A 72,089-nucleotide genomic window follows, 5' to 3' on the forward strand; every position below is an offset into this window, starting at 1 on the left:
GCAGCTCGTCCGTCTCCTTGGACTCCATCGCTGATGGGAGCAGCTTAGATGCCATCTCCGGGCCTGAGGTGCTTCCTACTCCGGTCACCTCAGAGGAGGAGGAGGATGATGATGATGATGATGATGAAGAAACAGGCCCTGCCCTCGCTCCGATTCCTCCGTCCGGCTGCAGCGCGGCTCCGGCATCCGCTGGCGTTTCAGGCTTCTTTGCTTTGTCGTTCTTGGCGGGTTCTCCCGCGTTCGGGTCGGTACCAGCTGGCGGGGCAGCGACCGGCGGCTCTGGGTCTGGGACACATTTAGTGATCTCAGGAGGCCGGATCTGATCAGAGGTCTCATCAGTCTCTTCCGTCAGCTTACTGAGGTCATCTAGACTCAAACCAGAACTATTGGGAGCAAACAAAGCGAGAACAAACCGTTTAGACTTTAAACACCCCTTAATGCGTCTCAACACGCCCCAACATCACATCCGTGTCCATCACACCAACACGTCCCAACATCACATCCGTGTCCATCACACCAACACGTCCCAACATCACATCCGTGTCCATCACACCACCACGCCCCAACATTACATCTGTGTCCATCACACCACCACGCCCCAACATCACATCCATGTCCATCACACCAACACGTCCCAACATCACATCCGTGTCCATCACACCACCAAGCCCCAACATTACATCCGTGTCCATCACACCAACATGTCCCAACATCACATCCGTGTCCATCACACCACCACGCCCCAACATCACATCCGTGTCCATCACACCACCACGCCCCAACATCACATCCATGTCCATCACACCACCACGCCCCAACATTACATCCGTGTCCATGGCCCCTCCCCCACAGGGGGCCATATGATCCTGACCCTATGGGTTGGAGGCAGTAACCGCTGGCACCCCTGCTGGCCCTTAGGGAAAGTTTAAGGCGACTGACTGTGGTGAGAAGGTGTCGGCGGCACCCGCGGGGATACTCGGTACTCACTGCTCTCCGTAGAAGCTCTCGTAGAATCGCTCCTTCCAAGACTCGACTTTCTTCTCCTTTTCAATTTCCTGACGAATTCGTAGCTGCATCTCGGGGGTGAATTCACCTGCAACCAGAATAGGGAGACCGCTATATACTAATCCCCCGCGGGCTCCGCACAGCGGTATAATATACCAATCCCACGCGGGCTCCGCACAGCGATATAATATACTAATCCCACGCGGGCTCCGCACAGCGGTATATAATATACCAATCCCACGCGGGCTCCGCACAGCGGTATAATATACTAATCCCACGCGGGCTCCGCACAGCGGTATAATATACTAATCCCACGCGGGCTCCGCACAGCGGTATAATATACTAATCCCACGCGGGCTCCGCACAGCGGTATAATATACTAATCCCACGCGGGCTCCGCACAGCGATATAATATACTAATCCCACGCGGGCTCCGCACAGCGGTATAATATACTAATCCCACGCGGGCTCCGCACAGCGGTATAATATACTAATCCCACGCGGGCTCCGCACAGCGATATAATATACTAATCCCACGCGGGCTCCGCACAGCGGTATAATATACTAATCCCACGCGGGCTCCGCACAGCGGTATAATATACTAATCCCACGCGGGCTCCGCACAGCGGTATAATATACTAATCCCACGCGGGCTCCGCACAGCGGTATAATATACTAATCCCACGCGGGCTCCGCACAGCGGTATAATATACTAATCGCACGCGGGCACCGCACAGCGGTATAACATACTAATCCCACGCGGGCTCCACACAGCGGTATAATATACTAATCCCACGCGGGCTCCGCACAGCGGTATAATATACTAATCCCACGCGGGCTCCGCACAGCGGTATATAATATACTAATCCCACGCCGGCTCCGCACAGCGGTATAATATACCAATCCCACGCGGGCTCCGCACAGCGGTATATAATATACTAATCCCACGCGGGCTCCGCACAGCGATATAATATATACTAATCCCACGCGGGCTCCGCACAGCGGTATAATATACTAATCCCACGCGGACTCTGCACAGCGGTATAATATACTAATCCCACGCGGGCTCCGCACAGCGGTATAATATACTAATCCCACACGGGCTCTGCACAGCGATATAATATACTAATCCCACGCGGGCTCCGCACAGCGGTATAATATACTAATCCCCCGCGGGCTCCGCACAGCGGTATAATATACTAATCCCACGCGGGCTCCGCACAGCGGTATAATATACTAATCCCACGCGGACTCCGCACAGCGGTATATAATATACTAATCCCACGCGGGCTCCGCACAGCGGTATAATATATACTAATCCCACGCGGGCTCCGCACAGCGGTATAATATACTAATCCCACGCGGGCTCCGCACAGCGGTATAATATACTAATCCCACGCGGGCTCCGCACAGCGGTATAATATACTAATCCCACGCGGGCTCCGCACAGCGGTATAATATACTAATCCCACGCGGGCTCCGCACAGCGGTATAATATACTAATCCCACGCGGGCTCCGCACAGCGGTATAATATACTAATCCCACGCGGGCTCCGCACAGCGGTATAATATACTAATCGCACGCGGGCACCGCACAGCGGTATAATATACTAATCCCACGCGGGGTCCGCACAGCGGTATAATATACTAATCCCACGCGGGGTCCGCACAGCGGTATAACATACTAATCCCACGCGGACTCCGCACAGCGGTATAATATACTAATCCCACGCGGACTCCACACAGCGGTATAATATACTAATCCCACGCGGGCTCCGCACAGCGGTATATAATATACTAATCCCACGCGGACTCCGCACAGCGGTATAATATACTAATCCCACGCGGGCTCCGCACAGCGGAATAATATATACTAATCCCACGCGGGCTCCGCACAGCGGTATAATATACTAATCCCACGCGGGCTCCGCACAGCGATATAATATACTAATCCCACGCGGACTCCGCACAGCGATATAATATACTAATCCCACGCGGACTCCGCACAGCGATATAATATACTAATCCCACGCGGGCTCCGCACAGCGGTATAATATACTAATCCCACGCGGGCTCCGCACAGCGGTATAATATACTAATCCCACGCGGGCTCCGCACAGCGGTATAATACACTAATCCCACGCGGGCTCCGCACAGCGGTATATAATATACTAATCCCACGCGGGCTCCGCACAGCGGTATAATATACTAATCCCACGCGGGCTCCGCACAGCGGTATAATATACTAATCCCACGCGGGCTCCGCACAGCGGTATAATATACTAATCCCACGCGGACTCCGCACAGCGGTATATAATATACTAATCCCACACGGGCTCTGCACAGCGGTGTAATATACCAATCCCACGCGGGCTCCGCACAGAGGTATAATATACTAATCCCACGCGGGCTCCGCACAGCGGTATATAATACGTAGATGTCTCATGCTGCGTTGCGGTCTCACCTTCCCCCAGACGCTCTCTCCAGCTCTGTGACGCTGATGTGAAGAACTCGTTATTAAGAGCCGAGCTGTTCAGCTTCATCTGACTGTCGGGACCAACCTGCGCGACACCGGAACGCAAATTACAAAACCCAGTACAACCCAGAACCAGTACACCCCCCCCCCAAAAACCAATACAACCCAGAACCAGTACACCCCCAAAAAGCCGGTACAACTCAGAACCAGTACATCCCCCCCAAAACCCAGTACAACCCAGTAGCCCCCAAAAACCCAGTAAAACCCAGAACCAGTACCCCTCCCAAAACCCAGTACAACACAGAACCAGTACCCCGCCCAAAAGCCGGGATAACCCTGAACCAGTACACCATGTGAACGACCCGGAGGATCGGGGTATTAACGAGCAGTAAAGCCTCCTCTCCGTTGCCCCTGTCTGGAGTCGCCGGGCTCTCACCAGCCGGTCCCCCTCCGGCAGGAGGAGCAGCAGCCTCTGCTGGCAGTCGCCGGGGAGCAGCGAGAACGTGTGTTTGTTAATCAGGGCTCTCAGGTTCGTATTCACCAAGATGGACTCCGGCGTCTCCACGTCGATCTCCGCGCAGCGCGTCCTTTTCAGGTGCCCTGCGGACAGGGGGGGCGTTAGTGACGGGAAACGCGGGGGGGGGCAGATACTACATACCGGCGACACCCCCAACACCCATACAGCCCCTGCCAGTCCAAACGGCCGAATCCTGACCCCACTTATACATACATACATATTACATATATACCCCAATACACGTGTGTTAGGAACCACGGGGGCCGCCGTCTTAACTCCCTGCTCTCAGGATTATTCCTCCCCAGTAAGATTAATCCTCTCCTAGTGGCTCGTCGTTGCTGATTGGCTCAGGCAGCCTTTGTACGGGTGGAGGGGACGGACCAGTAAGCTGGGTTACTGACACTTACGGGCCTGAAGCCTGTCCGTTCGCGGCAGCGTTTTCCTCCCCAGCCCGGGCAACGAGACTCCGGCTTTGGCAGCCGCCGCTGGGTCAGACCCCACTGTCTGGGGGGCTTTCGGGGGCCCTTCGGGTTGCTTGGCCGGCCATGCTACAGAAAAGGGAAAAACAAAGCTGAGTGACCCGGGGCCAAGCGGCCCCCGGCCGGAGAGCGTCGCCCCGTTACTATACGAGGAGACCTATCAACCCCCCAAGAGACGGAGAGAGCCCCACCGAGTCAGAATCACAGCCGCTACGACTCCCACTATGCTCAGCCCGAGGAGAGCGGGTACCCGCTGGTGACGTACCGGGGGGCTCGCTGGGTTTGGCAGGCGAGGGGTTGCTGGTCGGCTTCACGGGTTTCAGCAGGAGGTGCTGGCTGGAGGTGATGGGAATCCCCGGCCGTCTCTGCTGCTTCCTCCGCTGCTGCTGCTTCAGAGCCTGCGCAGACACACGCCGTAATAACACGCGGGCAACGGAGGGGGGGGTCACACAGCGGGGAAGGGGGGGTCACACAGCGGGGAAGGGGGGGTCACACAGCGGGGAGGGGGGGTCACACAGCGAGGAGGGGGGGTCACTTACCTGTTTCAGGGCCTTCTTGCTGTGCTTCTGGGATGGAGAGATGACTTTCCCGGCCGGGATGGAGGGAGACGGGCAGCCTGACGGGGGAGAGCACGGCTGAGACAGTCTGGGAGCAACTAGAGAGACACAAAAAAAAGAGACGCGTTACAAACAGCTTCCCAGACACACGAACACGCGTGTAACACGCCACAGAGCAGACTAGCCCCCAGCGCTGTATACAGTAATATAACCCCCAGCGCTGTATACAGTAATATAACCCCCAGCGCTGTATACAGTAATATAACCCCCAGCGCTGTATACAGTAATATAACCCCCAGCGCTGTATACAGTAATATAACCCCCCAGCGCTGTATACAGTAATATAACCCCCAGCGCTGTATACAGTAATATAACCCCCCAGCACTGTATACAGTAATATACCCCCCAGCGCTGTATACAGTAATATAACCCCCCAACGCTGTATAAAGTAATATAACCCCCCAGCGCTGTATACAGTAATATAACCCCCAGCGCTGTATACAGTAATATAACCCCCCCAGCGCTGTACACAGGAGTATAACCCCCAGCACTGTATACAGTAATATAACCCCCAGCGCTGTATACAGTAATATAACCCCCAGTGCTGTATACAGTAATATAACCCCCAGCGCTGTAAACAGTAATATAACCCCCCCAGCGCTGTATACAGTAATATAACCCCCAGCGCTGTATATAGTAATATAACCCCCAGCGCTGTATACAGTAATATAACCCCCAGCGCTGTATACAGTAATATAACCCCCAGCGCTGTACACAGTAATATAACCCCCCAGCGCTGTATACAGTAATATAACCCCCAGCGATGTATACAGTAATATAACCCCCAGCGATGTATACAGTAATATAACCCCCAGCGCTGTATACAGTAATATAACCCCCCAGCGCTGTATACAGTAATATAACCCCCAGCGCTGTATCCAGTAATATAACCCCCAGCGCTGTATACAGTAATATAACCCCCAGCGCTGTATACAGTAATATAACCCCCCAGCGCTGTATACAGTAATATAACCCCCAGCGCTGTATACAGTAATATAACCCCCAGCACTGTATACAGTAATATAACCCCCAGCGCTGTATACAGTAATATAACCCCCAGCACTGTATACAGTAATATAACCCCCAGTGCTGTATACAGTAATATAACCCCCAGTGCTGTATACAGTAATATAATCCCCCAGCGCTGTATACAGTAATATAACCCCCAGCGCTGTATACAGTAATATAACCCCCCAGCACTGTATACAGTAATATAACCCCCAGTGCTGTATACAGTAATATAATCCCCCAGCGCTGTATACGGTAATGTAACCCCCAGCGCTGTATACAGTAATATAACCCCCCCAGCACTGTATACAGTAATATAACCCCCAGTGCTGTATACAGTAATATAACTCCCCCAGCGCTGTATACAGGAATATAACCCCCCCAGCGCTGTACACGGTAATATAACCCCCAGCGCTGTATACAGTAATATAACCCCCAGCGCTGTATACAGTAATATAACCCCCCAGCGCTGTATTCAGTTATATAACCCCCAGCGCTGTATACATTAATATAACCCCCAGCACTGTATACAGTAATATAACCCCCCAGCGCTGTATACAGTAATATAACCCCCCAGCGCTGTATACAGTAATATAACCCCCCAGCGCTGTATACAGTAATATAAACCCCAGCGCTGTATACAGTAATATAACACCCAGCGCTGTATACAGTAACATAACCCCCCAGCGCTGTATACAGTAATATAACCCCCAGCGCTGTATACAGTAATATAACCCCCCAGCACTGTATACAGTAATATAACCCCCCAGCGCTGTATACAGTAATATAACCCCCAGCGCTGTATACAGTAATATACCCCAGCGCTGTATACAGTAATATAACCCCCAGCGCTGTATACAGTAATATAACCCCCAGTGCTTATACAGTGATATACCCCCCAGCGCTGTATACAGTAATATAACCCCCCAGCGCTGTATACAGTAATATAACCCCCCAGCGCTGTCAGTCATGTGATATTTGGGGTGATTTTCCCGACTCAACACCACACTGAGCTGATGCTTTATGGCGATGCGAATGAAGTCCGTTCCTCCATAGACTGTCATTATTCAGAGAGTCCGGCTGGATATTTAAGACTGAGGCATTCTATTGTGTCCCACAGGCAGCAGTATAATAAGGAGTCAGAAAAGGAAAAGCGCGATATTTTTGAAAGTCTATTTTAATCTGATTCTAGTGATAAAGAAAACGATGGACGTTCCCCTTTAAGATAGATTTTTAAGTCCATTTCCCGTTACCGGCAGCGGACGGGTCAGATTTGGGTAGAAAACCCTGTATTTCCTGTTTTCTGTACAGAAAAGGCTCTCCTATACGCGCGTCTACGGGACAGACGGAGGAATCTCCGCAGAGCTCTCTACAGACATCGGCAGAACTCGGTGCTGCGCGCTCAGGGGCCACACCGGCCCTTGTGACGGAGCCAAATGCAGACGTGTCAATGAGAGAATCCATATACCCGGTGCGTGCCACCGCTGTGGCCCTGCGGGGTCCCTTACCTGGGGGGTGAGAGCCATCGCCCTGCGGCTCTCGGTACATGGCACCCACTGCGCACGTCCTCTGTATTATGGCGGCTGCAGAGGGCGGCGGGGCTCGTATGAGGAAGTGGTGGGGGAATCGCATCTGAAACGCGCTTCCTGTTACAGAGCGAAGCCACTCGAGGTTAAACCGACACTTCGGTCTCTTTTTTAAAAGCTCAACAAAGTTCCACGTCATCAGCAGACATCAGATCGCAGGCCACGGCCCCCCGGCGGCTCCATCGACGCGCATCTTAATTCTGCAGGATCCGCGCAGGTTTCAGAGCATGATATTTACCCACCTATTAGCCCCGTGCATAGAGCGGGGGGGGGGCAGCTGGGGCAGGTGTACGGAGGGCGAGCACATCGGCCGTCTCTACTCATTCCCAAGCAAAGTGCTGCCCCCCGCAGGGTGAGGGCTGTATAACCGGGTGATAACCTTCCCTTCACAGAGTAGTCCTTTCCTTCGCCGATTGCCAGGTGGGTGCGTAAAGTCCCCCCCCTGCTGGGCACGGCAGGGTATCCACGCTAAAGGAGTCCCTCGAGGTGTGCGGCGGGGCAAGAGACGAAGCCACAAAGACGGCCACAGGGAGGCAGGCGTGTCAGGGCACAGAATCACGTAAAGCGTCACCTATATAACGGCTCGCGGCCGGCACGATGTATAGACGCCGTCAGGAAAGGGGCCACGCAGAGCCCACAGCTATAAGGGATTTAAGGGGTTAAATCTCGACGAGCCGCGCCTGGGTTCAACAATCAATAAGAAAGCAAGTTTTTGCCTGCGCGGGAATAGCCCTCGGCCGGGGCAGTCTGCTACCTTTCTGTCGCCAGCGGCTGCTTCTGCGCTCCTTGGTGCCGGCTCTGCCGCTGCTGCTGGCGCTGCTTCCACTACTGCTGCTGTGCTCGGAGCCCTGGGAGTCGGACTGCGCGTCGCTGCTGTCGTCTGAGCAGTCGGAGATCTCCTTCACCCCGTCGGTGGCGTCCTTCTGCAAGGCATGAAAAGAACCAATCAGGGCCGAGCTGTTAGCGCCATTGGCCGGGGAGACGGGGGCAATTAGTTTCGTCGGCTGTGCAGCGTCCCTCCGAGTATCGCCCGAGGAAGGGCAGGGTTTGGGGAAATTAACATTTTTATATCCACTTTATTAAATTTTACGTGGGGGCGTGGCCCTAGGTGATCACATGATGTCTGCGCACAAACCGGGTACCCACTCACTGGGAGCGCGGACCATTAAGCACCCACTCCGTTATCATCAATACCCATGATGTGAAATCCCGCGGGGGTGAAGCAAGCCCCCCCCCCACGGAGAGCAGGGTACTTCCCACGCGGAGCGGGGGTGAAGCTGAGGCAGTTAATCCTGAATACCCCCGGACCTACCTTCAGCGTGTAGACCCCCATCCTGCCCGGGACCTTGTAGAACATGCCCTCGTCCCCGCGGGAGTTGGTATGGAGCATGGCGTTCAGGCAGGCGAGAGGAGACGTGCCGCTGGAACACAACAAACACGGCCCAGTATAAGGAATGGATCCCTGCTGGGCTCACTTGGGGGCGGCTGCAGCGCTGGGGGGTCTCCTCCAGGCGGAGGGCGGATCAGAGGGGCTGATGGGAGTCACAGCACGGGGGTAATTCCTAACCACCATACTTACACACACCACCATCGTCACACACACACCATACCAACACACACCACCATCGTCACACACACACTAATACACCACCATCGTCACACACACCACCATCGTCACACACACACCACCATCGTCACACACACACACACTAATACGCATACCAACACACACACACACACACTTGTTTTGCCCCTCTACCTTTGCTGGTTCTGGACGGTGCTTCCGCTGCCTGCGGGAAATCATCTCCCCGCACTCACACTCAGTGAGACTGAGGGAGTGCAGGCAGCGGTATGGGTGGTAGGCTGGGGGGGTCTCCGTTATGGACAGTGAGGGTCCCTGGGGTTTGTGGAGCCCCGCGCATGAAGCCCGTTAATGTACCTGCCGGCCTCTCGCTCACCTGATCTCCTTGAGTCCTTCTTGCTGAATGACCTGGAGGATCTCCTTATGGCTCATGGGCGTGTTGTGATACTTCTCCAAGACCTGGACACGGGACACGGGACACGGAAACAGTACATGTGATATATATATATATATATATATATATCCCACTAATGAGCATCCGCCCCGTATACATTTTACATATATACTGTATATAAACCACCCGCCCCGTATACATTTCACATATATATATATACTGTATATAAACCACCCGCCCACTATATATATATAGATATATACACACACACACACATATATATATATATACACACACTGTACATAAACCACCTGCTGGTATTTTAACCCTTTCCATGCACTAATTCTATTGCCACCCTTTATCAAACTTTGTGATGTCATTTATTTTGTGTTTTTTTTAATCGCTAAAATTGTATTTTGGGTATAAATTTACAGCTCCTGGTATCCGTCACTATCAAACAAGACCCCAATGTGTGCCCAGCAACATCTCCCGAGTGCACCGATACCCCACATGCAGGGGTTTGTCTGGTGTTTGGGGTTAAAAAGCCACATTTGGGAAGGGCGCCCCCCCCTGACTGATTTTGGTCAGTCTGTGTCTATGCCCTATCTTTGAGCCGGCCGCTCCAATTTACCTCATAAAACCATTCATTTTTATTTTAAATTAGACACCCCCTGGGTATTTGAAATGCTTTTATTTTAACTCTTTCCATGTCAGGATTTTTGGGAAGATACAGCGTTAATTTTAGCACTTGCTCATAACAATAAACTTTATTTTTAAATGTTATTCTTTTTGGCCTTTTTTTTTACATTTTGCTGGAACTGGATGGCTCCTCTGATGCGTAATCATTTTTGAATCTTACCACTTTTTTTAAAAAAAATATTTTACTAATCACATAGTGATTAGAAAGCTGGGCTCCATTGACTGGCATGGTTGAACGCAGTGCCAGAGTTCTCTAGAGGGTCTGGAGAGCCTCTGCTGAACTTTTCCAACTCTGTTATTTTCTTTAAAGGACGCGCCGCCATCTTGCGAGTGGCAAAATCAGTTGCAGTGGCGGGTGTGACCGGAGCGGTCTCAGCGCGTCCCGGGGTGAGTGTTCGCTGTCGCTGAATGCCTCGTGATCGTCTCCAGGCGTCCGTCACCATGCAGTGTATGGCGGATGTTGACGCCCACGGGAAGGGGTCAGAGAAAACGCTCCCTAAAATACCCCTCATTTTATAATCCGGTTCATTCAGTGTCACTCACAGCAGTTACTGCTTACAGTCCCTCCCTGCAGTCACTCAGTCGATTGGCCTCGCCCCTTCTTTCTCCCAGTCCATCCCTGCAGTCCCTCCGACAATTGGCCCCGGCCATTTCCTATAGCGTCCATACTGCTCAGCAACTCATCTAACAGTAAGTATAACATTAATATTTGGGCTGCTGAAAGTTAGGGGAGGTGGGGGTTAATTTAGGGGTAGTTATGGTTGATGGGGTCTTTAGGGTTAATTTAATGCTGATGACAGGGTTAATTAATTTAATAAAGTTAACTTAAGGTGCAGTTAGAGGTAAAGGGGGGCAAACCGAGGGGAATGTAAGTCCTGGGGGCAGTGAAGAATTAACCCTGTATTTATTTATAACAGTACGGTGTCAGTGCGATGCGAACGCGTCTGTGACTCTATGAGGGCACTATGGCATATCTGGGGGGTATACATCGCATATCTGGGGGGGTATAGAACGCACATCTGGGGGGGTATAGAACGCACATCTGGGGGGGTATAGAACGCACATCTGGGGGGGTATACAACGCACATCTGGGGGGGTATAGAACGCACATCTGGGGGGGTATACAACGCACATCTGGGGGGCAGTGTGGGAAGCCTGGTCTCAGATGTGAATAACCGGGGGGCAGGTTGGGAAATAAAAACAAGAAATGCATTTTATTAAAGTTATTTTTTATTCTGCTGTTTATTGTTTTTTTTACATCCTGTTTGTTTTTTAAATTATTTTAAATAAAAGAAAATTTTACATTAATTTTTATATCCGATTAACCGTTAGCTGCGGCCCTTATGGAGTCTGTCAGCACAGACTGCCTGTCACACTACTCTGTAAACATGTTGTGTAAGCATGCGCCGCCCAGTAAACATGCACAGGAGACACATACCAGCACGTTAACACCCAACGCAACAGTCCTTCCTGTAAACACACCGCCACGTTAACACCCAACGCAACAGTTCTTCCTGTAAACACACCGCCACGTTAACACCCAACGCAACAGTCCTTCCCGTAAACACACCGCCACGTTAACACCCAACGCAACAGTCCTTCCTGTAAACACACCGCCATGTTAACACCTAACGCAACAGTCCTTCCTGTAAACACACCTCCACGTTAACACCCAACGCAACAGTCCTTCCTGTAAACACACCGCCATGTTAACACCTAACGCAACAGTCCTTCCTGTAAACACACCGCCACATTAACACCCAACGCAACAGTCCTTCCTGTAAACACACCGTCACATTAACACCCAACGCAACAGTCCTTCCTGTAAACCCACCGCCGTGTTAACACCCAACGCAACAGTCCTTCCTGTAAACACACCGCCATGTTAACACCCAATGCAACAGTCCTTCCTGTAAACACAACACCTAACGCAACAGTCCTTCCTGTAAACCCACCGCCACATTAACACCCAACGCAACAGTCCTTCCTGTAAACACAACTCCACGTTAACACCAAACGCAACAGTCCTTCCTGTAAACACACCGCCACATTAACACCTAACGCAACAGTCCTTCCTGTAAACACACCGCCACGTTAACACCAAACGCAACAGTCCTTCCTGTAAACCCACCGCCACATTAACACCAAACGCAACAGTCCTTCCTGTAAACACACCGCCACATTAACACCTAACGCAACAGTCCTTCCTGTAAACACACCGCCACGTTAACACCAAACGCAACAGTCCTTCCTGTAAACACACCGCCACATTAACACCCAACGCAACAGTCCTTCCTGTAAACACAACTCCATGTTAACACCTAACGCAACAGTCCTTCCTGTAAACACACCGCCACATTAACACCAAACGCAACAGTCCTTCCTGTAAACACACCGCCACATTAACACCCAACGCAACAGTCCTTCCTGTAAACACAACTCCATGTTAACACCCAACGCAACAGTCCTTCCTGTAAACACACCGCCATGTTAACACCCAACGCAACAGTCCTTCCTGTAAACACACCGCCATGTTAACACCCAATGCAACAGTCCTTCCTGTAAACACAACACCTAACGCAACAGTCCTTCCTGTAAACCCACCGCCACATTAACACCCAACGCAACAGTCCTTCCTGTAAACACAACTCCATGTTAACACCTAACGCAACAGTCCTTCCTGTAAACACACCGCCACGTTAACACCAAACGCAACAGTCCTTCCTGTAAACACACCGCCACATTAACACCCAACGCAACAGTCCTTCCTGTAAACACAACTCCATGTTAACACCTAACGCAACAGTCCTTCCTGTAAACACACCGCCACGTTAACACCCAACGCAACAGTCCTTCCTATAAACACAACTCCATGTTAACATCTAACGCAACAGTCCTTCCTGTAAACCCACCGCCATGTTAACATCCAACGCAACAGTCCTTCCTGTAAACACACCGCCACATTAACACCCAACGCAACAGTCCTTCCTGTAAACACACCGCCACGTTAACACCCAACGCAACAGTCTTTCCTGTAAAAACGCCGCCATGTGATAAACACGCACACACAAAGTGTAAACATATGCTGCATTAGAATCACTTGTAGTCCAGTAAACACACAGTGTAAGCATGCGGTACCAGACACCGCGTGTACGCACCGGCCCTCCTGTAAACAGACACCGCGTGCTGCACTTCCCGCTAATGGGTTAACTTTCTAGGGTCATTAGTGTGCAGGTGACAGCGACGTGTGTGTACATTGTGTGTGTTTACAGTGTATCCTGCCATGCAATTACAGTCCACACAACATGCTTTATAAACACGCACTACAATGTAACACACAAAGCACACGCACAGCCCCCTCTGTAAACACACGGCCCAAACGCGGAGCAGACGCGCGCTGTGAACCCGCGGAGCAGACGAGCGCTGTGAACCCGCGGAGCAGACGCGCGCTGTAAACACACCGGGTAAACGCGCGCGCGCGCACACGGCGCTGTCACCTGCACACCAGGGGTCCTAGAAAGTTACCCCATTAGCGTGAAGAGCAGCACCGCGGCATTAACCCTTCAGATGCAGACACAGGGGGATTAACCCTTCACAGAGCGGTGGTATTTTCCCCCTCTGGCCGGCTGCACACACCGAATTAACCCTTCTCCTGCTGCCCCGGTCACTGACCGTCCTAGCGGCCTCGGCCCAGGTCCTGCCCTTCCTCCTTCTCCTCCTCCGCCGTCGTCTCCTCCTGGCCGGGTCCCGCATTTCTGCGCTGGGAACCTCTCTCACCGCCCGTGAGCCGCCGCCATGCCGGGCCCTTACTGTACGGAGCCACACGGGTCACGTGACGTCACTACTGTACAGAGCTGTCAGCGATGGAGGCGGGGCCTGCAGAGTGCGACCCCGGAACCAGACCGCGCAGGCGCGGACGCTTCCGGACTACAGATCCCAGCATCCCATGCGTTATCGACGCCGAACTACAGCTCCCGGCATCCTCTGCGCGGGCATCTCCGGACCGCGTCCTCAACTGTCTTTTAATGGGATCTGCCGAGAATGGCGTGTTACTTCCTGCATCACGTGTTCTGCGTCTCCCTGTCCCTGCTCGGCTCTATTAACTTATGTGTTAGACGATCAACAAGTGCTTATCATACTGCCTGTGGCAGGCAATAGAACGACTCAGTCTTAATCACTCAGTCAGACCCTCTAATTAATGAAAGTCTATGGAGGAACGGACTTCATTAGCATTGCCATAAAGCATCAGCTCAGTGTGGTGTTTGAATTGGAAAAGTCACCCAAAATATCACATGACCGACAGCAACGGCACCTCCAGATCTGCAGATAAAGGGAGTTTATTGGAACAAAATGAGATAAAACCAGACATTACTATATACAGCGCTGGGGGTTATATTACTGTATACAGTGCTGGGGGTTATATTACTGTATACAGCTCTGGGGGGTTATATTACTGTATACAGTGCTGGGGGTTATATTACTGTATACAGCGCTGGGGGTTATGTTACTGTATACAGCGCGGGGGGTATATTACTGTATACAGCGCTGGGGGGTTATGTTACTGTATACAGCGCTGGGCGGTTATATTACTGTATACAGGTCTGGGGGGTTATATTACTGTATACAGCGCTGGGGGTTTATATTACTGTATACAGCGCTGGGGGTTATATTACTGTATACAGTGCTGGGGGTTATATTACTGTATACAGTGCTGGGGGTTATATTACTGTATACAGCGCTGGGGGTTATATTACTGTATACAGTGCTGGGGGTTATATTACTGTATACAGCGCTGGGGGTTATATTACTGTATACAGCGCTGGGGGTTATATTACTGTATACAGCGCTGGGGGTTATGTTACTGTATACAGCGCTGGGGGTTATATTACTGTATACAGCGCTGGGGGTTATATTACTGTATACAGTGCTGGGGGGTTATATTACTGTATACAGCGCTGGGGGTTATATTACTGTATACAGCGCTGGGGGTTATATTACTGTATACAGCGTTGGGGCAAATGATCAGATTAAGTAAATAGGAATGTGTTGCATGGACTAACCTGTACTGCTGACTTCGGCCACTGGGCGGCAGTGTAACTCCTGACGGGACCCTGAGACTCCTATAATATTAACCCTTTAATAGCGCACTGTAAAGATTCTATGTAGTGACTTGCCAAATGGCTTTAATACGTGTTGTCATGGAAACTTTGTCATTATTTAAAGATACACTTAATTAAGTCACCTGCATTCAAGCAGAAATATCAACTATAACATACTGGGAGCAAAAGCAACATTTGTACAACAAGTGTACATTTGAACTCTAGGACCCCTGTAACAGAATTCAGAAGGGGGCTGGAGGCGGCGCATGTCGCAAGTTATGCAACAGGTAGCGGAAAATCTATTTAAAGCAGAAATATCCCCCTCCTCCAAAAAACCCCCCCAGCAGGTAATAGGAATACACTGGAGATGTCACGGCGGGACTGCAGCCCCTTCCTGCAAGCCGGCATGCGGTGATTCCGTGCTGCACGCGTGCACATAGTGGCCATTTCATTATTATATATAATATATATATTATATATATATATTATATATACTGTTACGGTGCGCGTCACTTTCTACTTTCGTGCTGCTCCACTTTTGCTACTCTTCTCCATGTCTGTATTTGCCCCGGGCAGCTCGGAAGGTTTATAATAACGGCCCCATTCTGTGACATGTCCGGTCCTGGCTTCTCACAGCTCCATCTGTGGCCGCCACCAGCAAGATAACGGCTGCCCTCCAGCACTCACAGTGTTAATTCCACCTTATGGAGGCCGTGCATGTAATGCATTCAGCACCTAAGCTGTAACAGCATCGACCTCCTTGGAGGTTTTCCATAGCAACCGTTGTCATGGAGCTTACTTACTGGGACAAGTGCATCTTCAAGGAATGGGGCGGGCTTCCAGTGTAATAAATTTTGGTATATTAACCCAAAAACCCAGTTTACTTACCCAAAAAATAAAGTCCTCTGTGTAAGGTCAGTGTAAGAAGAAACCACACCTATACTGTATAATATATATATACTATACTATATAATATATATAATCCAATAATATATATCACCCAATACTATATAATACATATCACCCAATACTATACTATATAATATATAATCATATATCACCCACTACTATATAATATATATCACCCAATACTATATTATATATATATCACCCAATACTATACTATATAATATATATCATCCAATAATATATATCACCCACTACTATATAATATATATATATATAGATATCACCCAATACTATACTATATAATATATATCTCCCAATACTATACTATATAATATATTTAATCCAATAATATATATCACCCAATACTATACGATATAATATATCATCATATATCACCCACTACTATATAATATATATCACCCAATACTATAGTATATATATATCTCACCCAATACTATACTATATAATATATATAATCCAATAATATATATCACCCACTACTATATAATATATATTTCCCAATACTATACTATATAATATATATCTCCCAATACTATACTATATAATGTATATCATCCAATAATATATATCACCCAATACTCTATAATATATATCACCCAATACTATATAATATATATCACCCAATACTATACTATATAATATATATCATCCAATAATACATATCACCCACTACTATATAATATATATCACCCAATACTATATAATATATACCACCCAATACTATACTATATAATATATATCATCCAATAATACATATCACCCACTACTCTATAATATATATCACCCAATACTATATAATATATATCACCCAATACTATACTATATAATATATAATCATATATCACCCACTACTATATAATATATATCACCCAATACTCTATAATATATATCACCCAATACTATATAATATATATCACCCAATACTATACTATATAATATATATCATCCAATAATACATATCACCCACTACTCTATAATATATATCACCCAATACTATATAATATATATCACCCAATACTATACTATATAATATATAATCATATATCACCCACTACTATATAATATATATCACCCAATACTATATTATATATATATCTCACCCAATACTATACTATATAATATATATAATCCAATAATATATATCACCCACTACTATATAATATATATTTCCCAATACTATACTATATAATATATATCTCCCAATACTATACTATATAATGTATATCATCCAATAATATATATCACCCAATACTCTATAATATATATCACCCAATACTATACTATATAATATATATCATCCAATAATACATATCACCCACTACTATATAATATATATCACCCAATACTATATAATATATACCACCCAATACTATACTATAAAATATATATCATCCAATAATATAAATCACCCAATACTATATAATATATATCACCCAATACTATACTATATAATATATATCATCCAATAATATTACCCAATACTATATAATATATATCATCCAATAATATATATATATATATATATCACCCTATTATATAATATATATTGCCCCAATAATATAATATATACATATATCACCCCAATGATATCTATATATATCATCCCAAATATATATGTATCACCCCAATACTATATAACTTAAAACCCCCCAATAATGTATATATCACCTGAATACTATATATATCACCCCAACAATATATAATAACACATAAGCAGTATATATATAACCCCAATAATATATATATTTATATATATGTCACTTCAATTATATATATATATATATATATATCACTCCAATAATATATATATATATATATATATCACCAACACTACTTACAACAAGTGGGTCCGCATCTTATACATTCCTCTTCTCATTATCTTTCCTTCTCTTTTTTTCTCTTATTCGCCTCTGAGGAAGCCAGTGCTGGCGAAACGCGTTAGGGTCTCCATCTTTAATGCACCACACAGAACCGTTATACCGCCACTTTTTAACTAAAAATATTTTTAATTGAATATATGTATTTTTGATCCTTTTTTCTGGAATTAATTGTTTTAATATTCCTGTGTACACCCCAATTTATATATTATAATATATATATATATATATACATGTATCACTCCAATAATTTATATCTCCCCAATTTATATATTATATCACCCCAATTTATATATTATAATATATCACCCCAATTTATATATTATAATATATAAATGTATCACTCCAATAATAAATATCTCTCCTCAATTTATATAATATATATATATATTACCCCAATAATATAATATATTTCACACTAATTTATATATTATATATCACCCCAATTAATATAATATAATATATCACCCCAATTTATATATTATATATACATCCCAAATGTATATATTATAATATATATTACCCCAAAAATGTAAGTATATATATATATATATATATATCACCCCAATAATATCTAATAATATATATATCACCCCAATTTATATATTATAATATATATATATATATCTTAATGATATATAATATTTACATCAGTTGCATCTTGTTGGGTTTGGGAGCCGTGGCACACGTGATTATAATGCACATGTATGTGGAATGTTTATACACCCCGCACACTGCAGGGGGCAGCACGCGACATGTGAATGTGTCCTGGGAGACACGGCTGTGAGCTCGGTAACGTGTCACGGCAGGGACATTACACCGTGCGCACACGGACACCACACCGTGGCTTTATACCGCCATAGAAGCCTATCCTGGTCCAGCACTATTAACACTTTAAACACCAGGGTTATTGTATTGCGCACTCCTCTGGCACTCAAGAGGTTAATCTTCAGTGAATTGAAATAGAAGCTCCACTAACCCAACCAATTCCTGCGCAGCTTCTCGCCCCAGGCCAGGGGTACATTCTGCCCCCGCTGCCCACACTCCTGCCATGTCGGTATAATATTCGATCCAGTCTTTTGCCACCTGCCGGGGCTGAAGGGGCAGACCACACCAGTTTGACACCTTTGATTAATTGGGAGCATTTCAGGCCGGGGAGGAATAAATGTAGAATATGAAGAATGTGCATTGTGTAAATTCCCCCCCATTAAACCGAGACTTTAAAGGGGGCTTCTCAACGTACCTATACCCTTAGTGGGCACCTGTGCTCGGCACGAGCCATAAGGCTGAAAGAATGGGCCTTGGGCACCTAAACAAAGTATGGTAACTTGTGTGAGGCAAAGAAACATATCAGCAAAGTGTCCCTGTTTAGTTTGGCCAGTCCTTCCCCCAAATCCCTGTGCTTCTCTCCCCCTGTAGTTCTTTTCTCCACCTATGGCCTTTTCTCCTCCCTCTGCGCCTCCCCTCCCCTGATGCCCTTCTCCCCTCCCCCGATGCCCCTCTCTCCTCCCGATGCCCCTCTTTTCTAGGAGGTCAGAATGTCCGCTGGGTATGAGGGTATCGCAGGGTTCTACAGCCCTAAAAGCCCCGACTTTTTGTCTGGCAGATGGGGGTTAATGATTCCAGCCTCAGGGGCCCAGTCATTTTTCCATCTTGCTCAGACTGGTTCTCTGGAAGGGCCACAGTGGAGCTGGATCCCCAAAAGAGTGAGCTCCCCCTGAAGGCTCCATCTTGGTGGCTTTAAGGGGTGCAGAGACAGGAGAGGAGGGAAAGAGGAAGGAAAGAGGAAGGAAGGAAGGGACATGGCAGCCGCGTGCGACCCGTTGGAAGGATATGAGGAGCCGTTGGGGGATGGGGTTATACTCTGATAGGACATGGAGACGTATGCAGTCACTTAAAGAGACAGCCAGGTCACGCTTACTGAACTGATAACGAGACAGCCAGGTCACGCTTACTGAACTGATAACGAGAGCGTGTACACGGCGCGGACAGGGCCCTCACAAACCCGGCAAGAGCTACGTATATATACACTAAATATACGTATATATACGCTAAATATACTATGTGTACTACATAAATACTATAGGGGCCCCCACCCTGCCCTCCCGGGGGCCTGGGTTATAGGGATGCTGTATACAGGGGCCGGGTGGTAGAGGTGATGTATACCGGGGCCGGGTGGTAGAGGTGCTGTATACGGGGGCCGGGTGGTAGAGGTGCTGTATACAGGGGCGGGGTGGTAGAGGTGCTGTATACAGGGGCGGGGTGGTAGAGGTGCTGTATACGGGGGCCGGGTGGTAGAGGTGCTGTATACCGGGGCCGGGTGGTAGAGGTGATGTATACGGGGGCCGGGTGGTAGAGGTGCTGTATACCGGGGCCGGGTGGTAGAGGTGATGTATACCGGGGCTGAGTGGTAGAGGTGCTGTATACGGGGGCCGGGTGGTAGAGGTGCTGTATACAGGGGCCGGGTGGTAGAGGTGCTGTATACGGGGGCCGGGTGGTAGAGGTGCTGTATACAGGGGCGCGGTGGTAGAGGTGCTGTATACAGGGGCCAGGTGGTAGAAGTGCTGTATACGGGGGCCGGGTGGTAGAGGTGCTGTATACAGGGGCCGGGTGGTAGAGGTGCTGTATACGGGGGCCGGGTGGTAGAGGTGCTGTATACGGGGGCGGGGTGGTAGAGGTGCTGTATACGGGGGCCGGGTGGTAGAGGTGCTGTATACAGGGGCCGGGTGGTAGAGGTGCTGTATACGGGGGCCGGGTGGTAGAGGTGCTGTATACGGGGGCGGGGTGGTAGAGGTGCTGTATACGGGGGCCGGGTGGTAGAGGTGCTGTATACGGGGGCCGGGGGATAGACACCCTGTAGGGTGGAGGAGTTGAGCCGTTTCGGTGTGACAGTTATAACCCAGCTTTACCCGCAGATTTCTGGAGACATCGTGACTCTCGGTGGACAGACCCCCCAAGGCGGGCGAATGGAGCTCTGACGAAGGCTCCTGACGGAAAAACGTTGTCAGCTTCGCTTTGTGGAAGAGATTATTTGTCTGCTGTTTGTTGAACTGATCGTAAACATCACCCGGGAGGTAATTAAACACCAGAGACGTGACTTGGGAAGAAAGAAGAAGCTTACAAAGGATGGCGCAGGCACGGCGGAGGCAGAGCTAGTGTAACATTTTATTAGTTATTTTCTTTATTGATCTGGTCGAAGCTGCTGTTCACGTAAATACTCCGGGTGAACATTGAAACTTATTTCTGGCCCCTAAGCACCCCAGGCAGGACAGTGATTTGCTTTCTACACGAACACCAAATAACCCAAGTGACGAGTGATGCGGAAAAAAACTAAAGCCCGTCTGGGCATGCGGTGGGAATTTACCCGAGAGACTCCACCATCACCCCCAACACCTCCAGTAATCACACGTCAAAACCCTACAGATACACCGCAGGGGCCGTTACGTCGCTGCCCCCCCCCCCGGGCCTTGTGTCCCCGGGTCCTGAATCTTCCTGGAGAGATTTGTGGCTGCATAGAGATACTCGGTATTATTGCACAACGTGGCACGTTCACTTTCGTGGTAACACAAAGCATGGTAACCGTTTTCCCTCTAGTAACATTTGTCTGCAGTACATGGAATGGGAGAATGGATAATATAATATAATATATAGACGAGTGTCTTCCCCGCCTGCCGGGCTGCGGTGGCGAAACCTCAGGAGAAGACCAAGTTCTAGGTTTCTGCTCATAAAACATCAGCTTCAAGCAGTAAAAAACTGACCAAGCCACGGAAGCAATGCCCATCAGAGGGTTCTTTTACTGTTCCACGGTGGAGATCAGCCACATGTCATCATGACCCTTCCGTGTGCCATTCATCTGACTGATGGATGTGGGGTCAAGATATGAAGACCATTATCTGGTGAACCCCAACCAGTCTAATTATGTTTTGCTTTAATGAGGTCCTTTGTTGTAAAGAACTGATGGGTGGCCTGTGGTGTTTGGTGGCTTGTAGACCAAGGAGTATTGTTCTCCTTGTTGCTTCCTCCGTATCTCCAAGCTGTTGAAAGCCGATTTGTGATCCAACTTTCTGTAAGGTCTAAGAAGTCCACGTCAACATCCAAGAGGTTTTGTTCTCCACCGACCCAACTAACGTATTGTAATCACCGGTATTAGCTTTGAAAGGACAGAACTGGAGTCAAAAGAAGGTAATAAGAGCAGGGAGAATGGTCCTTGGATTATGGTCCGTGGATGAACAGTTTTAGCCGCATTGGAGGCCAAGCATTCATTTTAGTCACCGAGGATGCCAGCCAGACCAGACCCAATACCAAGACCCTTCATGGTTAACAAGGATATTTCTAAAGTAGGATTTGCCACCACAAGACAACGGGGTATGAAGTTTCCTAAAAGGAGGATTAGATGCATCTTCTTCTGAGCGGGGGTTTGTATGGTCCAAGCCTTTCCGTTAAGGCACTGGAGACATGAAGTTTGAGAAACTGTTGCATATGGTATGGCCCACCAGGAGCACTAAGAGATATGTTATGTTTGTGCTCCTGCTTATGTACATTGGCAGATATAAGCCTATCGAAGTGAGAGGGACATTGCAACACTTGGAGGTGTCAGACCCGGATCTCCATTACATGGCGGTCAGCTCGGCCAGAATTATTGTCCGGCGAAACCTCTTACCAAGCTCCCCATCAGCAATATTCCCACCGACATCACCACTGATGCAAGCTTCTCTTCCAACAATAAATCCTCTGGATCTCGTGGGATCTGTTACTTTTCAAACCTAAAACGTGATCACCCTTCTGCCGACATGGAAAAAAGAAAAAGTGCAGCAAACGGGCAGCAAGGCCCCTTGACATAAATAAATAAATATGGGATTTCCTTAAATAATTAATTGTTCCTACGTTCCTCGGTTGAGGTCTCAGCTCCAGGCGGAGTTGAGCAGACTGACGGCGGTGAAGACCCGGCGTCTGCTTCTCAGTCTGGTTTTTTAGCGAAGCGGCGTGGTGTAAGAAGTCGCGCTTTGTGTGGAGCTGTGAAGGAGAGCCGGCGTCACTCGTCTGTAGGGGACAAGGGACGCCTTTGGCTGTTGGAGGACAGGGAGATGTGCGTGGACGAAGACGGGAGAAGCCGCGCCTGCTGGCACCTGGGGACAGAGAAACAGTCGTAAGGTTTGGAGTCCCATCAAAGAATGGATGTCAGCTATAGGATAAGCTATAAGCTGTATGGTGGACCTCGGCCAGAGCTGAGATACAGATAGATAAAGAGATATTTATATATGGGGGTTATGCCCTAAATCGGGTGTTTACAGTGTGGTGTTTAAACCAAATATAAAAATATATCTCACAAAGGTTCGTCTACTTTAACAGATATTTAATAAGAGCGAAAAACACAGTAACATACAATAAATGAGTGACAGCCCAACATACAATGCAACACTTTCCAAGACTAACCTGCCACCTAAAGGTCCAACATAACCCAGCGCACCACCGATTACCCCATCCATGCAGGATGGTGGGCAGAGAGAAACTGAACTAAAATTTTGCATTCAACAGGCATATTGAATCACTGTAGATGTGCCCTCGTTAACATCTCAAAAGACACGTGTGATACAGGAAGAGTTCAACTGGCTAAAACATTGACAACAATACTTATGTCACCACATACAGAAGAACCTCAGCTCACCACTTGTTATGAAGCACCAACCCAAGTGTCCAAACAAAGTTAGAACCCAGAAATCTTTGTGCTCTAGAAGTGGACAGAAAATGATTTGCTCATCTTCTAAAAGAGGTGGAAAACTGTGTTTCTTTGGCCAGCTATGCCAGGACAGTTAGGGCTCAGCATGCGCAATTCCCATAGGCACAGATTGTTTCCCTTTCCACCCATCTATAGTGTAGCCTTGCCCATACGTATATGGCACCTGCACTTTCTCCCACAGGGGCACAACGCACTTACCAGGACCTGGATTTCCGGACTCGAGCTGCAGCCGGGCGCTCCATCAGATTGTCCAAGCGCGTCAGCCTCTCCAGGTGTACGGCTCGTGGGTCTTGTTCAGCTCGGTCCTTAGAGAAGTCCATCTCAAAGACGGCAGGAGGTGTCAGATCCAACTCAAGGAACATGATGTTCTCAGCCTTTCAAGGAAGGAACAGTCCAGTTACATATATTTGAGGAGCAGTCTCCTCGCCCGCGCAGTCTCCTGGTTGGGTAGTCACTCGATGGGAGCTTTGCTTTTTGGGACTACAATAAAATATTACGTCATAAATCATTTTCAAGAAGGTTTGATGATCATAACTCACCCGGTACCTGGGATGATACCCCATCACCATGGCAACCCTGGCATACTGGCTGATTGGTCTCTTGTATCCCACCGCAGACAACGGACGTCTCTTCATTCTGCTGCCACCTCCACTGGCGCTATACCAAGAAGAAGCACAGAAACATTTGTTTCACACCAAGAAGAAGAGCGTTCAGTTCAGCTTCACTTTAACATTCTCAATGAGGACGTTTGCTAATGGAGCCACTCGCGGGAACAGACTGAAAATATCACTAAATACGGCGGGGCGCGTGTTATTCACCAGCCCTGGAAACTCACTTTCCTGGTGGGACGAGCGGCTGGAACTTCCACTGATCCTCCTCGGAATCGTAGAAAAGTCTGTTCATGATCTTATTCTTCTCTTCGGGGGGGATAAAGTTTTCGATGATCAGGTACCTGGAGATGAGAGAAAGTATTCCGGTCACCCGGCTGAGGAGTCGGGTCGGTTTATTAGGGGGTTTTGGCCGAGGAAGCGGCCCCAGCGGCTACTGAGGGGGGTCTGTAAAATAACGTTCATAATCTGAACAGACGGCGTTCTAACAAACAACGCGCTTATTGCTGCATGAAGACCGCCCTAAGAAGTTAGAGATACTTAGACTGTCCGGGGGGGGACCTCCTTTCCTATTCCTATCGTGCGCCGGTACGTGTCATGTGACCGCGTTTATTATACCGCAAGCCGTAACGATCACCTGTGTGGCGGGTCCATCGCTAAGATACCCAAACACCTTCTAGATTGTATGCTCCTTTGCCCAGAGCCCACCTTACCGTTTGTTTCTGTCCGAATTGTTATGCGATGCACTACTCGCTACGTCCTCTATGGCCGTTGTACAGCACTGCGGAATATGATGGCGCTATATATATCAATAAATAATAAAGCATAACCTGCATCATAGGAGCAATAGCGACAGAGGTAAGAGCACTGAGCCGTGTTAGCGATGACGCGCTTTCTGGGGGCAGCTTTTTATTGCCTGCTGAACGAAGACAGAGGGAGAGGAAGGCGAAGGGCCTGTGGTGGAGCAGATGATGGTATGGGGGATGGGTACTGAGGTGACCCAGGGAACGGGTAACCAACAGGGGTCGTCTCAGGACACAATAACCCATTCTGCCTCTGTCCGTGGTACTGAAAGGGGGGACAGGACCTGCCCGGACTCACTTGAATTTGAGCTCCCGCGTCTGCTCGTTCTGCGCCTGCTCCAGGTCTTGCCTCACCCGGACGTACTCATCGTGCTGGTCCTGAATCTCGCCCTTCACGGCTTGTAGCTTGGCATAGAGCTGGAACGGGAAACGGTAAGCGGTGAGTTCCCTTACCACCGGCATTTACTAAAACATCCCAGCGAATATCTCCGCGTCTCCTTCACTGGGGAGGGCCGGGGAGGGCCGGGGGCTTTCAGGAGGATTTAACGATAAAGTACACAGGAACGTCCACAGGAACGTCCACCATATTTACGTATCCAGACGAAGTCCTTGTGTCTTAAGGTTCTTACCCTCCTTCTCCAGAAAAGCTTTTTCATAACTCAGTAGGGAATCGGCTTTTTACCCCAACACATCCAGCATTTACACCAAAACACAAAGCCACAAATACCCTTCTGCGCCATAAAGAGGATCCGATCTATTCACAGAACAGCAAACTCCAGAGCTTTACAGCCCTCACTGCATACAACGCCCTTCCCTGTTTAACCCGTAGCTGCGGGGGCTTCCCATGGGGGGGAATATTTCATCTTAAATGGCCACGAACCGATGAGTGTATAGAGGTCTTAGAGTCAGCTCCCCAGATCATGCTCCCTGATGCTTCAATACCATCCAGTAATAATCCAGATATTATACATAAATGTTACCCAAGTATAAATTGCTTTACAGTTGCATATATTTGCATTTATTAATGCTAAACCTCAGCTTTACAGTTGCATATAATTGCATTTATTAATGCTAAACCTCAGCTTTCATTCATCTACCGATTTAAGAAAAAGTATACTTTTCGTCCACACTGTTGCCGCCAAACCCAATCTTTAGGATCTGACATTAAAATAATACTCAGATATTATTATATATTATAAGAGATTATATATATATAGGAGTTTTCCTGAATTTATTTAAACAAAGTAACAAAGTAACAATAACTGACGCGCTTCTAGCGCTCCAGAGCTTCAGCTATTGGCGTTATTAATGGTGACTCGGAAGCCTCTGAGGGCCACAGCTTTGGATTCGGGATTCATCTTCATTCGGAAGTTATAGAGACTCGGATGTTGGGGAGTCGCTCGGACCGCTGGAGTGGAGACCGGCACTCACCTTCTTGAGTTTCTTGGTCTTCATCTCCACTTCTTGCTGCAGAGACGTGTAGGTGCCCCGCAGCTCCACGGTCTCCTCATCTCTCAGGAGCATCTGCTGCTGAATCTCTCGCTCTCTGCGTTTCTGCAGAATGTATTAAACGGTGAGCGTTTGGGAAATATAATAATAATAATAATCAGGTTTCCATACAATCCTCCAACCCGGCTCCTAATCAGCCAGGTGAGCGGCCGCTCGCCACGAGCCACCAGAAAGGCCTGCTCCGGAGGACTGCAGTGGAACGCGCCGGGTTGTCCTTCGCTGTCTCACCTGCTCGGCTATTTCCTGACGTTTGATCTCCAGCATTTTCTGCTGCTCATTGGTATGGTCCATGATATTCTTCCCTCCAATCAGCAGCTTGCTCTCCATTGCCTACAAAGAAATGGATTCATAATTATTTACAATTCAAATCTCGGGCAGAAAGCAATCCCGTAAATGGAGCAGAAAAGGCAATTGGGTAGAATTTGGGTTTCTGTCCATAAAAGAGAATTTTATGGACATTTTATGGACCTGTGCCCTTCTCCCCTGTGCCCTCCTCTCCTGTGCCCCCTCTCCTCCCCTGTGCCCTTCTCCCCTGTGCCCCTCTCTCCTCCCCTGTGCCCTTCTCCCCTGTGTCCCTCTCTCCTCCCCTGTGCCCCTTTCTCCTCCCCTGTGCCCTTCTCCCCTGTGCCCCTCTCTCCTCCCCTGATGCCCCTCTGTGGTCCTTCAGCCCTAAAAGCCCCGATAATGTGTATAGAAACAGCAGGGAACGGCTTTATAAACGACACGTTAAATAGGCGGCCTTCACCAATCAACAACAATCAGCATGTGAAGAACGGAAGAAATAATTCAATAAGTATGAATAATCCTGCGGGACAAACACTATTGCTGTACTTCTTTGGCTGTAATGAGCTTCTGCTGTGGCAATGACCGGCTTTAAGTTCATTAATTAGAAGTCTTGTATCCAGAATATACATTGTATTGTAGTATTATTTGACATTTTGTACCCGGAAGCTACGTAATAATTACGCCGTCGCATGAATGGTCCCGGCGGGTCGGTAATGCGGTTCTCTCCAGGTAGATGGAGAGACGGACATGCGCTGGAATACCTGCAGCCCAACTCCTAATCCATTCCCTTGTGATTCCCCACCTGGACTACTGCAGCTCCCCACTTACTGGCCTTCCCCTCTCCTGCCTCTCCTCACTCCAATCCGTCCTGAGTGCCTCTGCCACACTCACTTTTATACCCCCTGGCTCTCCATCTGCTGCCCCTGCGCCAGTCCTGATCTACTGCCCCGCGCCCCCTATATCTCTGCTCTCCAAATACCCTCCTGCCCTCTTTCCTCTGCCCACCACCCGCGCTCTCTCCATTATCACCCCTTCCCACTCCAGAAGAAGCCAGCAGCCCCTCTCCTGTCTCATCCGCTCTCAGCCTGCTAATAGATTGTAAGCTCAGCGGGCCATCTCCGTCTTCTCCCCGTCCCACTCTTGTTACAGCGCTACAGTCTCTGCTGGTGCTATATCGATAGATGGAACGGCGATATTAATGCAGTAATATCCGTGAAAGAGTTAATCCCGTGTAATGGACACAGTGAGGGGGTGACAGGGAGGAGCGGCGGGGTAAGTAACGCCCGGAACATGATAAGAGGGATAAGGGGCGATTAATAGCAGGAAGCGGGGGCCGTTATTATCGCACGGCTGGCTCTGCGTGGATTTACGTGATGGGGGATATGGAGCCAGGAGCGGCGTTGGCTGTATATACACATATAGTACATATACCACGGGAAATGCCCCCGCACGTCGGAGCGTGCCCACCAGAAGGGACCAGGCTGCCAGGTGGAGGAGGTTCGCCTGCCCCTCTGGCGTGCAAAGGGTGAATGGTTACTGGTTCTTACTGGGATAAATGGGGAGGTTGACTTTCACTCCGTGCTTCCTACATCAAACTGTTAATGGAAATGCTTCCAGTTTCTCCATCGCACCCTGATGTGTGGGCGCCGAGGCCGGCAGATAATGGTGTCATTCATCGGATTACGATAATCCATTTACAGAACAACCGTGCGAAACTCGGACCTGCGCCTGACGCCAAGGAATTCCCCACCCCCGGCCCCCGGCGGGGCAATTTGTAGGATTAGTGCGCCGGCCGATTATAAATGTCACGACACATGTGCGTCAGACAGAGGCCGGTCTACGCCCCCGCACTGACACTAACTCCCATCACTCAGTGCCGGTTTTATACAGACAGAGGCCGCTCCCCCCCGCACTGACACTAACTCCCATCACTCAGTGCCGGTTATATACAGACAGAGGCCGCTCTGCCCCCCCGCACTGACACTAACGCCCATCACTCAGTGCCGGTTATATACAGACAGAGGCCGCTCCCCCCCGCACTGACACTAACTCCCATCACTCAGTGCCGGTTTTATACAGAGGCCGTGCTCCCCCGCACTGACACTAACTCCCATCACTCAGTGCCGATTATATACAGACAGAGACCACGCCCCCCCGCACTGACACTAACGCCCATCACTCAGTGCCGATTATATACAGAGGCCGTGCTCCCCCGCACTGACACTAACGCCCATCACTCAGTGCCGATTATATACAGACAGAGGCTGCTCCCCCCCGCACTGACACTAACGCCCATCACTCAGTGCCGATTATATACAGACAGAGGCTGCTCCCCCCCGCACTGACACTAACGCCCATCACTCAGTGCCGATTATATACAGACAGAGGCTGCTCCCCCCCGCACTGACACTAACTCCCATCACTCAGTGCCGATTATATACAGACAGAGACTATGCTGCCCCCGCACTGACACTAACTCCCATCACTCAGTGCCGGTTATATACAGACAGACCGCTCCCCCCCGGACTGACACTAACTCCCATCACTCAGTGCCGGTTATATACAGACAGAGACTATGCTGCCCCCGCACTGACACTAACTCCCATCACTCAGTGCCGGTTATATACAGACAGGGACCGCGCTGTATTAAAATGTATATAATGGCTGGAATGTACGTTTGAGAATGGGCAGGATGGACGTTTGTTTGAAAGGAGGAGAAAAGTTCCAACGAGAGACCGGAATCTAACACTAGAGGATCAGAGACTGAGATGGAACGGAAGGAAGTTTTACTTTACTGAGAAGGAACAGCCACCCAGCAGAGGTGGTAGAGGGTAATACAGTGAGGGGATTTAAACATGCGCGGGATAGACATACGGCTCCTGGAAGCCACATAAGGTCCGGGGCTCTTACTGAACGATTCTTATCTGCTGTTCACGTTGAAATCATTCTCGGGAGAGCGCAGAGTTACTGTCACCATTTGTAAAGCAGGGTGCTCCCCAGCACAGGAAGGGTTAAGGCGGGGTATCAGCGGATCCAGAAGCCCCGCTCTCTCTGGAGCGCAATCTGCCCTCTTCCCCTCGGCTATAAATAACCCCGATCTCTCTTCCGCTACGACAAGTTACTTGTCCTCGCTCCACGAGCGGTTTTGCTGTTTCCAGGTTTTTATCCCGGAGTTATTAGTAAAAATACATGTTCTGGGGTAACCGGCTTCTACACGGATCCCAGGGAGGTCTGCAAACAACCAGCAGTGAAGAGGTTAATAGACACTTGCTGCATAGACTGTCAGGAACGCACCCTACTCCAAGCGTGCGCGTGACTTGGTTCTGGTGGTAAAAGGGTTAAAATTCACTGTCTGTCTGCCCTAGACTGGAAATAGTGATAAAAACAAAAATATCCACCCCTAATACTACCCGCAATTAACTATAATAATATAACTAATATCAAAATAACGCTGCCACCACCAAGACAATTCATAAATGGGGTCCTCGCCCCCCCAGCGAATTATACTAAAAACCCACACAGTATATTATAACCCAATAATTACATGATTCCAAATTACCGATAAAACGGCCTCATCAGGTAACGCGAGTCTTTACCAGACAAAGGCAGAACTTAATAAAGGAATATTTATTATGAACAAAAAATAGTCCCAGTGCATACAAAAAAGATGATAAACAGATTACTAACACCAACAGATAAAATAAAAAGGAGAAATTACAGAAAACCTAACTACTCACTGAATGGTAAAGTAACAGTTTCTCTGTCCGTAGGGCTCCGGCGAGGAAAGATGGCGACCCGACCGATTTTCTCTCATTAACTTTATACCTTTCCCAGTTCATCTCGAGTTTCCAAGCCGGCCCAGAGGCGGTATAAGCGGAGGGAAGGGGTACCTATAGGAACCATAAGTGCCCCCCCTTTATGTGGTGAAACCATTTCAATCAAAATAACTCATTTTCATCTTATTCTCCCTCCTGTGTCGCCACGGCGATAATTCTAGCATTTATGAATTTCTTATAAATTATGAAGTCATAGATATGTCACACTTGCTACTTATGACTGAATACCACGGACTTCACATCTTCTCCCAAACGGCTTACATTGTACTGGCCATGTTTGCACTCTTTCTGTAGGGGGCGCCTTCCCCGTTCTAGGTGCACACAAGGAGGTATGATAATGAATCTACGAGTTATTACTGATATGTGTTGGATATGACCCTGGAAGAAATGGTTTTCCTGACTGCTAGTGGTCGCTTAGCATATCAAAGAATCCACTGTCTATGACGGGATCCAGGCATGGTGGATTACTCGGTCCGTTTACATTGGATCTAGACATAGCGGCACCTCCTCTGTAACATTTCACACCCTGCGGAGGGCCGGGGTTGGAGTCCCAGCTTCAAAAGACAAATTCATGTTAAAAAGACCTTTTGGCACCACATGCCTATAAAATCGAATGAACCCCTTTCATACTGAAATTGGCCATACCATCTCTACCGGGTAGCAAGTCCATGTATGCACTACACAAGTTGCCATGACATAGACCTTGACAGAAATACCTCTTCTGCCCCTGTGGAGTGACACAGCACTGCTTAACGGGTGCAGTATGTGCTACAGCAGATAACTACCCTCTGAGCCCACGTCTGACAACGGATGCCCCAACGACTCCTGACGGCACTATAATACTGAGCATGGGGTGTATATAACTCATGTATATACAGTATATATCACCTGCATATATATCTATGAGATAAATATATATATAACTCATGTATATACAGCATGTATCACCCCATATATATCTATTAGATAAATATATATATAACTCATGTATATACAGCATGTATCACCCCATATATATCTATTAGATAAATATATATATAACTCATGTATATACAGTATATACCACCCGCATATATATCTATGAGATAAATATATATATAACTCATGTATATACAGTATATACCACCCGCATATATATCTATGAGATAAATATATATAAAACTCATGTATATACAGTATATACCACCTGCATATATATCTATGAGATAAATATATATATATAACTCATGTATATACAGTATATATCACCGGCATATATATCTATGAGATAAATATATATATAACTCATGTATATACAGTATATACCACCCGCATATATATCTATGAGATAAATATATACATATAACTCATGTATATACAGTATATATCACCCGCATATATATCTATGAGATAAATATATATATATAACTCATGTATATACAGTATATACCACCCGCATATATATCTATTAGATAAATATATATATAACTCATGTATATACAGCATGTATCACCCGCATATATATCTATGAGATAAATATATATATAACTCATGTATATACAGTATATACCACCCGCATATATATCTATGAGATAAATATATATAAAACTCATGTATATACAGTATATATCACCCGCATATATATCTATGAGATAAATATATATATAACTCATGTATATACAGTATATACCACCCGCATATATATCTATGAGATAAATATATATATAACTCATGTATATACAGTATATACCACCTGCATATATATCTATTAGATAAATATATATATATATCTCATGTATATACAGCATGTATCACCCGCATATATATCTATGAGATAAATATATATATAACTCATGTATATACGGTATATATCACCCGCATATATATCTATGTGATAAATATATATAAAACTCATGTATATATGGTATATACCACCCGCATATATATCTATTAGATAAATATATATATAACTCATGTATATACGGTATATACCACCCGCATAAATATCTATGAGATAAATATATACATATAACTCATGTATATACAGTATATATCACCCGCATATATATCTATGAGATAAATATATATATAACTCATGTATATACAGTATATACCACCCGCATATATATCTATGAGATAAATATATATATAACTCATGTATATACAGTATATATCACCCGCATATATATCTATGAGATAAATATATATATAACTCATGTATATACAGTATATATCACCCGCATATATATCTATTAGATAAATATATATATAACTCATGTATATACAGCATGTATCACCCGCATATATATCTATGAGATAAATATATATATAACTCATGTATATACAGTATATACCACCCGCATATATATCTATGAGATAAATATATATAAAACTCATGTATATACAGTATATATCACCCGCATATATATCTATGAGATAAATATATATATAACTCATGTATATACAGTATATACCACCCGCATATATATCTATGAGATAAATATATATAAAACTCATGTATATACAGTATATACCACCTGCATATATATCTATGAGATAAATATATATATATAACTCATGTATATACAGTATATATCACCCGCATATATATCTATGAGATAAATATATATATAACTCATGTATATACAGTATATACCACCCGCATATATATCTATGAGATAAATATGTACATATAACTCATGTATATACAGTATATATCACCCGCATATATATCTATGAGATAAATATATATATATAACTCATGTATATACAGTATATACCACCCGCATATATATCTATTAGATAAATATATATATAACTCATGTATATACAGCATGTATCACCCGCATATATATCTATGAGATAAATATATATATAACTCATGTATATACAGTATATACCACCCGCATATATATCTATGAGATAAATATATATAAAACTCATGTATATACAGTATATATCACCCGCATATATATCTATGAGATAAATATATATATAACTCATGTATATACAGTATATACCACCCGCATATATATCTATGAGATAAATATATATATAACTCATGTATATACAGTATATACCACCTGCATATATATCTATTAGATAAATATATATATATATCTCATGTATATACAGCATGTATCACCCGCATATATATCTATGAGATAAATATATATATAACTCATGTATATACGGTATATATCACCCGCATATATATCTATGTGATAAATATATATAAAACTCATGTATATATGGTATATACCACCCGCATATATATCTATTAGATAAATATATATATAACTCATGTATATACGGTATATACCACCCGCATAAATATCTATGAGATAAATATATATATAACTCATGTATATACGGTATATATCACCCGCATATATATCTATGTGATAAATATATATATATATAACTCATGTATATACAGCATGTATCACCCGCATATATATCTATTAGATAATATATATATATAACTCATGTATATACAGTATATATCACCTGCATATAGTATATCTATTAGATAATATATATATATAACTCATGTATATACAGTATATACCACCCGCATATATATCTATTAGATAAATATATATATATAACTCATGTATATACAGTATATATCACCCGCATATATATCTATTAGATAAATATATATATATATAACTCATGTATATACAGTATATACCACCCGCATATATATCTATTAGATAAATATATATATAACTCATGTAAATACAGTATGTATCACCTGCTTATATATCTATTAGATAAATATATATATAACTCATGTATATACAGTATATACCACCCGCATATATATCTATTAGATAAATATATATATATAACTCATGTATATACGGTATATATCACCCGCATATATATCTATTAGATAAATATATATATATAACTCATGTATATACGGTATATATCACCCGCATATATATCTATTAGATAAATATATATATATAACTCATGTATATACGGTATATACCACCCGCATATATATCTATTAGATAAATATATATATATAACTCATGTATATACGGTATATATCACCCGCATATATATCTATTAGATAAATATATATATATAACTCATGTATATACGGTATATATCACCCGCATATATATCTATTAGATAAATATATATATATAACTCATGTATATACAGTATATACCACCCGCATATATATCTATTAGATAAATATATATATATAACTCATGTATATACAGTATGTATCACCCGCATATATATCTATTAGATAAATATATATATAACTCATGTATATACAGTATATATCACCCGCATATATATCTATGAGATAAATATATATATAACTCATGTATATACAGTATATACCACCCGCATATATATCTATTAGATAAATATATATATAACTCATGTATATACAGTATATACCACCCGCATATATATCTATTAGATAAATATATATATAACTCATGTATATACAGCATGTATCACCCGCATATATATCTATTAGATAAATATATATATAACTCATGTATATACAGTATGTATCACCCGCATATATATCTATTAGATAAATATATATATAACTCATGTATATACGGTATATATCACCTGCTTATATATCTATTAGATAAATATATATATAACTCATGTATATACGGTATATACCACCCGCATATATATCTATTAGATAAATATATATATATAACTCATGTATATACGGTATATATCACCCGCATATATATCTATTAGATAAATATATATATATAACTCATGTATATACGGTATATATCACCCGCATATATATCTATTAGATAAATATATATATATAACTCATGTATATACGGTATATATCACCCGCATATATATCTATTAGATAAATATATATATATAACTCATGTATATACGGTATATATCACCCGCATATATATCTATTAGATAAATATATATATATAACTCATGTATATACAGTATATACCACCCGCATATATATCTATTAGATAAATATATATATATAACTCATGTATATACAGTATGTATCACCTGCTTATATATCTATTAGATAAATATATATATAACTCATGTATATACAGTATGTATCACCCGCATATATATCTATGAGATAAATATATATATAACTCATGTATATACGGTATATATCACCCGCATATATATCTATGAGATAAATATATATATAACTCATGTATATACAGTATGTATCACCCGCATATATATCTATTAGATAAATATATCCCTCCAATTTACTAACGCGTCCCTCCGCCTCTCCTCCTGGGGTCTGACCTCATCCGGTAAGAGGCGGGTGATGTCACCATTAATGGAGAGCTGGGTGAGGGTCCTTAATGACATCAGCCTGTTTAAAAGCCCCAGATAAAAGCCTCCCCACCATTTCTCTAACCCCCCCCGGGCCCATTTATCGATGAAGTCACATAACGTAGTAACGTAGTATCTATATATGTAGATTCTATAATGTTTTCTATTATTATCTATATATCTTAACAGCCGTCCAACCGACAGACCAGATCTGCTGCCTTGGAGTCACACCTAACTCTCCTTCATCCCTCACATCCAGTCCCTCCCCGAATCCTTCCGCCTTCACCTGAGAAACATCTCCTGAATCCGCCCCAAAACACTCACCGCTCCCCGTGATTTCCCGCATGGATTATTGGGACTCCCTACTAACTGCTCTCCCTCTCCCGCCTTTCACCGCTCCTCACCTGCTGCTCCACTGTGCCGATCGCTCCACCGGCTCCCCATACCCTCCCGTATTCAGCATTTACCCCGCGCTGCCCCCCTTCTCACTCCCGTATTCAGGATTTACCCCGCGCTGCACCCCTTCTCACTACCGTATTCAGCATTTACCCCGCGCTGCACCCCTTCTCACTCCCGTATTCAGCATTTACCCCGCGCTGCACCCCTTCTCACTCCCGTATTCAGCATTTACCCCGCGCTGCCCCCTTCTCACTCCCGTATTCAGCATTTACCCCGCGCTGCACCCCTTCTCACTCCCGTATTCAGCATTTACCCCGCGCTGCCCCCCTTCTCACTCCCGTATTCAGCATTTACCCCGCGCTGCACCCCTTCTCACTCCCGTATTCAGCATTTACCCCGCGCTGCCCCCCTTCTCACTCCCGTATTCAGCATTTACCCCGCGCTGCCCCCTTCTCACTCCCGTATTTAGCATTTACCCCACGCTCCCCCTTCTCACTCCCGTATTCAGCATTTACCCCGCGCTGCACCCCTTCTCGCTCCCGTATTCAGCATTTACCCCGCGCTGCACCCCTTCTCACTCCCGTATTCAGCATTTACCCCGCGCTGCCCCCCTTCTCACTCCCGTATTCAGCATTTACTAGACTTGGGCACCAGGGGGCTCTTCGTGTTCGTCTTCGTGCTCGTCTTCGGGGAAAAAAAAATCTTCGTATTCCGCGAATATTCGCCCGTTCCTGTCTTCTCTTCGGGCGAATATTCGCGGACATTCTTCGTGCTCGTTTAATCTTCGTTTTCTTCCTGGTTGCCTAGCAGGGGTTAATACGGGGTTAATAACACATCACAGCAGCAGCAGCTGCCGTGAAGGTACGTGTGTGCAGCTCTATTGGTCGTTTCGGCAGGGGGCTGGTCTGGCATCAACGAGTGAATTGCAGAACTGCAGAATGCACTTCATTCGTTGATGGCAGGCGAGCCCCCTGCCGAAACGACCAATAGAGTTGCACACACATACCGAGGTGTACTGTCCATAGATGTTTAATAAAAGAATAGGGAATATTTTACATTTTTAAATTGATTTTGGACCACTTTACATGCCTAACATTTGCTACCTATTTACAATGGCATACTTTGCAACAACCCAACTTACTTATTGGACAGGACTGGAAAATAGCAGGACTGTCCACCAAAATCTTGGGTGTGTTGGCAGGTATGCTGATGGAAAAATGTTGGACAAGAACTAAAAAATAGCTTAGGGTTAATGTACGGTTATGTTTAAGATTAGTAGCAGTGCACTGGTTTGGTTAAAGATGGATTATGTCTAAATAATAATAATTTAATTTTAATGTTTTTTTTTTAAAAAAAATAGGGGTTTATTTAAATGTATTTTAAAGTTAGATTTATTATTTAGTACTTGATTATATTTATTAAATGTTTATAGTAGCGTTACCTACCGAGCTATACCTACCTATGTGTATTTGCATTTTGCATACCTAGTTTAGCTAAATTAGATGGGACAGGACTGGAAAAAAGCAGGACTGTCCCTGAAAAAGTTGGGTCTGTTGGCAGGTATGTGGATGGAAAAATGTTATAGGGTGAAGTGTGAGTTATAGTGTTAATGTAATGCTATTAGTGAGTGAAGGCCAGGGCAAATAACAAGGAAAAGGTCCTTGTGTTTTGTGCATTGTAAGTGTGTGTGTATGTGTGTTATGTGTGATGTCACTGTGTGTTATATGTGTTATATGTGTTATTGTGTGTGTTATGTTTGGTTGGTTGTGTATCAGAAGGAAAATAATGAAATGGAAAAGGAAATGGGAAAGGCAAATGAGTGGGCAATTGGCGACCCGCTCACCTGTTTCACCCCAGGGCAAAGCACCCAAACACTGTCAGTCTTAGACGTTTGGCAGCAGACTTCCAGAGCTCAGACACAAGGCCCTAGCGTAAGCTGGCCACTCCGGCGGAGGTAGCAGGCGTTGCCACACCGCAAACAGAGGCAGCCAGGGGGGAGAAACTGCCCTTACCATTAGGGACATTTTGGGCATGACTCTAGCCAGGAAGCGAACTGGCAGAGAAGAGATGCTGGCACCACCACCAGCAGCAGCATTGAAAACTGAAAAGGCGAATGAGTGGGCAATTGGCGACCCACTCACCTGTTTCACCCCAGGGCAAAGCACCCAAACACTGTCAGTCTTAAACGTTTGGCAGCAGACTTCCAGAGCTCAGACACAAGGCCCTAGCGTAAGCTGGCCACTCCGGCGGAGGTAGCAGGCGTTGCCACACCGCAGACAGAGGCAGCCAGGGGGGAGAAACTGGCCTTACCATTAGGGACATTTGATTCATGACACTAGCCAGGAAGCGAACTGGCATCGAAGAGACACTGGCACCACCACCAGCAGCAGCAGCAGCAGCAGAATTGGGAAAGGCGAATGAGTGGGCAATTGGCGACCCACTCACCTGTTTCACCCCAGGGCAAAGCACCCAAACACTGTCAGTCTTAAACGTTTGGCAGCAGACTTCCAGAGCTCAGACACAAGGCCCTAGCGTAAGCTGGCCACTCCGGCGGAGGTAGCAGGCGTTGCCACACCGCAGACAGAGGCAGCCAGGGGGGAGAAACTGCCCTTACCATTAGGGACATTTGATTCATGACACTAGCCAGGAAGCGAACTGGCAGAGAAGAGACACTGGCACCACCACCAGCAGCAGCAGCAGAATTGGGAAAGGCGAATGAGTGGGCAATTGGCGACCCACTCACCTGTTTCACCCCAGGGCAAAGCACCCAAACACTGTCAGTCTTAGACGTTTGGCAGCAGACTTCCAGAGCTCAGACACAAGGCCCTAGCGTAAGCTGGCCACTCCGGCGGAGGTAGCAGGCGTTGCCACACCGCAGACAGAGGCAGCCAGGGGGGAGAAACTGCCCTTACAATTAGGGACATTTTGGGCATGACTCTAGCCAGGAAGCGAACTGGCAGAGAAGAGATGCTGGCACCACCACCACCACCACCACCACCAGCAGCATTGAAAAATTGGAAAGGCGAATGAGTGGGCAATTGGCGACCCACTCACCTGTTTCACCCCAGGGCAAAGCACCCAAACACTGTCAGTCTTAGACGTTTGGCAGCAGACTTCCAGAGCTCAGACACTAGGCCCTAGCGTAAGCTGGCCACTCCGGCGGAGGTAGCAGGCGTTGCCACACCGCAGACAGAGGCAGCCAGGGGGGAGAAACTGCCCTTACCATTAGGGACATTTGATTCATGACACTAGCCAGGAAGCGAACTGGCATCGAAGAGACACTGGCACCACCACCAGCAGCAGCAGCAGCAGAATTGGGAAAGGCGAATGAGTGGGCAATTGGCGACCCACTCACCTGTTTCACCCCAGGGCAAAGCACCCAAACACTGTCAGTCTTAGACGTTTGGCAGCAGACTTCCAGAGCTCAGACACTAGGCCCTAGCGTAAGCTGGCCACTCCGGCGGAGGTAGCAGGCGTTGCCACACCGCAGACAGAGGCAGCCAGGGGGGAGAAACTGCCCTTACCATTAGGGACATTTGATTCATGACACTAGCCAGGAAGCGAACTGGCATCGAAGAGACACTGGCACCACCACCAGCAGCAGCAGCAGCAGAATTGGGAAAGGCGAATGAGTGGGCAATTGGCGACCCACTCACCTGTTTCACCCCAGGGCAAAGCACCCAAACACTGTCAGTCTTAGACGTTTGGCAGCAGACTTCCAGAGCTCAGACACTAGGCCCTAGCGTAAGCTGGCCACTCCGGCGGAGGTAGCAGGCGTTGCCACACCGCAGACAGACGCAGCCAGGGGGGAGAAACTGCCCTTACCACTAGGGACATTTTGGGCATGACTCTAGCCAGGAAGCGAACTGGCAGAGAAGAGATGCTGGCACCACCACCAGCAGCAGCATTGAAAAGGCGAATGAGTGGGCAATTGGCGACCCACTCACCTGTTTCACCCCAGGGCAAAGCATCCAAACACTGTCAGTCTTAGACGTTTGGCAGCAGACTTCCAGAGCTCAGACACTAGGCCCTAGCGTAAGCTGGCCACTCCGGCGGAGGTAGCAGGCGTTGCCACACCGCAGACAGAGGCAGCCAGGGGGGAGAAACTGCCCTTACCATTAGGGACATTTGATTCATGACACTAGCCAGGAAGCGAACTGGCAGAGAAGAGACACTGGCACCACCAGCAGCAGCAGCAGCAGCAGAATTGGGAAAGGCGAATGAGTGGGCAATTGGCGACCCACTCACCTGTTTCACCCCAGGGCAAAGCACCCAAACACTGTCAGTCTTAGACGTTTGGCAGCAGACTTCCAGAGCTCAGACACTAGGCCCTAGCGTAAGCTGGCCACTCCGGCGGAGGTAGCAGGCGTTGCCACACCGCAGACAGAGGCAGCCAGAGGGGAGAAACTGCCCTTACCATTAGGGACATTTGATTCATGACACTAGCCAGGAAGCGAACTGGCATCGAAGAGACACTGGCACCACCAGCAGCAGCAGCAGCAGCAGAATTGGGAAAGGCGAATGAGTGGGCAATTGGCGACCCACTCACCTGTTTCACCCCAGGGCAAAGCACCCAAACACTGTCAGTCTTAGACGTTTGGCAGCAGACTTCCAGAGCTCAGACACTAGGCCCTAGCGTAAGCTGGCCACTCCGGCGGAGGTAGCAGGCGTTGCCACACCGCAGACAGAGGCAGCCAGGGGGGAGAAACTGCCCTTACCATTAGGGACATTTGATTCATGACACTAGCCAGGAAGCGAACTGGCATCGAAGAGACACTGGCACCACCAGCAGCAGCAGCAGCAGCAGAATTGGGAAAGGCGAATGAGTGGGCAATTGGCGACCCACTCACCTGTTTCACCCCAGGGCAAAGCACCCAAACACTGTCAGTCTTAGACGTTTGGCAGCAGACTTCCAGAGCTCAGACACTAGGCCCTAGCGTAAGCTGGCCACTCCGGCTGAGGTAGCAGGCGTTGCCACACCGCAGACAGACGCAGCCAGAGGGGAGAAACTGCCCTTACCACTAGGGACATTTTGGGCATGACTCTAGCCAGGAAGCGAACTGGCAGAGAAGAGATGCTGGCACCACCACCAGCAGCAGCATTGAAAAGGCGAATGAGTGGGCAATTGGCGACCCACTCACCTGTTTCACCCCAGGGCAAAGCATCCAAACACTGTCAGTCCTTGGCGTTTGGGAGCGGACTTCCAGAGCTCAGACACAAGGCCCTAGCGTAAGCTGGCCACTCCGGCGGAGGTAGCAGGCGTTGCCACACCGCAAACAGAGGCAGCCAGGGGGGAGAAACTGCCCTTACCATAAGGGACAATTAAGGCATGACACTAGCCAGGAAGCGAACTGGCAGAGAAGAGATGCTGGCACCACCAGCAGCAGCAGCAGCAGCAGCAGCAGCATTGGAAAAGGCAAATGAGTGGGCAATTGACAACCCGCTCACCTGTTTCACCCCAGGGCAAAGCATCCAAAGACTGTCAGTCCTTGGCGTTTGGGAGCGGACTTCCAGAGCTCAGACACAAGGCCCTAGCGTAAGCTGGCTACATTGGCGGAGGTAGCAGGCGTTGCCACACCGCAGCAAGTGCAACCAGGGGGGAGAAACTGCCCTTACCATAAGGGACATTTGAGGCATGACACTAGCCAGGAAGCGAACTGGCAGAGAAGAGACACTGGCACCACCACCAGCAGCAGCATTGGAAAAGGCGAATGAGTGGGCAATTGACGACCCGCTCACCTGTTTCACCCCAGGGCAAAGCATCCAAACACTGTCAGTCCTTGGCGTTTGGGAGCGGACTTCCAGAACTCAGACACAAGGCCCTAGCGTAAGCTGGCTACATTGGCGGAGGTAGCAGGCATTGCCACACCGCAGCAAGTGCAACCAGGGGGGAGAAACTGCCCTTACCATAAGGGACATTTGAGGCATGACACTAGCCAGGAAGCGAACTGGCATCGAAGAGACACTGGCACCACCACCAGCAGCAGCAGCAGCAGCAGAATTGGAAAAGGCGAATGAGTGGGCAATTGACGACCCGCTCACCTGTTTCACCCCAGGGCAAAGCATCCAAAGACTGTCAGTCCTTGGCGTTTGGGAGCGGACTTCCAGAACTCAGACACAAGGCCCTAGCGTAAGCTGGCTACACCGGCGGAGGTAGCAGGCGTTGCCACACCTCAGCAAGTGCAACCAGGGGGGAGAAACTACCCTCACCATCAGGGACATTCGAGGCATGACACTAGCCAGGAAGCGAACTGGCATTGAAGAGAGACACTGGCACCACCACCAGCAGCAGCAGAATTGGGAAAGGCGAATGAGTGGGCAATTGACGACCCGCTCACCTGTTTCACCCCAGGGCAAAGCATCCAAGCACTGTCAGTCCTTGGCGTTTGGGAGCAGACCTACAGAACTCAGACACAAGGCCCTAGCATAAGCTAGCTACACCGGCGGAGGTAGCAGGCGTTGCCACACCGCAGCAAGTGCAACCAGGGGGGAGAAACTACCCTTTCCATTAGGGACATCTGAGGCATGATTTCAGCCAGGAAGCGAACTGGCAAAAGATACTGGCACCACCACCAGCAGCAGCGTTGGAAACGGAAAAAGGTGAATGAGTGGGCAATTGACGACCCACTCACCTGTTTCACCCCAGGGCAAAGCATCCAAAGACTGTCAGTCCTAGGCGTTTGGGAGCGGACTTACAGAGCTCAGACACTAGGCCCTAGCGTAAATTGGCTACACCAGCGGAGGTAGCAGGCATTGCCACACCGCAGCAAGTGCAACCAGGGGGAGAAACTACCTTAAACATTAGAGAGAAAAAATTTAACTTTCCAAGCTAAGAGCTGGGTAACCCAATTTGGGCAGATTGAATTTAAGAAAGGCAATCTGCTCCATGAGATGAGGTGCCATGCGTGAGCGCTGTGGACTCAGTATGTTTCCAGTCATAGAAAACACGCGCTCACTTTGAACAGTGGTTGGCGGACATGATAGAAGCTGCTGCGCAACCCATGAGAGTGCAGGCCACACACTCTTCTTTTCATCCCAGTAGCTAAGAGGATCAACATTAGGAGCAGAAGGAACTTCACAGAGGTAAAGTTTGACCATTTCAGCAGCACTACTCTCCTTTCTGCTGCTAGCTCTGTCAGATGGTCCAACTATACTGCCAAGTGCCTCTTCCCAAAACGCAGCTGCTCCACTCAGCTGTGTTGTGCTGCTTGTGGCACTGCTGCTGATGCTGCTGCTAGGGGTAGCAGACCACATCATCTCTTCCTCCTCCTGCACCTCACCCTCCTCGGACAGCATTCCCATTTTACGCTGCCAGTCACGCACCTTGTTGACCAATTGCTCCCGGTAGCTACTGAGAACATTGAATTTCAAAGCTAGCTTTCCCTTAATTCTTGGATCACAAAGGCACGCTAGCATCATTTCGGGACTCTCTTCCATTCGCTTGCGAAGGTGTACTTTTAGCAGATCCTTCAGCTTCCTGACTATGGCTGCTACGTCAGGATGTAGAGTGCCACCTTGAACAGCCTCACGGTTTCCAAGGAACACATCCATCTTGCTGCCTAGATGGGAGAACACTGGGATTACCTGGGCCAGACTGGCAGTGTTTGAGCTTAAATTTTCTGTGGCATCCCTGAATGGTTTAAGGACTGCCACTAGCTGGGCGATCACTGTCCAATCCTCCCTATTCAATGGAGAGGTAATCCCTATATTGTGCTCTGAGGCAAGATTATGGATTGCCCTCTGCTGCTCCAAAATCCTCTCTAGCATGTCTAACGTGGAGTTCCACCGTGTACTGACATCCTGACGTAGGCAGTGTACGGGAAGACCTGACCTCTCTTGCTCTTCCCTCAAAAGTTGGCTAGCCTTAACACTATGGTGAAAGTGCCCAGCGATCTTTCTGCAGCGGGACAGAACTACTGCTGCCACATTAGTTCCTTCTGACATTGCTGCCTTCACTACAAGATGGATGATGTGGGCTGCACAGCGCACACCAACAATATGACCATCTCGCAGCGCTTTCACCATATTGGCACCTCCGTCAGTTACCACAAAACCAACTTCAACATTGGTGCCCGCCTCTGCTCCCACCCAAAGGCTAAACATTTTCCTAATCGCATGCAGAATATTTTGGGAAGTGTGCTTTTCATCCATCACTTCTGCATGGAGAAGGAATGATCGGTAGCCTGCTGCAGCAACTTCCTTAGACACACCGGGCTGCCACCAGTGTGCTGTCAAAGAAAGAAAGGCATGCTGGCCGCTAGGTGCACTCCACAAATCTGTAGTGAAATGAACACACTGACCAGCAGCCTTGGAAAGCTCCTCTTTCACTGCTGCAACACAGGACCGATACAGCGAGGGGACAATGTTCCTGCTGAAAGTGGAACGTGACGGAACTGTGTATTGTGGAGCCACAGCCGCCATCAATTGTTTGAAAGGCTCCCCTTCAATCATGGAGAAGGATGCCCCTCCAACAGCAATGAACTGACCAATAAGTCGCGTTACTTTATTGGCCTGCTGTTTGGGCATCGTTCTCTTGGAGTGGAATGCCCCAAATTCTTCCAGGGTGGGCTGGGCATGCAGTGCTCCAACCTGCCTTGGTCTCTGGCTGCCAGCACTAGTTGCTGTTGCTGCTGCTGCTGCTGCTATTGGCTCAGAAGAAGAAGCTGTTGGGGTTTTTCCACGGCCACCAGCTATGCTGCCTGCACTAAGTTTTACCTCTGCATCTTTCCCCAATAGCACAGCGTTGTGTTGAGTGCTGAGGTGATGCTTCATGCTAGCACTGGTAAAATGGCCAGACACTTTCCCTCTGCTTATTAGCTTCCCACAATGTTTGCACTTTCCATAGCGCCCTTCTTCAACATTTTCAAAGTGCTCCCAAATTGGGGCGCGCATAGCCTTGGAGTGTGCCTTGGGTGCTGCTCTTACTGCTCGGGGTGGATGAACAGAGGCAGAACTAGTGGTGGTGGGACTGGTGGTAACAGTACTGGCCATAGTGGGACTGCTAATTGCTTTAGATTTGCTAGGTTTTGCTGCTGCTGCTGGTGGTGGTGATGGTGATGATCGTAGCGGAGAAGGTGGAGGCTCAGGGGAAAATTGTGCACTAGTCATTTGGACACTGCTCCCTGAGGAATCTGATTCCTGACCACTCATCTCCTCTACTTCCTCTGGCTCATAGTCTAGCTCTTCATTAGCCAGATCGAATGGAATTCCTGCTAGGCTGGAGCTAAGACTGATATCGTCGTGAGACTCGTGACTAGTAGTAGTGCGAGCAGGAAGAATAGACTCTGCACTTGGCCTCTCAGTCTCAGGCTCCTCTGCTACCTCGCTAGGTGGAGTTCCACTATGTGTAGCCCTCTCTCTAACTGTCTTTACAAAAATTTTGTAAGGACTTGGTGGCTTGCTAGAGGTACTAGGAGGACATGGCGTGGCGGTACCAGTGGGAACAGTAGGCGCAGCACTAGTGGTGGTAGAGGCGGTAGAGGTGGGGGTGGTGGTGGTGGTTTTCCCTACAAAGGAATGAGATCGCTTTGGTTTGGGACCCCTCTGAGTCTTGCTGCTAATTTGGCTCTGCTTGGTACCTTGCATGCTGCTGGTGGATGGGGAAGATGCTGCTTGGGGCAAAAGGCACTTCTTTTTAGTCACTGGGCTGGTACTACTTGTGCTACCCTTTAACTTTGAACGTGCTTCTGGTGCTTTAGGCTTTCCGTAAAAAACCATAGAGCTTGTGGGCCTAGCCGCACTACTACTGCCTGCTTTTGGTGCCTTTCCTTTACTTGATGATCCTTCAAGCAATGCTTCCCCAAATGATAAGCGAGAGCTTGGCCTACTTGGCCGACTAGACTGACGCAAAGGCTGCATCTTAGAACTGGTGGTGGTGCTGGTGGTGGTGCTGGTGGTGGTGGTGGTGGTGGTAGATGGAGCTTGTCCCTCCTTAGTCCCAAAAGGAGGATCCATTTCAAATTTTGTGTTGTGTGTGTAGTGTAGTGTAGTGTAGTGTAGTGTAGTGTAGTGTTTAAAAAACTATAAAAAAAAAATAAAAAAATAAAAATAAAAAAAAGGAAAAACGAATTAAAGACAAAAAAATTAGAGGAAGTTCTCTTCAGTGCTACTGCTTAAAAAGTAAAACTATGCACTACTGCACTGTGCTGTGTGCAATCTGCCAAAATCCTAAAGTTATTTAAATTATTAACTCAAGATTAACTATTTAATAACTAGCAGTATTTTATTTTTAATTTGAATTTACACGGGCCTAAGAGCTTAGCCTACTACTATGCTAGCCTAAAGCTATATTTCCTTACTATAAGTCTACCTCTAGGCAGACGCTCTCAAACCCACTAAGCTAAAGTGAGGTTAAATCAGATTCAGTATATGATTTATTAATTAATATTAAGTTATATAATATTAATAGATTAGAACTAATTTACTTATATATTATGTATTATAGATAGAAGAATATAGATTATGAATTAGAATTTAGAATTAGAATTACTTATATTATAGATTATGAATTAGAATATTATTATTTATAATATATTATAGATTAAGATTAAAGAAGATTAGAATTATTTTAGTACTACAGCTAGTAGCTTGAAGCTTTGCTTAGTACAGCTCGTCACAGTCAATTTTTCTTGAAAAGAATTAGAAATAAAATAAAATGTCACAGCAAAACAGTTATCTTCACTGCTTGCTGCACTCACTAGCCCAACAAGTTCACTTCACTGATGGACTGAGGTGAGCAAAACACTAAGGGTACTTTTAATAAAATTGAAATAAAATGTAAAATAAATGAGAAAATCTTTGCAAAACAGTTAACGTCACTGCTTGCTGATCAAAAAAAAACACAGCACTTATGCGGCTGCACTCACTAGCCCAACAAGTTCACTTCACTGATGGACTGAGGTGAGCAAAACAAATGAAATAAAATGAAAGATTAATTAAGAAAAATTGACTTGGTCTCTTACTGTTGCTAAAACAAAGCACAAACTATAGAGCTGCAGCACCAGTACTAATAAGATTAGCTGAACTATACGCTAGTAGTAATTAATTAATATTATTACTTTTATTTATAGCTAATTTAATTAACTATTAAGATAAGAAAGAATTAGAGAATTATTGATATTACTGATTTTAGATTAGACACTAGTAGATGTTCTGAATGTCTACAGTACACTCTACACTAGTATACTATTACTAACTATAACTGACAAATATATATATTTTATAATGAATTCAATTATTAATTATATTAATTAATATTACTGATTTTAAATTAGACACTAGTAGATGAATGTCTACAGTACACTCTACACTAGTATACTATAGTATATATATATATATGACTGACAAATATATATATATATATAATATTATAATGAACTATTAAATTATAGATTCTATTAAATTGTAATTTATAAATTCTATTTAATTTATTTAAGCAGGACAGGCAATAGGCACTAGTGCCAGCCCAGGGCAAGGGCACCCCAGTGCCACTGAGGCACTGGGTGCACTGTCAACTCAACAGCACTTACACTAAAGTTGATGACAAATTAATTTTAAAAAAATTAAATTAATCAAATTATTATTATTAAATATATTAATTAAGTAGCACTGAAGTGAGGATGAAGTACACAGTGAGAAATGGCAGGCTAAGGCTTACCAGTCTCACACAGAACAGAACAATCTCTCTCTGTAACGCTCAGATGCAGCACAGCAGTGTTGCCAAAGCAGTCACAGCGAAAAATGAATGGATCTCTCAGGCAAGCTCTGGTCTTATAAAGGCGCCTTCAGAATTCAAAAAACAGCAGCACAGGCATTGGACGAGACCCTTAGCGTTACGTCACAAGAGTGAGCTGATTGGACAGACGAGGATCAGCTCACTCCTGTTTGAAATTTTGGCGGTTGCGCGGCAAAAACGAAGACGATCACGAAGAATCTTCGATTCTTCGTGATTGTGAGTCTTCGTCTTCGCCTACGGTTTGCCGGCACTGTATTCTGTTCTACGTTCCTTCGGAACGAACAAAAAAACGGCCTCTTCGTGCTCGTTTTCATGTTCGCCCGAAGACGAATGCACAAGTCTAGCATTTACCCCGCGCTGCCCCCCTTCTCACTGCCGTATTCAGCATTTACCCCGCGCTGCCCCCCTTCTCACTCCCGTATTCAGCATTTACCCCGCGCTGCCCCCCTTCTCACTCCCGTATTCAGCATTTACCCCGCGCTGCCCCCCTTCTCACTCCCGTATTCAGCATTTACCCCGCGCTGCCCCTTCTCACTCCCGTATTCAGCATTTACCCCGCGCTGCCCCCCTTCTCACTCCCGTATTCAGCATTTACCCCGCGCTGCCCCCCTTCTCACTCCCGTATTCAGCATTTACCCCACGCTCCCCCCTTCTCACTCCCGTATTATTACGCCGTGATCTGCTCCGATCATTAATAATTAAAATAATGATTTATCACCTTAAATGAAGATGGAGCAACCCCCCCCGCCCCCAGGGCAGAAAACAGCTATAAATATTTGGCGTGAAAATAAATTATTAATTACATCTTGCTGCAGCAGGACTACAACTCCCAGGATGCTCAGCCTGAGGGATTCTCGATGGTCACCCCAGCTGTAGCGTCTCCCCTGTGAATCCTGCGCATGGACTTCCTGTTTCTGTTTATTCCGGGACATTTCCTGTTTGCGATTTTGTCCTCCATTGGCGCGAGACCCCCAGCGACACGTGTCCCCCGTTTGCACCCGGCCATCATTAACGCGCCCCCCACTTGCATGAGTCCCTCATTTACACTCCCCCTGGTAAAAATTGGTTGCACGTCTCCTATTTCCACAGTTACCCCATTTTCACGTGTCTCCCGTGTATTTACCATGGAAGATACCCCCATTCTTACGTGCCACCTCCGCTCACACGTGCCCCCTGCTCATACGTGCCCCCCGCTCTCACGTGCCCCCCATTCGTACATGCCACCTCCGCTCACACGTGCTCCCTGCTCATACGTGCCCCCGCTCGCACACGTGCCTTTGCCGTTGAGGATGTACGTGTGGAAGGAATGCGGGGTCCGGTGTTTACACGGAACATAAACTGCGCTCTCTGCGGTGATTTATCCCCAACGTGCGGCTCAGGAATCTCTTCCCAGATTCCTAAACATACTCTGCACCTGCATACATCACGCGAGTAACCCTTACACTGCCAAATAGATTGTTCTGGGAGCCCCCATGTCCCCCCAGCCTCCTGCACCCTGTCCAATACCGGCACTTAAATGGCGCGGGATCGCTCACTCTCTGCTCAGCCAGCCACTTCCTATTAATATATTTTATTTGTACAGCGCTGCGGAGTATGACGGCGATATATAAATAATAATAATAATAACACATTGTACAGCGCTGCGGAGTATGACGGCGATATATAAATAATAATAATAATAACACATTGTACAGTGCTGCGGAGTATGACGGCGATATATAAATAATAATAATAACACACATTGTACAGCGCTGCGGAGTATGACGGCGATATATAAATAATAATAATAATAACACATTGTACAGCGCTGCGGAGTATGACGGCGATATATAAATAATAATAACACATTGTACAGCGCTGCGGAGTATGACGGCGATATATAAATAATAATAATAACACACATTGTACAGCGCTGCGGAGTATGACGGCGATATATAAATAATAATAACACACATTGTACAGCGCTGCGGAGTATGACGGCGATATATAAATAATAATAACATACATTGTACAGCGCTGCGGAGTATGACGGCGATATATAAATAATAATAATAACACACATTGTACAGCGCTGCGGAGTATGACGGCGATATATAAATAATAATAACACATTGTACAGCGCTGCGGAGTATGACGGCGATATATAAATAATAATAACACACATTGTACAGCGCTGCGGAGTATGACTGCGATATATAAATAATAATAATAACACATTGTACAGCGCTGCGGAGTATGACGGCGATATATAAATAATAATACACATTGTACAGCACTGCGGAGTATGACGGCGATATATAAATAATAATAATAACACACATTGTACAGCGCTGTGGAGTATGACGGCGATATATAAATAATAATAACACATTGTACAGCACTGCGGAGTATGACGGCGATATATAAATAATAATAACACACATTGTACAGCGCTGCGGAGTATGACGGCGATATATAAATAATAATAACACACATTGTACAGCGCTGCGGAGTATGACGGCGATATATAAATAATAATAACACATTGTACAGCGCTGCGGAGTATGACGGCGATATATAAATAATAATAATAACACACATTGTACAGCGCTGCGGAGTATGACGGCGATATATAAATAATAACACACATTGTACAGCGCTGCGGAGTATGACGGCGATATATAAATAATAATAATAACACACATTGTACAGCGCTGCGGAGTATGACGGCGATATATAAATAATAATAATAACACATTGTACAGCGCTGCGGAGTATGACGGCGATATATAAATAATAATAACACATTGTACAGCGCTGCGGAGTATGACGGCGATATATAAATAATAATAATAACACACATTGTACAGCGCTGCGGAGTATGACGGCGATATATAAATAATAATAACACACATTGTACAGCGCTGCGGAGTATGACGGCGATATATAAATAATAATAACACATTGTACAGCGCTGCGGAGTATGACGGCGATATATAAATAATAATAATAACACACATTGTACAGCGCTGCAGAGTATGACGGCGATATATAAATAATAATAATAACACACATTGTACAGCGCTGCGGAGTATGACAGCGATATATAAATAATAATAACACACATTGTACAGCGCTGCGGAGTATGACGGCGATATATAAATAATAATAACACACATTGTACAGCGCTGCGGAGTATGACGGCGATATATAAATAATAATAACACACATTGTACAGCGCTGCGGAGTGTGACAGCGATATATAAATAATAATAACACACATTGTACAGCGCTGCGGAGTATGACGGCGATATATAAATAATAATAACACACATTGTACAGCGCTGCGGAGTATGACGGCGATATATAAATAATAATAACACATTGTACAGCGCTGCGGAGTATGACGGCGATATATAAATAATAATAATAACACACATTGTACAGCGCTGCGGAGTATGACGGCGATATATAAATAATAATAATAACACATTGTACAGCGCTGCGGAGTATGACGGCGATATATAAATAATAATAACACACATTGTACAGCGCTGCAGAGTATGACGGCGATATATAAATAATAATAATAACACACATTGTACAGCGCTGCGGAGTATGACAGCGATATATAAATAATAATAACACACATTGTACAGCGCTGCGGAGTATGACGGCGATATATAAATAATAATAATAACACACATTGTACAGCGCTGCGGAGTATGACGGCGATATATAAATAATAACACACATTGTACAGCGCTGCGGAGTATGACGGCGATATATAAATAATAATAATAACACATTGTACAGCGCTGCGGAGTATGACGGCGATATATAAATAATAATAACACACATTGTACAGCGCTGCGGAGTATGACGGCGATATATAAATAATAACACACATTGTACAGCGCTGCGGAGTATGACGGCGATATATAAATAATAATAATAACACATTGTACAGCGCTGCGGAGTATGACGGCGATATATAAATAATAACACACATTGTACAGCGCTGCGGAGTATGACGGCGATATATAAATAATAATAATAACACATTGTACAGCGCTGCGGAGTATGACGGCGATATATAAATAATAATAACACACATTGTACAGCGCTGCGGAGTATGACGGCGATATATAAATAATAACACACATTGTACAGCGCTGCGGAGTATGACGGCGATATATAAATAATAATAACACACATTGTACAGCGCTGTGGAGTATGACGGCGATATATAAATAATAACAACACACATTGTACAGCGCTGCGGAGTATGACGGCGATATATAAATAATAATAACACACATTGTACAGCGCTGCGGAGTATGACGGCGATATATAAATAATAATAATAACACACATTGTACAGCGCTGCGGAGTATGACGGCGATATATAAATAATAATAATAACACACATTGTACAGCGCTGCGGAGTATGACGGCGATATATAAATAATAATAATAACACACATTGTACAGCGCTGCGGAGTATGACGGTGATATATAAATAATAATAACACATTGTACAGCGCTGCGGAGTATGACGGCGATATATAAATAATAATAATAACACATTGTACTGCGCTGCGGAGTATGACGGCGATATATAAATAATAATAACACACATTGTACAGCGCTGCGGAGTATGACGGCGATATATAAATAATAACACATTGTACAGCGCTGCGGAGTATGACGGCGATATATAAATAATAATAACACACATTGTACAGCGCTGCGGAGTATGACGGCGATATATAAATAATAATAACACACATTGTACAGCGCTGCGGAGTATGACAGCGATATATAAATAATAATAACACACATTGTACAGCGCTGCGGAGTATGACGGCGATATATAAATAATAATAACACACATTGTACAGCGCTGCGGAGTATGACGGCGATATATAAATAATAACACATTGTACAGCGCTGCGGAGTATGACGGCGATATATAAATAATAATAACACACATTGTACAGCGCTGCGGAGTATGACGGCGATATATAAATAATAATAACACACATTGTACAGCGCTGCGGAGTATGACAGCGATATATAAATAATAATAACACACATTGTACAGCGCTGCGGAGTATGACGGCGATATATAAATAATAATAATAACACATTGTACAGCGCTGCGGAGTATGACAGCGATATATAAATAATAATAACACACATTGTACAGCGCTGCGGAGTATGACGGCGATATATAAATAATAATAACACACATTGTACAGCGCTGCGGAGTATGACGGCGATATATAATAATAATAATAACACATTGTACAGCGCTGCGGAGTATGACGGCGATATATAAATCAATCACTAATTACCGTATAACATCTCTTGTCAGAAGAGCTCACAGTCTATAGAGATGTATGAGAGCTTGCAGTCTACAGGTGGTGAGAGGAGAGCTCTGATTGGATGGTTTGGGATCTTTACATTGAGTGGGTGGGAGGAGCCGCCGGCGGAATAACGCTATTTCTTACAAACCGCGAGTCACATCATAGAGAAGAAAAGGTAACCAACCCAGTAACCACCCAGTAACCAACCCAGTAACCAACCCAGTAACCACCCAGTAACCAACCCAGTAACCACCCAGTAACCAACCCAGTAACCAACCCAGTAACCAACCCAGTAACCTACCTAGTAACCCACCCAGTAACCAACCCAGTAACCCACCCAGTAACCACCCAGTAACCAACCCAGTAACCAACCCAGTAACCCACCCAGTAACCAACCCAGTAACTCATCCAGTAACCACCCAGTAACCCACCCAGTAACCACCCAGTAACCCACCCAGTAACCCACCCAGTAACCCACCCAGTAACCAACCCAGTAACCCACCCAGTAACCAACCCAGTAACCCACCCAGTAACCCACCCCGTAACCACCCAGTAACCAACCCAGTAACCCATCCAGTAACCAACCCAGTAACCCACCCAGTAACCACCCAGTAACCAACCCAGTAACCCACCCAGTAACCCACCCAGTAACCCACCCAGTAACCAACCCAGTAACCAACCCGGTAACCACCCAGTAACCACCCAGTAACCAACCCAGTAACCCATCCAGTAACCCACCCAGTAACCCACCCAGTAACCCACCCGGTAACCACCCAGTAACCAACCCAGTAACCCATCCAGTAACCCACCCAGTAACCCACCCGGTAACCACCCAGTAACCCACCCAGTCACCAACCCTGTAACCAACCCAGTAACCAATCCAGTAACCAACCCAGTAACCAACCCAGTAACCCACCCAGTAACCAACCCAGTAACCCACCCAGTAACCCAACCGGTAACCAACCCAGTAACCCACCCGGTAACCAACCCAGTAACCCACCCAGTAACCAACCCAGTAACCAACCCGGTAACCACCCAGTAACCACCCACTAACCACCCAGTAACCAACCCAGTAACCCATCCAGTAACCCACCCAGTAACCCACCCGGTAACCACCCAGTAACCCACCCAGTCACCAACCCTGTAACCAACCCAGTAACCAATCCAGTAACCAACCCAGTAACCAACCCAGTAACCCACCCAGTAACCAACCCAGTAACCCACCCAGTAACCCAACCGGTAACCAACCCAGTAACCCACCCGGTAACCCACCCTGTAATCTACCCAGTAATCAACCCGGTAACCACCCAGTAACCAACCCAGTAACCCACCCAGTAACCCACCCGGTAACCAACCCAGTAACCCACCCGGTAACCCACCCGGTAACCAACCCAGTAATCAACCCAGTAACCCATCCAGTAACCCACCCGGTAACCCATCCGGTAACCCACCCAGTAACCACCCAGTAACCAACCCGGTAACCACCCAGTAACCACCCAGTAACCACCCAGTAACCAACCCAGTAACCCATCCAGTAACCCACCTAGTAACCCACCCAGTAACCAACCCAGTAACCCACCCAGTAACCAACCCAGTAACCCACCCAGTAACCCACCCAGTAACCCACCCAGTAACTCATCCAGTAACCTACCTAGTAACCCACCCAGTAACCCACCCAGTAACCACCCAGTAACCACCCAGTAACCAACCCAGTAACCCATCCAGTAACCAACCCAGTAACCAACCCAGTAACCCACCCAGTAACCACCCAGTAACCAACCCAGTAACCCACCCAGTAACCAACCCAGTAACCCATCCAGTAACCAACCCAGTAACCAACCCAGTAACCCACCCAGTAACCACCCAGTAACCAACCCGGTAACCCACCCGGTAACCAACCCAGTAATCAACCCAGTAACCAATCCAGTAACCCACCCGGTAACCTACCTAGTAACCCACCCGGTAACCTACCTAGTAACCCACCCAGTAACCCACCCAGTAACCCATCCGGTAACCAACCCAGTAACCCACCCAGTAACCACCCAGTAACCAACCCGGTAACCACCCAGTAACCAACCCAGTAACCCACCCAGTAACCCACCCGGTAACCAACCCAGTAACCCACCCGGTAACCAAACCAGTAACCCAACCGGTAACCCACCCGGTAACCAACCCAGTAATCAACCCAGTAACCAATCCAGTAACCCACCCGGTAACCTACCTAGTAACCCACCCAGTAACCCATCCAGTAACCCACCCAGTAACCCATCCGGTAACCAACCCAGTAACCCACCCAGTAACCACCCAGTAACCAACCCGGTAACCACCCAGTAACCAACCCAGTAACCCACCCAGTAACCCACCCGGTAACCAACCCAGTAACCCACCCGGTAACCAACCCAGTAACCCACCCGGTAACCCACCCGGTAACCAACCCAGTAATCAACCCAGTAACCAATCCAGTAACCCACCCGGTAACCTACCTAGTAACCCACCCAGTAACCTACCTAGTAACCAACCCAGTAACCCACCCGGTAACCCACCCGGTAACCCACCCGGTAAACCCAGTAACCAACCCAGCAAGCCAAGTAACCGCCCAGTAACCAACCCAGTAAACCCAGTAACAAACCCCCAGAGCTGCCCAGAAAAGTCTTACTGGTAGACAGATAAATGATAGATTACATAGATAGATAGATAATAGATAGATAGATAATAGATAGATAGATAGATGATAGATAGATAATAGATAATAGATAGATAATAGATAGATAGATAGATAGATAATAGATAGATAGACGGATGGATAGATAGATAGATAGATAGATAGATAGATAGATAGATAGATAATAGATAGATAATAGATAGATAGATAATAGATAGATAGATAGATAGATAGATAGATAGATAGATAATAGATAGATAATAGATAGATAGATAATAGATAGATAGATAGATAGATAGATAGATAGATAGATAGATAGATAGATAGATAGATAGATAGATAGATAGATAGATAGATAGATAATAGATAGATAATAGATAGATAGATAGATAATAGATAGATAGATAATAGATAGATAGACGGATGGATAGATAGATGGATAGATAATAGATAATAGATAGATAATAGATAGATAGATAATAGATAGATAATAGATAGATAGATAGATAGATAGATAGATAGATAGATAGATAATAGATAGATAATAGATAGATGGATAGATAGTTAATAGATAGATAGATAATACATAGATAGATAGATAATAGATAGATAGATAGATAGATAATAGATAGATAATAGATAGATAATAGATAGATAGATGATAGATAGATAGATAATAGATAGATAGATAGATAGATAGATGATAGATAGATAGATAATAGATAGATAATAGATAGATAGATAGATAATAGATAGATAATAGATAGATAGATAATAGATAGATAATAGATAGATAGATATAGATAGATAGATAGATAGATAGATAATAGATAATAGATTTATAGATATAGATAGATAGATAGATAGATAATAGATTGATAGATAATAGATAGATGGATAGATAGATAGATAATAGATAGATAGATAGATATAGATAGATAGATAGATATAGATAGATAGATAATAGATAATAGATAGATAATAGATAATAGATTTATAGATATAGATAGATAGATAATAGATTGATAGATAATAGATAGATAGAGGATAGATAGATAGATAGATAGATAATAGATTGATAGATAATAGATAGATAGAGGATAGATAGATAATAGATAGATAGAGGATAGATAGATAATAAATAGATGATAGGTAGATGTAGAAAGATCTTTCGAACTCCATGTTTAACCCTTTCACTGAAATGAGTTAAGATGGAAGAACCCACAGCCGTCTTTCCGCTATAATTATTACCCAACGCGTTCGTAGGAAACAAACGAGCAATAAAGTCAATTAACCGCATTTAGAGGGCAGAAAGGCTGGAGGCTAAACATGTCTGCTGTCTCTACCAGTCCACAGAAAACAGGGGCCGTATGATATACGGGGGGACATCTGGGAGGAACCACCGGCACCTACCTTGAATTTGACGGCCAGAAGCTCTGTGGCCTTCTGCTCCTTGGACAAGTCCTCCATCATCTTCTCTTTCTCTTCGATGAGCTTCAGCTTCTCATCTGCCAGCAGACTATGGTCATCCTGAATGGCCGCCTTCTCCTGCTGAAGCTGCTCGGCCTGTTCCTTCAGGTAACATCCGACGTTTTTCTCGATCAACCCGTGGTCGTTCTCCTCCTCTGTCTCTGTGTCTACGGCACTCTCCCCGTCCACTGATTTTTTCCTGCGGCTGTTCCTTCTTCTCTTCTTGCTTAACATCCCTCGTTTCTCCAGCTGGGCCTTCAGCCTGGCGATCTCCTCTTGGAATTCCCTTAGCAGAGTGTCCTTGGGGTCCTCGTTGATCCTCGGTTTATTCTTAATGTTCTTCGCCCTGTTGGCAAACCTTAGGGTAGACAAGGTCTCCTCGAAATGGTGAGACGCTGGGCCTAAAGTGGCCACCATGATGGTTTTGGCATTACCGCCGAGAGAGTCCTGGAGCAAGCGGGTGAGCTTAGAGTCTCGGTAAGGAATGTGGGTGCTCCTGCCGTCTACCAGAGCGGAGATCACGTTACCCAAGGCTGAGAGGGACAGGTTGATTTTGGAGGCTTCCTTTGGTCTTTCACCGTTCGTTCCAGATTTGCTTTGTCTTTCGCTGCCGGCTAAGTCCACCAGGTTGAGTTTGCCCACCCGGATATGCTCCTGTCCATCGACGCCCAACTCGCTGCACTCGATCGTAATGACAAAGATGGTGTGGCTCCTGGAGCTGTGCTCGTTCATGTTGGTGCAAGCGACCGACCGAGCCTGGTTGCCCAAGTTCATCACGTGCTCGATCTCCTTCACGTTCTTGGTCACGAAGGAAGAGAGGTCTTTGATGTAAACGCCGGTCTCAGGGTTCTCCTTGAGCTCCAGCTTCTTGTTTTGATCCTTGCACAAGAGGTCTCTTATCTCCTCTTGGTAGATCTCAAGGTAAGACGCCCTCACCAAGAACTGCTGGTTCTGGGTTCGTGAGATATGGGTGAAAATATGATCGAAAGCGTTGGGGATGACCCCTCGCTTCTCCTGCTCGGCCCACATGCCTTGCATGGTGTAGGTCTTGCCTGTGCCCGTTTGCCCATATGCAAACAGGGTGCCATTGAACCCTTGTAGGACAGAGTCTATGAGGGGCCTGACCGTCTCGTCGTATAAATCCGCCTGCTTGGAGTTGGCATCATACACGGCGTCAAACGTGAACGTCTTTGGCAGTTCCCCCTGGTTGGCCCTGGGATTTCGGATGGTCACCTGCCCGAGCTTGATGTCCATAGACACTATGCTGTCGTAGCCGGCCGCGTCCTCTTTGCGGTTGGGGGGCCGGCATCGTACCACCACCTTCAGCGCCTCGCTGCTCTTGGGTTTACTGCCCATGTTGGACCCCTCCCTTCTGCCGTCCGTGGCCGATGCCTTGTTTATTCCAGGAAGACACGCGGGGCAAAAATATCTCAGACTCTCTTCTCCGTCGGCCTCATGAGGTGGGTTACGGGGCGGACGTCTCCTTTAGTGGGGATAATCCCCTTGCAGCAGGTCCATCGGGTATCCATTACACATCTTTCCGGGGGTACATGAGAATCACGAACCGGTCCCTCTGCCTCGCGGGGCAACTCGTCCTAAATCCTAATAATAACGAAGATTTCCAGAAAATGCCCCTTCACCGGCCGGCGTCGCCCTCGCCTCTGGGGGAGAATCCTCCGTCAGGTTTCCTGAGACTCGGCTGGAAACGCCTAGCCTGTTGTCAGCTGTGGATGCTCATTCATTGCGGTGGCGAGAATGACAGGGAGAAAGGCAGAGAGGCTGGGGAGGCAGGAGGGGAGGCAGGCGGGGAGGCAGGCGGGGAGGCAGGAGGGGAGGCAGGCGGGGAGGAGGCTGTTTTGCTCTGGAGAGGAGGGGGGAAGATGCCTGCACTCCCTGATTGGAGAGGAGAGCAGCAGATAACACAATAGCGCTCTCCCTTTCATCAGACCCACCCTCTGTGCGGCTGAACTCACCCCCCATGGGGTTATGTGATGCGATGTCACCCTGCGGAACAATTCTGGGGGTTGTAGTTTAACACGCAGGATACACAGGGCAGCAAAACAAAGAGTGTGGCCAGCAGAGGATGATGGGAGTGGTAGTCATTAGCAGCTGTCTATTTACGAAGAGCCATTTAGAGCGCACGCACTCACCCTGTCTCGAATCTGCTGGAAACGCTCTCGTTTATTTTAACCTGTGATATCCGTTCCTGGTGTCCTCTGGGTAATCTCTGGGATATTACCTCTGCTGGGAGGCTGCTCCATATACCCACCACATACTATGTACCTTTTTCCACCTTGCGTGGGCCTTTCACTGGCTGCTTCATGGTCTTTGGCTTCATTTAGCGCACATCCTGCTGTGTGTGATGGGAGTGATGTTTTGTGCTTACCCAAGTTTAAGGGAGAAAGTGTAGATTCTCAGGGTTTTACCCCAGTCTCGGGGTGAATGGGCAGATTCTCTGGGTTTTTACCCCAATCTCGGGGGTGATGGGCAGATTCTCTGGGTTTTTACCCCAATCTCGGGGGTGATGGGCAGATTCTCTGGGTTTTTACCCAATCTCGGGGGTGATGGGCAGATTCTCAGGGTTTTTACCCCAATCTCGGGGGTGATGGGCAGATTCTCAGGGTTTTTACCCCAATCTCGGGGGTGATGGGCAGATTCTCTGGGTTTTTACCCCAATCTCGGGGGTGATGGGCAGATTCTCTGGGTTTTTACCCAATCTCGGGGGTGATGGGCAGATTCTCTGGGTTTTTACCCCAATCTCGGGGGTGATGGGCAGATTCTCTGGGTTTTTACCCCAATCTCGGGGGTGATGGGCAGATTCTCTGGGTTTTTACAGCAGTCTCGGGGGTGAAGGGGTAGATTCTCAGTGTTTTTAGCCCAGTCTCGGGGTGAAGGGGTAGATTCTCTGATTTAATGGTATCGGAGCATCCCGATTGGTGCTCTTCTCCCTGCTATATCACAGCTGGAATTCCTGCTTGAATACAGGTGACTTCATCCAGAAGCCTGCAGCTGGCATTATCTGATCAATTTCCTGTCCCAAACATCTCCCCCCTCCCCCACTCTTACAAAGGCTTCCTGAACGAATCAGCAACTTAATAGTAGGGGAAAGATAACGTAACGTGGAGGCTCTGCAGGATTATTCCTCCCCATTTAGAGGCGCAGTGACTGATACCTGCTCTGAACAACAGTTATAAAATATATTTTCCTTCAGTAAAACCAAATAGTTAATGTTTGGCCTCTGGGGCAGATAACCCCGAATCAATCTACTGGCAGGGGGCCCACTGCCACATCTGGCCACGTTCACATGTGCAGGAGACACGCTTATTACACACGCATTCCTTGCGTGTCATCGGATTCTGGCCCGAAATCTGGGACCCCGTAGGACCCGGCAGAACCCAGTAGAACCGTGCAGGACCCGGTGGGACCCGGCAGAACCCAGTAGAACCGTGCAGCCCCCGGTGGGACCCGGCAGAACCCAGTAGAACCGTGCAACCCCCGGTGGGACCCGGCAGGACCCAGTAGAGCCGTGCAGCCCCCAGTGGGACCCGGCAGGACCCAGTAGAGCCGTGCAGGACCCGGTGGGACCCAGCAGGACCCAGCAGAACCCTGCAGGACCCGGTGGGACCCGGCAGAACCCAGTAGAGCCGTGCAGGACCCGGTGGGACCCGGCAGAACCCAGTAGAGCCATGCAGGACCCGGTGGGACCTGGCAGATGCAGACAGGGGTTTACAATACATTTCCAGAATGACAGCCGTGCATCAGAATTCTGGTGGTCAGCTGCACGTTTATTTAGAACATTAAGTGACAGGACATTAATGCGCCAAAAAGACGCGCAGAGCGCATGTTTGCTGCGTCTGGCTGTGGAAAGTCCCCTTGGAGGCGGCAGCCGCTCAGACACAGGAGGCTTCAGCGACTGCTGAACGGGGGCTTTATGTGACGAAGGTCGGATGTAGGTCACGTTTGTCGCTGAGCCGTGGAAATGGATTCAGTGACTGTGGGCGAAGCGTCACTCAAATTGCCCCTCTGAACAGAGACCAACTGTGGTCCATCACTCCCATCATGCTCAGCCAGACACGGCCTGCACGAGCCTTGCAGGAATCTTATCTGGAAGAGGTCGGAGTCCCGCGGGTTCCTTGGCCTTCCATATATATTGAGTTATTATTAGTAACATTATTAGTTTATTATCATTATTGTATTATTAGTAGTATATTTATTATTATTATTATTATCATTATTGTTATTATTATATTATTATTATTGCTGTTGTGATTATTATCATTATTTTTGTTGATATTTTTAGTGTATTAATATTTTTGTTGTTGTTATTATCATTATTATTGTTATTATTATCATTATTGTATTCTTATTGTTATTATATTCTTATTGTATTATTATTATTGTATTATTATTATCATTATTATTGTTGTCATTATTATATTATTACTGTATTATTATTATTATTATTATTATTATTATCATTATTATTGTATTATTATTATTATTATTATTATTATTATTATTAATCTGTCTCTATAGCGATAATCTAATCGTTTGACCCTCAGAGTAAATGTTGGGCTTTGGCTCCCCCTGGTGGTAAAATGGAAAACTGCCACATCAGGCTGCATTAACAAGCTGACTGCATGGGGTAATAACAAGTGGGGAGCGGCCATATTTACCCACGGAAATCACAGCTAGTTACGGGTCTCCAGGTCACTACGAGGGTTCTCCAGGTTCTAGTAACCAGTGTCGGGTTCTAGTGACTAGTGCCGGGTTCTAGTGACCAGTGCCGGGTTCTAGTAACCAGTGTCGGGTTCTAGTGACCAGTGCCAGGTTCTAGTAACCAGTGTTGGGTTCTAGTGACCAGTGCTGGGTTCTAGTGACCAGTAACGGGTTTTAGTGACCAGTGCCGGGTTCTAGTAACCATTACTGGGTTCTAGTAACCAGTGCCGGGTCCTAGTAACCAGTGCCGGGTCCTAGTGACCAGTGCCGGGTTCTAGTGACCAGTTCCGGGTTCTAGTAACCAGTACCGGGTTCTAGTGACCAGTTCCGGGTTCTAGTAACAGTACTCGGTTCTAGTGACCAGTGCTGGGTTCTAGTGACCAGTTCCGGGTTCTAGCAACCAGTACCGGGTTCTAGTGACCAGTTCCGGGTTATAGTAACAGTACTCGGTTCTAGTGACCAGTGCTGGGTTCTAGTGACCAGTTCCGGGTTCTAGTAACCAGTACTGGGTTCTAGTGACCAGTGCCAGGTTCTAGTGACCAGTTCTGTGTTCCAGTGACCAGTTCCGGGTTATAGTAACAGTACTCGGTTCTAGTGACCAGTGCTGGGTTCTAGTGACCAGTTCCGGGTTCTAGTGACCAGTGCCAGGTTCTAGTAACCAGTGCAGGCCTTCAGTCACCAGTAAGACCAGTTCTCCGGTTTTAGGGGAGAGTCTCCCGGGATCAGGTGACGTTTTGTTGATTCAGGTCGGATCCGTGTCGTCTGCTGATGGATAATTTAGGGAAATGAACCCAAAATGTAAATGGAAAGAAAGAGGTTTCTACTAACAAAAATAACATAAACACCAGCGTGTGAGCCCGGCCGGGCTGGGGTAAATCTCGGGGTAATAAGACCAGGTGTGAGATGGGTTGGGGCAGATGTCAGGGTAATGAGACCGGGTGTGAGAAAGGCTGGGCTGGGGCAGATGTCAGGGTAATGAGACCGGTGTGAGACGGGCCAGGCTGGGGCAGATGTCAGGGTAATAAGGTGGGGTGTGAGGCTGGCTGGGCTGGGGCAGATGGGATGCGCAGCATGCTGAAAACTGAAGATGCCCAAGGCAGGGGTAGTAAATTCTCAGTTGGGGTAGGGGTAGTAAGTGTGGCCCCCGACGGGCCTGTCCCAGGCTCTAATTATTTAATGTCTTTATTTCGCAGATCACAGAAAGTGAGGTAAATCCAGCCTGAACCAAACGTTACTTCCCTGCAATGAGAGGACAGGGGGGGGGGGGTCTAACGCTGATAACTGCTAAGTTATGCATTTGGGGGAAATAAAAGCGTAAATTAACCCTTAGAGGGGGCTGTTTTTGAAATAATTGAGAAGGATTTGGAGATATGAAAGGAGCCCAATGTCAGGGGGCCGCTGTGAGGGCCGGTAAGATATTGTCCTGTATGAAACGCATGGGGGGGGATGGGGGGGTATGAAACGCATCCATTCAGACTCGGAGAAAAAAGCTTTGGAGTCAAGAAGAATTTCTCCATTAGAAATCGCTTCAATGCGGGGTATCAGCCGGAACCAGACGGGCTTCTCCACCCTAGGTTACTATGTGTGGATCCGAGCCCTGAAATTCTGCCCTCTCTCTTTCCTGCTGTTCCCATACCTGGGGGCAGGTTACCAACGGGGTATCACAGAGGGCAGAACGAGAAGGAAACTTGTAGAATTGGGTGAAAATTTGAAATATGCTCCTGCAGGAGTGACCGTGAAAAACGTGCATTTTCACCCCACTCCGGGCACAATTCAGCTAACTTTTCACGTTGTGACATCATGAGTGGTCACATGACATAAACATTGGATTGCCTGTGACGTAAATGACCGCCGTCTTTTAGACTTGCGTGGAGCGTTTTCAGCCGGTGTATTAGTCCTCCCCGCTTTGAACCCGCTCTCCCAAGATCTTCCCGTGTCTGCGGCCTATGGTCCACCCGAAGCCCGGTGAGCTCTGGGTTCTGTCCTGGTGTCCACAGCATTGAAGCCAGTCCGTCCACGCGCCCAACCGGCTCCGGACGCCCTCATAGGGTTATCCCCTTGCAGACTGGGTCCCAAATGTTTGGTGTGACTGAGCTCCAATCACCCGAGGTGACCCGCGGAGCGGTTGGGCGTGGGGTCACTGGTTTTAAGCCGCTGGCACTGAAGGGGACGTGGAGCGGGCTGCTGACGCTCTGTACACAGAGAGGAACGCGTGAAATTTGCATCGTCAGTTTGCATGGAGAGAGTCGTCACGGCTGCAGGTGAATCAGTTTGCCGGCCGCACCGCCGAGGAGCCTGCTATGGAGCTGCCGGTACCGAGAAGTCTCCTTCTCCTGCTCGCCGTCATCTTCTGCCTGAGGAGCGGAGACTCCATGGAAGGAGAAACTCAGCCTTTTGTGAGTAACTCGCGGCGGCTTCACAATGCTTTCTACTCCCGACCCTATAACCCCCCCTCACAGACACATATATATTATATATATATTATATATACACTTACAGACACATATATATTATATATATTATATATACACTTACAGACACATATATATTATATATATTATATATACACTTACAGACGCATATATATTATATATATTATATATACACTTACAGACGCATATATATTATATATATTATATATACACTTACAGACACATATATATTATATATATTATATATACACTTACAGACACATATATATTATATATATATTATATACACTTACAGACGCATATATATTATATATATTATATATACACTTACAGACACATATATATTATATATATATTATATATACACTTACAGACACATATATATTATATATATTATATATACACTTACAGACACATATATATTATATATATTATATATACACTTACAGACGCATATATATTATATATATTATATATACACTTACAGACACATATATATTATATATATTATATATACACTTACAGACACATATATATTATATATATATTATATACACTTACAGACACATATATATTATATATATTATATATACACTTACAGACACATATATATTATATATATATTATATATACACTTACAGACACATATATATTATATATATATTATATATACACTTACAGACACATATATATTATATATATTATATATACTTACAGACACATATATATTATATATATATTATATATACACTTACAGACACATATATATTATATATATTATATATACAATTACAGACACATATATATTATATATATTATATATACACTTACAGACACATATATTATATATACACTTACAGACGCATATATATTATATATACACTTACAGACGCATATATATTATATATATTATATATACACTTACAGACACATATATATTATATATACACTGTACCAAGACCCTCTCACAGACACATATATATTATATATATTATATATACACTTACAGACGCATATATATTATATATACACTTACAGACGCATATATATTATATATATTATATATACACTTACAGACGCATATATATTATATATATTATATATACACTTACAGACACATATATATTATATATACACTTACAGACGCATATATATTATATATATTATATATACACTTACAGACGCATATATATTATATATATTATATATACACTTACAGACGCATATATATTATATATATTATATATACACTTACAGACACACATATATATTATATATACACTGTACCAAGACCCTCTCACAGACACATATATATTATATATATTATATATACACTTACAGACACATATATATTATATATATTATATATACACTGTACCGAGACCCTCTTACAGACACATATATATTATATATATTATATATACACTGTACCGAGACCCTCTCACAGACACATATATATTATATATATTATATATACACTTACAGACACATATATATTATATTTATATTATATATACACTTACAGACACATATATATTATATATACACTTACAGACATATATATTATACATACACTTACAGACACATATATATTATATTTATATTATATATACACTTACAGACACATATATATTATACATACACTTACAGACACATATATATTATATATATTATATATACACTTACAGACGCATATATATTATATTTATATTATATATACACTTACAGACACATATATATTATATATACACTGTACGGAGACCCTCTTACAGACACATATGTATATATTATATATGTGCTGTAACGAGAGCCTCTTACAGACACTCTTGCAGCAATGGCCATAATAATGATTCTATACACATCGCAGGGCTGTAGAACCCTGTAAGACCCTCATACCAGCAAACATTCTGCGCTCCTGGAAAAGAGTGGCATCAGGGAAGGAAATAGGGGTATCGGGGAGGAAAGAGGGGCCTCAGGGAACAAAGAGAGGAACAGGTGAGGAAAGAGGGTACGGGGAGGAAAGAGATTAACAGGAGAGGAAAGAGGGGCACAGGGGAAGAAAGAAGGGCACAGGGAAGAAAGAGAGGAACAGGAGAGGAAAGAGGGGCACAGGGAAGAAATAGAGGAACAGGTGAGGAAAGAGGGGCACAGGGAAGAAATAGAGGAACAGGTGAGGAAAGATGGCACAGGGAAGAAAAAGGGGCACAGCAGAGGAAAGAGGGGCACAGGGGAAGAAAGAAGGGCACAGGAGAACAAAGAGGGGCACAGGGGAAGAAAGATGGGCACAGTGAAGGGAAGAGGGGCACAGGGGAAGAGAGAGGGGCCACAGAAATTGGTGTGCAAAGAAGGAGCTGGTGTTTATCCTCTGAGGCTTATCAGTTCAGCACTGAAACAGTTAAAGGCAAATGAACCCCTTAGAGATGCCCTGGGGACGCTTTCTCTTAGTGTTTTCTTTACCGCAGGCGACCCACTCGAGCCGCGCACTTAACCATGTAAAGTCTGTGGTCAGTGAGGATTGTGAGTATTTGTGCGGTCTGTGTCGCGCATGCATGCAGTCTACCGCGTGAAACTCACAGGTCCAGAACGCACAAGAAGGTGGCATTATAGCTGCTTTTCGCCTACAACTCCCATCATGCAGACCTCTCCACCTGCTCCTGCTTTACGATGCAAATCTCGCTCCGCTGCAGAGCGCCGGTCATTTGAATGAAGCCGCTGTCCTGTAGCGTTTTCTGTTATTACAGGTGTTCAGGTGTCTATGTTTCAAAGACCATGGGTGGGGGGAGTACATACAAGGCCCCTCCTCCAGGTCGCTGCTGTGTTTACCCCCGGCTGGGATCTTAGTGACTAATACCAACGCCTCACCATCTCGGTGTCATGGCGGACATAGTCCTCTCAGCTCCCGCTGTTACTTGTTCTGTTCCCGCACAGCCGCTCTTGGCTCATGATTTGCACTCTACTGTCTGATCTGGGTTGTAAGGAGCACAGAGAGGATCCAGTATCGGTGAAAATGTTAGCTGAAGTCCTTGTAAACCTACACCCCCTGGTGTCTATATGCGGAACTGCAAGAGAACAGAAAACCCTTCCCATCTGCCTGGGGGTTCCCTAAACGAATGCCTCGCTTTCCTAAAATGTTTCGAATGCACTCTTATAACTCGGCATCCCATGATAACAGTATTATTATAAAGAGTAGTAGATAATGGAACAGCCTCCCAGTAGGAGCGGTAGAACGATATATCTCTGCGTCTTTATTGATCGATGTCCTTACAAGCACATGACCTGGTCTGATAGTATACTCTTCTAATTGGGACTGTCCTGTTTTTCTTTTTTAGCAGAATTATAGCTTTTGGGAAGACGATTTATGGTATTCTGGAAATCGTAGTAAAAGAGCCATCGGTGAGTCTGCAGAGACGTTCAGCATCGGCGCGTGGCTCCGGACTGCATTTCATCCGGGGGAGAATCGGGCTTCGTGGCCCTTTGGATCCACAGGCTGGCGCCTCCTCAGTTCAGTTCCTACAACCAGCGTCTGCCCGATAATTAGTGGATTATTATTATTAGGGGACATTCTAGAACTTCTCCTGGAAGGAGGATTCCGTAACTCTAGTCCTTTCTCTCATGACCCCTGAGATTCCATCAATCAGCTCATGCGCAGCACCTGGTTCTCAGATACTGTAACATCCTGTAATGTGTGGAAGAACCTCCGTCTCGTGTTACGGACCCTCCATATTAATGTTGCTTTGGCCGGACCACGTCGTGGCTTCCTCGCCTGTTCAGTGCTAGAAAAATACTGGCCTTCAGCCGAAATGACCCTCACCCTAATGCATACCCCCTGCATGTCTCTGCTTAGTTCAGCCAGTCCCCTAAACCCTGTGCCCATCGCTCCTCCCCTGATGCCCTTTTTCCTCCCCTGATGCCCCTCTCTTCCCCCCGATGCCCCTCTTTCCTCCCCTGATGCCCATCTCTCCTCCTCTGATGCCCCTCTCTCCCACCCTGATGCCCCTCTTTTCTAGGAGGTCAGAGTGTTTGCTGGGTATGAGGGGATCGGCCCTAAACCCCCCGATAATAAGGCTTTGGAATGTTGGAGGGGCACTAAGCGGGGGTGCAATTGATTCTTTCCATAATGTCTGGTAGAATATTGACGGCAGAAGAGAGCGCTCTCTGGAGTCTCCGCAGACTGGGGAGTCTCTTACACTTTCTGCTTCTCTGTTCCAGGGGCTGAGATTTCCTGCTCCTTCCCCTTCCTGTTTCATGGGACATTTTACGGCAGGTGCACCACGGATGGAGGGGCGCGGTTTAGCTGGTGTTCTCTGACATCAAAATATGACGATGATTTAACGTGGGGCGCATGTTCTTCATCAGGTGAGTGACGATTATATGTTTATATAGTTACCATTATATAGTTACCATTATATAGTTACATTATATAGTTACCATTATATAGTTACCATTATATAGTAACCATTATATAGTTACCATTATATAGTTACCATTATATAGTTACATTATATAGTTACCATTATATAGTTACCATTATATAGTTACCATTATATAGTAACCATTATATAGTTATCATTACATAGTTACCATTATATAGTTACCATTATATAGTTACCATTATATAGTTACCATTATATAGTTACATTATATAGTTACATTATATAGTTACCATTATATAGTTACCATTATATAGTTACCATTATATAGTTACATTATATAGTTACATTATATAGTTACCATTATATAGTTACCATTATATAGTTACCATTATATAGTAACCATTATATAGTTACCATTATATAGTTACATTATATAGTTATCATTATATAGTTACCATTATATAGTAACCATTATATAGTTACCATTATATAGTTACCATTATATAGTTACCATTATATAGTTACCATTATATAGTAACCATTATATAGTAACCATTATATAGTTACCATTATATAGTTACCATTATATAGTAACCATTATATAGTTACCATTATATAGTTACCATTATATAGTTACCATTATATAGTTATCATTATATAGTTATCATTATATAGTTACCATTATATAGTTACCATTATATAGTTACATTATATAGTTACCATTATATAGTTACATTATATAGTTATCATTATATAGTAACCATTATATAGTAACCATTATATAGTTATCATTATATAGTTATCATTATATAGTTATCATTATATAGTTACCATTATATAGTTACCATTATATAGTTATCATTATATAGTTACCATTATATAGTTACCATTATATAGTTACATTATATAGTTATCATTATATAGTTACCATTATATAGTAACCATTATATAGTAACCATTATATAGTAACCATTATATAGTTATCATTATATAGTTACCATTATATAGTTACCATTACATAGTTATCATTATATAGTTACATTATATAGTAACCATTATATAGTAACCATTATATAGTTACCATTATATAGTTACCATTATATAGTTACCATTATATAGTTACATTATATAGTTATCATTATATAGTTACCATTATATAGTAACCATTATATAGTTACATTATATAGTTACCATTATATAGTAACCATTATATAGTAACCATTATATAGTAACCATTATATAGTTACATTATATAGTTACCATTATATAGTTACCATTATATAGTTACCATTATATAGTAACCATTATATAGTTACATTATATAGTTACCATTATATAGTAACCATTATATAGTAACCATTATATAGTTATCATTATATAGTTACCATTATATAGTAACCATTATATAGTTACCATTATATAGTTACCATTATATAGTTACCATTATATAGTTACATTATATAGTTACCATTATATAGTAACCATTATATAGTTACATTATATAGTTATCATTATATAGTTACCATTATATAGTTACCATTATATAGTAACCATTATATAGTTACCATTATATAGTTACCATTATATAGTAACCATTATATAGTTACATTATATAGTTACCATTATATAGTTACCATTATATAGTTACCATTATATAGTTACCATTACATAGTTACCATTATATAGTTACCATTATATAGTAACCATTATATAGTTACCATTATATAGTTACCATTATATAGTTACCATTATATAGTTACCATTATATAGTTACCATTATATAGTTACATTATATAGTAACCATTATATAGTTACCATTATATAGTTATAATTATATAGTTACCATTATATAGTAACCATTATATAGTTACATTATATAGTTAGTTACCATTATATAGTTACATTATATAGTTACCATTATATAGTTACCATTATATAGTTACCATTATATAGTTACCATTATATAGTAACCATTATATGGGTTGGGAGGGGGAGGAGAATGGCCAGGTAGCAGACCAAACACTACTCCACTGCCCCGAGGGGGTGACCCAAGGACAGAGCTCACCCCTGAGACTCATACTCGCACTCAAACACCATACAATAGCACACACAATCACGCTAACACCATACACTGATACACACACTCCAACGCCATACAGTAGCACACACACAATTACACTAACACAATACATTAGCACACACATGTATATACAGATATAATTCTATATATAACTTCTATAATGAGTATATCCATTGGTGAAAGGCTCACAGCGTGGCTATTAGGTGGGAGCAGGTAAAATGGTAAATCAGTACTAGAGGGGTTCATCCAAGGAGTCAGCCTATTTCTATGTATTCTTCTGACTATTTGGAGCCTCCTATATAAGTGGCCAGTCCCAAGGGGCCCGAGGATGGATTCTCGCTCAGGGGTCAGTGTCTATCTGTGACGTCAGGCCTTTCCTATGCACGTGATATTAGTTTAGAATTATGCTTCAATCAATAGTTCAGGTATGTTCTGAGGTGTCCATCTGACTGGGAAAGTCGCTGAGATACCCGCGGCCTACGTGCCACGTTCCGTCTCTTTACAGGAAC

At 45.3% G+C, this 72,089-nt stretch overlaps 2 protein-coding genes across 2 annotated transcripts in view; both read right to left on the bottom strand.

Annotated features, from left to right (window-relative positions):
- Positions 1-14,200, bottom strand: part of ASXL2 (ASXL transcriptional regulator 2) — a 17,040-nt gene extending 2,840 nt beyond the window's left edge. The window contains exons 1-11 of the mRNA XM_053460549.1: positions 14,036-14,200; positions 9,647-9,729; positions 9,001-9,109; positions 8,443-8,611; positions 5,017-5,132; positions 4,743-4,875; positions 4,406-4,546; positions 3,918-4,081; positions 3,470-3,566; positions 988-1,093; positions 1-383 (exon numbers count right to left, since the gene is read on the bottom strand). The exon at positions 1-383 is cut by the window's left edge and continues 242 nt beyond it. Of these exons, the coding sequence (XP_053316524.1) occupies positions 1-383; positions 988-1,093; positions 3,470-3,566; positions 3,918-4,081; positions 4,406-4,546; positions 4,743-4,875; positions 5,017-5,132; positions 8,443-8,611; positions 9,001-9,109; positions 9,647-9,729; positions 14,036-14,116 (1,582 nt within the window). The 5' untranslated portion in view covers positions 14,117-14,200. The remainder of the gene's footprint in view (positions 384-987; positions 1,094-3,469; positions 3,567-3,917; positions 4,082-4,405; positions 4,547-4,742; positions 4,876-5,016; positions 5,133-8,442; positions 8,612-9,000; positions 9,110-9,646; positions 9,730-14,035) is intronic.
- An 8,786-nt stretch (positions 14,201-22,986) lies between these two features.
- On the bottom strand, positions 22,987-59,707 carry KIF3C (kinesin family member 3C). The gene is made up of 8 exons (XM_053461304.1): positions 57,920-59,707; positions 27,155-27,256; positions 26,849-26,971; positions 25,716-25,834; positions 24,842-24,958; positions 24,546-24,663; positions 24,205-24,380; positions 22,987-23,395 (listed from the first exon to the last, which is right to left on the bottom strand). The coding sequence occupies exons 1-8, from the start codon at positions 59,330-59,332 to the stop codon at positions 23,302-23,304; spliced, it is 2,262 nt and encodes a 753-aa protein (XP_053317279.1). The 5' UTR covers positions 59,333-59,707; the 3' UTR covers positions 22,987-23,301.
- Between the last annotated feature and the right edge of the window lie 12,382 nt (positions 59,708-72,089).

This window comes from Spea bombifrons, chromosome 3, assembly GCF_027358695.1.
Source record: "Spea bombifrons isolate aSpeBom1 chromosome 3, aSpeBom1.2.pri, whole genome shotgun sequence".
NCBI classification, from domain to species: Eukaryota; Metazoa; Chordata; class Amphibia; order Anura; family Pelobatidae; genus Spea; species Spea bombifrons.

Coding starts and splice junctions, on each gene's coding strand:
- KIF3C (XM_053461304.1), bottom strand. CDS start 59,332: ATGGGCAGTAAACCCAAGAGCAGCGAGGCGCTGAAGGTGGTGGTACGA. Junction 26,972..27,154: donor GTCAGGAAATAGCCGAGCAG/GTGAGACAGCGA, acceptor TACATTCTGCAG/AAACGCAGAGAGCGAGAGAT. Junction 24,664..24,841: donor CCGCTCGTCCCACCAGGAAA/GTGAGTTTCCAG, acceptor TTCTTGGTATAG/CGCCAGTGGAGGTGGCAGCA.